Below are 72,089 nucleotides of genomic sequence, written 5' to 3' on the forward strand. Positions count from 1 at the left end.
TTGGCACTGGTATGCTTGGAACGTCATAGCATCCGTCAAAATGTTGCCCAAATTTCCCCATTAAAAGAAAGAAGTCAGGTTTTTCCTGCGATGAGGCGACGGGGCAAACCACTGCAGCACTGCGCCGCGAACACACCAACAGTTGTAATATCTGAACCCTAAAGGCCACGTTCACGGCAGCGTGTCAAATATTCACACGTCTAGATTTGGGTGGACGTCGAAAACAGGACATTTTGGAGGCGTTTCGTGATTCTTTTTTTATTAATCTTTAATGAACAAATTTATAAATAACAGACACGTTGTTAGAAATCGCAGTGTAGGACAGCGGACAGCAAGTTCACAAGAGAAATCTGGAGTAAACAACAACAAACACGGACGTGGACAGAAGACACGGAACACGACATCTGCAAAAACGCTCCTTCAAAAGACTGTAAATCACATTTTTCAAGAACTGAATGCAATCTGCATTAAAAATGTCAGAGTCCCGACTGGAAGCGTTTCCCCATCCGACTCCCTCCCGTTTACCTCGTCTCCCCTCAGAGCAGTTTTCATTTCACAGAGCAGCTGTTGCGTCTTAGTTTAGGACCGATCGAGTTTTACTCAGCGAAGTTTCAAGGGGGGGGGGGGGGGGGGACACGCCTGTGGACACGTAAACTGCATCTTCATCTGAAAGCTTGATTTTCTTTCACCTGCGATTCAACACTCAACAACACACGGAGGGAATGATAAAACTCATTCCTCCTTTAAAGACGGATGAATGTCATGGGGTGACGAGTTTCACCTCGCGAGAACGTCAGAAAATGAAGAGAAAAGCAGCAGGATTCAAGTTTAGATTTGTGCGGAATAAAGAGAAAAGCACCGAGAGCAGAGAGTGAGAATACCAGGGAGAGAACCAGCGGAGGTGAACCAGCGGAGGTGAACCAGCGGAGGTGAACCAGCGGAGGTGAACCAGCGCTGTTTGTCTGGACTGAAGTTAAAATGCTGAAAGGCTTCGGAAAGAATGTTGAGAATTGAGTGAAAAGTGTAAAGAATTACATTCAACATAGAGACTTAGAGGCAAAAATAAAAGGGATTAGTTTCTGGAATAGGTCAAAAATCATGTAAAAAAAAATAAAGTGTAATGAAACCCAAAATGTAGGAATAAATTTTACATTGTGAAAAAATGTATTCAAGTCAAGTCACAATATGGAGAAACTTTAAGGGAAAAAAAAAAAATCAAACAAGTTGAGCAGCAATGTTCAAAGTTTGATCTGATTCGGTTTGAAAAAATCCATAAAAATCAAAAATGGAAGTTGATTTTAAACGTTCGACGTTAAATCTGTGTGAAAATTCAAGAATGAAGTCAAAATGGCGACGGGAAGATGAAGATGATTGGTAAATAAAGGCAGAACAACAGTGTTGAAGTATGAACTTATTCAGCGAATCGTAGTTTCTAGATGAAACTTTTGATTTGTTTCCAGGAGGAAAAAGTGAGAAAAGCTTTTTGACTTCAGCTCCAACAAAAAAACAAAAAACCTCCCAGAGTTCTTCTCCTGGTGTGAAGCTCTGCTGTTTGGACTTCGGCACATTGAAACATCAAGACGAGGCACAAAGCGAGGCGCCACACCCCGACCGGGAGTGTCACTCTGCAGCTTCATCAAGGCCAAAATATATACCGTATATATATATATATATATACAGTATATATATATATATAAAAACACTGAGCGCTGCTCAGGAGTGTCGGTTTGTCTATAGAAACGACCTGCTGCATTAAAAAAAACAAAAAACTTTTCCCAGCAAAATACATGAAACTGAGCGCAGAACGAAGGAAACACTGAATGTCATTGAAGTTGTTGCTTCTTTTTTTGGTTGATGCACATTAGTACAGTTTTACTTTACACTGATAGTCGTGATCAAAGCTGCGTGTAACAACTTTATTTACAGTAACACAACAAAAACAACTGTTGATTTTTTTGTTTTATCGCAGGCCAGCATTTGTAATTTACACCTTTTAATAAAAAAAATAACACTTAAAAAAAAAAAAAAGAAAGAAAAAAGGTCTGAACAGCACGTAGGTATAAAAAGTGAACCATGGAAAGAAAATACATCCGGACTGTATAAAACAAAGTTGATTGGTCGAAATGCTTTGAAAACAGAAGGCAGGTTGACCCGGTGCGGAAAAAAACGGGCTCGAGTGTTTCAGGCCTTCAGAGTGCAGCCGCGAGGGACCGAGCCCACCTTTCATAGTCTTTCACGTCGCGCTCCGCCTTTTCAAGTAATCCCAAGTCTGAGTGGCGTGAACCCGGAGAGCAGTGGACTCCTGCCCGTGCTCGGATCGTTCCAGTGCCCCCCGTCCTCCACCGAGGACCGGGGAGTGAAGACAAAGTGCTGAGAAAATACAAAAAGCGTGTCCCGGGTACGAACCTGAAGCGTGCTCACGACGACAGCTTGGAGTAGCTGGGGGGTGAAAACTTGCGCTTCAGGTATTTGATTATGTAGAGAGGAAGACAGCTGACCAGCGTGATGGCGGACACCTTCCACAGGAACGGCCAGGTCGTGATGAAGGACAAGTCTGCCAGGACACAACCACCATCAGTCTCTGACGGGCGTCTTTATAATATGAATGAAAACATCATCCAACGTCTTGTTATCTAAAATGAGACAAGTTGACGTGCAATACCAACTTGTGCCACAAGGCGGTGCAATGACGAAAAAGTTGTCTTACACTTTGACGATGGAAATAAAATAAAAATACAAACTGTTCAATCACAGTCGTTATGTGTTTTGAATATTTTCCATCTGTAAGGACATGGATACATCTCTTAATGTTTATAAATTTACCGTCACAACCTATTTTTGTTTTTCGGCGTGCGGCCGTCGCATATTAATATATCATTCCTGAGTGTGAAAGTATCTGCTGCACATGAAGGGGAATGTGTGTCAGGAATGTTTGATGTTTTGTTTTTTTAAGAACATGAACATCAATATTTACAATCATGAATGCAGAGAAAATGTAAAGACTGGTGTGTCGGTGGAAAAATACTAAAAGACATCAAACGAAGTGTTCAAGGTCTTTTTTTGAATGAATGGATCTAAACAACGTTGAGTTTTGTGTTTTCTTCACGGCACCAAAAAGAGTGGGACTCAACACAAACACACATCAGGTAACGACGACCTGCAGACGATGGAGAATGAGAACAACAATGAAGAAACAATGACACAAAACAACATCGGAGGAAAACTGAAAAACAAATGGACGACTGAGACGAGATCACCGGCAGCGAACCTACCAAGGAAAGCTCCAAACGACACCCTGCCTATGCCTGCGCAGACGCACAGAAGCAAACAAGGGCAGCAGAAACAGTGAGAGCAGGACAGAAACAACAGAGCTGAAGGACCAGTAAACAACAACAAGTAACGTCAAACTGAACGGAGAGAAGAGGTGATAGAAGTGACGCCCTGGATGTGACTTTAAACAGGAATCCCAACTCACCAAAGTACTCGTTGAGGAACGCGAGAGACGCCAGGTAGCAGCCGAGGCTGAAGAACTCCGCCACGACCATGAGCCAGTGCCACGTCCGGATGGTCAGCGCCACCATCAGCAGCTCGGTCAGGATGAGCGCCGTGAACGAGATCGCCACCACGTGCACGAACTCGGACTCAAACAGCACCATCGCGCCGTACATGAGGATGCCACCTGGTGGCGAGAAAGGGGACATTTACTAAACCAACGTCTGAACGGGAAATCTCCGGGGTTTAAATTCCCTCAAAAACAAAAATACAGTCGCTTTAGATTTTCTGGGTTGTGAGAAGACGTTCGTCTTTTTGACCCTCGATATGAGGAGTAGTGCGACTACACTAAATACTTTCCACTTCGTCATCCACCTGATTTGCAGGTTGAAGGCTCAGAAAGGTTTTGAGCTTCTTAAGCTTCTAAATAAATCATTTCTACGTGTTGCTTTAAAACCTGCTCAGCACACACCAGGTGAGTCGTCCGCCATCAGACTGAAAACTCACTTTAAAACAAGCTTGGCGCATTATTTTTCTTTTCTTTTTTTAATGTCGGCATTAACTCTGCCGTCGGCTGTTTCAACAAGCTGATATAAACAGAAAGCAGAGACAACAGCTCTGCTGGTGTCAAATTACCGAACACTGATGCTACAATTCAGCATATAAGTAGATTTCCAGGTTGTTTGTAAACGGAAATGTTCAAATCTGCTTGTTTCAGACTCAGAATGAACCGAGAGGCAAATGTTAGATAGTGCAAAGAATTAGAGCGGAGAATTCTGAAGGATCTGGTACACAGAGAGCTGAAGAAACAGAAAATAAGAACGACTGGTGCCGTTGGAAATAGTTAGTCATGCTTGTCAAACCATGCCTGTGCAGTAGCCTATGTAAGACCTCACAACAAGCCCCGCTCACTCTACCTCATACCAGATAAAGGGAAGTCATGATATTATTAAACATCTTCATGCGTCTAGACACTCGCTCATCGCTCTGGGCGCCTCCTCTGTCTTGGTGGCCGTCGCTTAATCATAACGCCACACAAATTAAGCTCAACTGCCTCTAACTGATCACATAATTGCTTCATACGTTACATTCCTGCGACTCAAACTCTGTAATAAGTTGAGGTAGAATTTTTTTCCTCCTGCGCCGTTGTTCCTCTCATATCGTCTTTATGTTTCTTTCTTTTTCTTTTTTTTTTTTTTTGCCCCCACTGGGCCAGTCTTTAATTAAAAACCTTGAGCTGTCAGGAAGTCACGCTCGAGCAGGAACATAGATCTTTCTCACACGCTGCATGGCTTAGCGATTACAGAAATATCGATTTACTGGACAGACAAAAGCTCGCATGTAAAAGCGGATGGCGGTTTGAAACCTAAGATACTGAGAAACAGACTGTCTGAGAGTTCGGAGGGGCCCGGGGACCCGGGCATGAGACGCCGCACACAAATGATGAAAATGGTCGTGGAGGAGCTGCTTCAACAGACAAGCCCCGACTGCAGATTCTTTAAAGATACTGTAATGTTGAAGTGGAATTTCTTTAAAAAAAAATTAAACACACACACAGGACGTGCTCATCGGAACATTCGATCTTACCTTGATAGACACTGATCAAAACCCAAATGAGGAAAGTCTTGAAAGATAACGATCGCCCCTAAAAAAACAAACAAAAAGAGCAACAGGTTTTATCAGTAAAACACAAAGTAGATTTACATTTTCTTTAAAGTACCTTGACTAAATATGCTTTGATTGTACTTTAATAAATACACATATAGTTAAAAGTCTTAAATAACGTGTCAATCAAGCAGCTAAAATGTAAGTCGAACTGCTTTTTGCTGCATTTTCCAGTCAGACTACAACAAGGTGAGAGACTCAAATGTTGGTAGACGTATTAGAGACGTTTGGAGCAAAAAGAAAAGTGTCCAGGAAGCCAGTTGGATGCTGAGCAGTATGAAGAATAGTTCAAAGATCAGCACAAACTAACGTGTGTTACAAGACATATGAGTGGCTGAGAGAGAGAGACCGAAAGCAGTCCGTGTCCGCAGGCTTCAGATTCACATCCAACAGGGAAACAAAATCTTCTTTAAATGTGTCCGATGAGTCAGTGGTGAGGAAACAACTGCAGTTCTTCAGGAGGTCGTATTGATCCTGCTTCAGGATTCAGATCATGTCCAGTTTACACTGTTGACACACTATTTTAACTGGGCCAACTCCCTTTACAAGCCCTGGCCTCCCGTGACCCCGTGACTGGTCCACTGCAGGCTGGGAACCCCCCATAACGGCCGCACGCTGGAGAAACTGACCATCCCTCTACCCGTTACTGTAAAGGTCAAATCCTGTCCAACTTTAAAAGCGCAAACGATAAACTTCCTACTTAATCTCACGCGTAACAGGTGAGGAGAACACCACTGGTCATCCTCCATGAAATGACTTCTGTTATGATGCTATATTAGATCAGTGTGTTTCAACACAAATATACTCTTACTGCAAAGTGCTTTCAGCTCCGGATGTCAGTAGAACAGTTGTGAAAGAGGCTCGGCGTAACATCTTGATATTTTTAGGACAATTAAACTAGTAAGTAAAGCATTAAAGTTACACACATTGCATATAACGCTCTATCATAGCAACACCGAGAGATAAAACATGCCTGTCGCAGGCGAGTTGTCGAGGAAAGTAATTTTCATGAAAAAAAAAAAAAGGGGGCGGCGTACCTTGGTGAGGTCTTTGTAAAGCTCTGGGTAGAGCAGCGCCATCTCTGGCTTTACATCTTGGTCCAAAACCAAGGAGAAGACGGGAAACATGGTGTAGATAGTGGCATACCTGGAGGGGAAGAAGCAGGAAGATGGGCGATGAGCTGATTAAATAGATCCACCGTGCGGTGATGCTACAATGACACTGAAGCTCGGGAGGATTTGTAACATGTACATACCCAACCATAAGAAAACCCTGGTACAAGGGCACAGAGGCAAAGTAGAACACAGAAGAGAAGACAGCCTGAAGACAAAAAACAAAACACTGCACTTTACTAGTTCACTACAACTCAAAAAAAAAAAATAATAATAATTGAAGTCTCTACAATCTGCTACCGAGCTCAACAAAACAAGCCGCCAGTCAGTTTCTTCGTCGTCTCACTGTACCTGCATGGTGGAGATGATCATTCCTCTGTGCATGACAAACTGGCCGAGAGCAGCAGAGCGTTTGTAGCTGTTCCTGCCGTGAACCATGAGCAGACGACCGATGTGCTTGAACTGGGTGATGGAGAAGTCTGCGGCCAGCGACGCCTGCTTCCCTTCCTGTTTGAAAACAGATTAAAGCATCGACATCGAGCTGTTCAGTAAAAACCCTGAGATGCTCCGATCAGAGGAATCTGGCTATAGGTAACATGTTATTTCAGTTCTCACTTAAACCAAAACTTAAAAAAAGAGTGTGTGTGTTAATTCAAACCAGGGCTGAAACTGTTTACTTCAGATTTCCAAGAAATTAGACACACAACTTCTCATTAAAGTAACTTATTGCTCATGTTTTTTATCTATTTATTTATTTTTTGTTAAATGCAGATTTTGTCTGATTTGGTTTTTTATTGCGTCTTCTCTTTAAAGTTTAATTCTAATGCAAATACGAGGATCTTTTTATTTCTCCAGTTTAGTGCCACACGAGGCCTTCAGGAAGCGATTCAATGTAGAAAGACAATAATCTCACTTTCTCTCAACTTTACAAGTTTGAAGTAAATATTTGAGGCCTGAATGAAAGGCTCTATGTTTAAGAAGTTTTTTACCTTTCCTTCAATTCCGATTCCGCAGTCTGCAGCCTGAATCATACTGACATCATTCCCACCATCACCTGTCACAAAATGCAAACAAAACTCTTAAAACTGTTAAAAGGTCACAGAAGAAATAACTACTGAGAGTTTGAGACTGCCATCTAGTGGATACATGCGGAATTACTCAAGCTGGGGCACTCTTCAAAAAGAGAGCAGTTAAAAGGTCCCAGCTGGGATATGACAGCTGGAAAACGATGTGTCATCTTACAGACATTGAAGTATAGAAGTATGAAACGGGGCTGGTTATTTAATCAGTCTGTGCGATGGACTGTTTTATACATTGTCCTTCCTGGGGGACGTGGTCCACAGATATTTTCCGTCCCGGTGGATTTTCCCAGGCTGTCTGCGGAGCGGAGTGGTGCTCGTTCTCAGCACGTCTCAACGAGTTTGCTGCTCTTTATCCGTCAACACTTACCTATGGCACAGGTTCTGTTGGCTGTGTGCTGCTGCAGCAGCAGCACGATCTGGGCCTTCTGAGTCGGAGAGCAGCGGCAGCAGACGACCGCCGGACACTGACACGCCAGTTCCACAAACTCGTGCTCATAATACCTTAAGCACACCTGTGACAGCACAAAGAGAGGGAGGGGGAAACGCATGGAACTGGAGTCTAAAGCAAAGTCATAGCTCAAAACTAAAATCTTATCAATGTGTCGTTTGTTTTTCTCTCCGAATCCGGAGGACCTCGACTGAACCCCAAGGTATTGGCAGTTTGGCTGAGGAATACTTCTGACTCTCTCCCTGCCTGTTTGGCTCGACGCTCAGCATCATCTGCTGTGCATGGAAATGTCGCTGTGAGCTCCGCGAGGCTGTAGTACCTCCAAGGAGTCTCCGGAGATGACGAGAGCACAGTCGTGTTTCCTTCTGAAGGCGTTGAGCTCCAGATGGGCCTCTCCTCTGTTGGAGACCTGCTCGAGAGCCACAAAATACAATTAGCAGCAGGAACATTTAGTTTTCTGTGCTGGGAATATTATGGTAACAACACACAGTGATGGGTGGGGGGAAAAGAGAGAGAGAGAAAGAGAGAGCGCGAGAGAGTACCGGTCTGAAGACGTGTATATTTTGGTTTCTGGAGACCAAGTGGGAACTTTTGGCGATGCATGTGGCCGTCTCCAGCTTGTCCCCGGTCAACATCCAGATCTGAGAGAAAAAGGAGAATTAGAATGATAATAGGAAGCAGATTTGTTTCACGTGTGCGTCAGATAAATTCAAAATTTGAAAGCATATTTTCCCTTGCTTTTAGCAAATTTTAAATAAACAAACCGTGGAGACAGGATGTGATTCTCATCGCCGGAACAGAAAAAAAATCTCTTTCCTCTCTCAGTGACTGATGTTAGTTCAGCAGAGGACAAAACAAATAAAAACGGTTTAATTCAAACTAGAAGTAAAGTAGAGCTGAAAACAGTCACACATGACATGAGTTTAGTACGGTTAATAAACTCCACACAGTTTATTCCACACAAATTATTAGTTGTTTGTTAATTTTATATTTTGGGTGGTAATCAAACTAAAAGTAGTTTTATTCCAAATTAAAAGCCTCATTTCTTCATATAGCAACATTTTTCTGCTTTCCCGTCACAGCTGTGGATTGAACCAACAACCTCTGGATGTCAACCTGCTCTACCATAATTGTCTTTTAAGGCCTGCTGGATGTGAACACCGACCTTAATGCCAGCATTCCTGAGCAGCTCCAGCGTGGGCCTGACGTCTGCTTGCAGCTGATCCTCCACGCCGGTCAGACACAGAAGCTCCATCTCCCTCTCCAGGCTCTCCACCACCGCTGCAACCTTCAGGGTTCGGTCATGGATGCTCAGCTTTGCCTGGTTGTAGCGATTCTGCACAACGTGAGAGGAGGAAATGAGAGGCACCGTGAGGAGAGAATTGTTGGGGTAAAAAATGTGGGTTCAAAACTGCAATGCTGTGATACACAGCTGTTAGAAGACTGTTGCCATTTGATGTGTAAAATTAATTCTTGTTATATTGCATAACAGTGAATGTATTTTCAGCCAAATGTGACAGTATTTTGATGCTGGCAAAAATAATAAAACCTTTTTTTTTTTTTTTTAAGAGGATATCATTTATAAAGCAGCTGTAATATTGAGAAAATCATTTAATCAAAGTCATTTAATTATATAGTCTCTCCCTAAACATAAATTGTGTTTTTTTAAGAAAACCATTTAATTCTATTAATGCATTTGAGTGAATGTCAGGTAAATAACTGCTTTTCATGATACAAATAACACATTTATTCATGTTACATTGCAGATTGTGCTGCTGTCTGTTGTAGGAGCTCCTCGGGTCTTTAAGTTCTCGATAATGTTTACTACATTCTGTACTCGCACACTCATTTGCACTGGCATTCATGTCTGAATAATTGTTATAGTCCTACATCATAATGTTTCGTATAGTACATGACATTCTGAAATTGAAATACAGTTTGCTTTAGTATATCCTGTAAAGAGTTAAGATCCATTAGTGATGCACTTCCAGCACAAACAGCTGCTTTAGAATAATGATACCATAAAATCAGGATGTAGCTAAAGCAATCGTTAGACAAACTACATTTCTTTCGTTGAATGAAAGTTTAATTGGGCAAAACAAGCTTCAACAGGAGGTATCTGCTCCAACAAGAGCTGGAATCTCGCCACTTTCAAGCTATGAAACGTTCTAGATTCAATGTAAATCAGTCCTATCGGAGCAAAATCAAACAAGAAAACACACATTTATATTGTCCACCCTAGACAAAGGACTACCTCACTACCAGTACCCCCATGTTCTGGAGAAAGTTCATCCATACCTCAAAGTCCTGATACTGCTCCTCAGACAGAGACTTCTTGGCCACTACCAGAGTCCTCAGACCCTCTCTGGCCATGTTTCCACACTGAAGAGGAGAAACGGTCATGTTAGTGTACAGATGCACGTAGGTTTCATGTCTAAAGTGTATATAATTGTTTGAAGTTGTGCTCTCTATAGCACAACCATGGGGTATATTTGATCATCACAAATCACAGAGCAGATCATCTACTGTATCAGAGCTGCAGCTGCGTATGTGCACCATGTACAGTACTGTCAATAACAGCATATTGTTACCAACACCAAAAGAAATCAATATTGAATAACATCCCCTCTGGTGAGATTCAGAGGACACAGTAAAATGAGGGGATGGATGGCGGTTTATTTTTGATATGAAACACCAATAGGGCAAATCTGCCCTGTTGATTGGTTATTGACAGGCAGAGTAGTCGCGGCGCCGGCTGATTTGACAGCAGGATATTACAGCCAAGAGGACATCATTAGCACCATTGTTCAAGAATATGACATTCAGTAATTACTGCAACTTTATCTAGGCCACTAATTAAATCAAAAACTGCCCGCGGCGCTAAATGACTCAATAATGCCAATAAAATTATGAACATATGCACACAAGACCGTCGCACAATAAACTGGTGCAGACGGCCTGTTGCTCACATGATGAAATGTCCTGATTAAGGGAGTGTATACGCAGCTACACTCAAATGTATGCCAGCTGTTTACACCATTGTCATTTTGTTTATGCCTATTGAAAACCTAAACACTTAACCTTTGAAAGGGCACTGCAATGGAACGGAGAAAAAAACCTAAGACTAATATCTTTAAGAAAATGTAGGAAGAATCAAAACTTCACTTGCATTACTTGCATGTAGAGCAAAGTCGCCTTTTCATTCAAAACTGCTTGCAGGAAAAACCTTTTTTCAAACTGTTAATGTCTTTAAGTCTTTGAAGTGTTTTAACTTTACCTCTTCTTCCAACCAGTCGTTATACTGGACGATGCTCGCCATGGCAACGTCTGCACCCTTCATGTAGAAAGTGATGTCTCCTGTCGACTCCTCCTGAACAAGATTAACATTCAAAATTACTACAGTAGGTAAAGAAGGGCAGAAAGCATCACAGAGTTTGATGTGAAAATTAGAGTTTTTCAATGTAAAAACATACTAAGTAATGATAGAAACAGTCACAAACAACTCAGGATTGAGACCCCCCCCCCCCCCACACACACACATACACACACACACACACACAAACAAACAAGTGAGCTTCACACCCGCACAATGATGCCCATCCTCTTGCTCTCGGAGGTGAATGGGAAGATCTGCAGGATGTAGAAGGAGAGAATCTGTCCAGAGGGAGTCTTCAGCTGCAGAGAGGTCAGGTCTCTGTTCACCAGGGTTAGGCCGACGCTCTCCGTCCACCGCACCAGCGCCACCTGAGGGTTCGCACAATCATAATACAATCGCGTGAGACATAACCTCCATAAACTCCTTACAAACTCACTCTCGCTGGATAAAAACAAGCTTTAGGAAAACACCAAATCTTTAATATGTCAATGTCAGCTAACCCTAACACAAGAGTGCAATTTCAGGCAATATTTACAATATTTCCCTATAAAGGCTTAAGGTGGCAAACTAAGGATTATTTCAACTCCACATTTTATTACAGGAAATTACAGGGATTTAAAAAAAACACCTTTGTGTGCCATTCTAAAAATAAAGACTGTTAAATAGCCTTAAAATTACCAAAGGTCATTGTTTAAAGATTAATAAGTTAATAGGATTCCAGTCTGTAGACGGTCAAACGCAACTCTGATGGATTACAAATACACAAAAACATATAATCTTCCACAATAATGGCAAAAACATTTTCTTTTATTATGTTATGGCATTTCAGGATGGAGTGGATTTAGAAAATAGCTTTGATACAGAGTTCCCCATTTCGAAAATTGCACAAATCAATCAAAGATTTCTTCATCAAACTACAGTTTATGAAGCTTTATTTATTTGTATGTTTTTCCATGTAGAAACGACTCTGCTGGTTGACTGTAAGCCTGTCGAATGTAATCTCACTCACAGTTAAAGGACAAGGGAGATTTACGGGAACCTCCAGAGCCGCTGAAGTCGTCTCATTCAGCTCCAGATAAGTGTTTTTCTGTTTCTCTTTCCTCTTTCTCTCCCCAGCAGGAACTGCAGCCCCCGAGTGAGCGTTCAGCTGCACACGACTCAATTCTCAATGGGTTCATTTTCAATTTGCTCACTCAAAGGTTGTTATTATACTCTGACCTACAAATTGGAACTTCCTGTTAATACCCCATCATTTCTCCTGCCCCCCCCCCTCTTGAGCTCTGTAAAAAGGGCTGCCTATATTTACTTAACACACATCTGTGTGTCATTATCGTACGTGTGTGTGTGTGTGCGTGGGGCGCTACACAAACGGTCACACATGAACTGACACACAACATGTGCAGAGGATCCTAAACCGACCTCTTCACTCCATTTTAGCAGCTCTTCTTAAAATATTTAAAGCTTTGATACAAGCAGCATGTGGATGTTGTGTTACAGCAGTAATACAGAAGCCTGACCGCTTCACAGCAAAGCGAGGCCGCATTAAGCTGGATCAATCCTTTCAGCTGGGCTCACAACAAAAATCTAAGAATCACAGCTGTTGACGTCTCTGTCGCAGGTTTTCTCGCAATAGCAAATAATTTAAACATCTACACAACATGGCTAATGTTAATAACAATATTAAAGCTTCATACCCAACATCTTTAAACCCAACTCGCTGCTCAATCTTCGTCTCCAAAATTGTATTTTGACTTTATTCTTGAATAGATAAAATAAGAACAACCCCTCCCCTATGTGATTTTCCGTATCGTTGCACTAAAACATTGACGTATATGGTGCTGTTGTAAAAAATGACAAAGAACCTATTAGCGTGAACATGGTGGCCATTAAGGCTACAGTCAAATATCCTGGCAGAAGTTATGCAGGGGTCAAAGGTTACAGGAGCACAGCTGAGCAGGAGGTGAGACGACCCTTGTCCTGACCTCAGTAAAGGGTCCAGCTCATTTCCTTAATGATGCCTCATCACCTCGGAGGGATCCGGGGCCAAACAGACTCACTAACAGCAGGTACAGTGGCTGAGCTCTGACGCTGCAGTCAATAAAAAGCCTGCGGAGCTACGAGGAAAGAGGGAAATAAAGGAACGAGGAAGAACAAAGACCGCCGTATAAGGCGAAAGGAGCGCTCCACCAACTATCAGACCTCCACCTTTCATCGTCTCTGAGAGAAAATTAAATATTGATCAATCTGGGCCGTGTGAAACAATGGAGGACAGAGGAGACATCGAGTGAGCTGGGATATAAATAAATATATACATCAACTAAGGGGGAGGACAGACTAACAAAAAGGAAAATGAGATTTATCTTCTACTGCTTTTTTTTTTTTAATCTTCAGTTTGATTGCTGGAGTCGGCTCGGCGTTGGACAGAAAGCATGCAGCTCTCACAAAGGCTTTACGAACCTTCAGGTGTCAGCGGTGATAAACATGCCAATGGTGTTGAACTGGGAGTGCGCGTGTAGATTAACTCTACCTCAATATACATTAAAGCACCCTTCAATAACGACTGGCTCGAACTTTTCCTGATGAATTTTTTTCCTCCTGTGTCCTCGGTATCTAATTATCATCATCACTCTCCTCGGATTTCTGTACAGATAAGTTACTCAACATGATTAGAAGAGGTTTATATGTTAGGTTTACTGTATCGCCTCAGTCTTAGAGACTCCGATTCTTGGGTTACATTAAGAAACAAGCGGAGGAGAAGAAGCCGAAGCCTTTGGGGCTCGAGCTGCATTCTTCTTTCAACGGAGGCCGTAAATTCTCAGGAAGCAAATACAGACAATGAAATGGCTTCACCTCTAGCAGCAGTTCACAACCTCTGACTTTCTGTCCAAGAATCCTAAAAATTATTTCAATAATTAAAAATATGGTCTGGATTAAGAACATGACAAAATCATTCCTTTATCAGATAATTTTATAAAAAGAAAACCAGAAATGCAGATGTACTCTCATGTTCGCAGCAATCATTTGAAATTCAACAAATGTTTGGTTGAACGTGCCACACGGTTTTATTTTATAGTTTTACTAAACCCTCTGACTTTTATATAACTTGCTCAATTCATTTCTCCATCACAAATGAGAAGATTCCAGGAAAACGTTTTGATCAGTTTTTTATTTAAAGGATGTCTATGAATCCATAAATCCCATATTTATGCTGATGATACCGTAATTCATCAATGTACAGAATGGCACACCAACTCTAGAAAGCTTTTAAAAGTGTGAGTAATGTAATAATTATTATTATTATTTTTTATTTTATTTATTTATTTTTTTTTTTTTAATGGAGTTCAAAGAAAACAAATATAGATAACAATTCAAGCACAAGGACACCAGATTTTAAAACAAACCTAGTTTAGATTTTATTACTAATAAAAACAACCGCAGAAGTTAATTCATGGTGTCATTTTTGTGGCGTTTTGCACATTTTGATAATTCTAAATCAAGATTTAAAGCTATAAACCATGAATTCTGTGTTTTTCTTTCTACTGCACATACATGCATGTAGTAGCGTTTGAATTTATACACATAGGATAAAGTCACTAAATCAAAATCGTTCATCTGAAGATTTAGTTTCAGATTATCTGAATTAGAGCCTTCTAACAGGTTCATGGTGTCAAACCGCCACTAACAATAACAAGCCATTAGCATTAACTTTTCAAAGCAGCGTAACTTTTCTGTGATCGGTATTTACCTCGTCTGGACTGGACGCCTGGTACGTGCGGTTGTCATCACTGAAGTCCTGGTCGGCCTCTGCAGAATCAGTCTCTCCGTTCACGCTGGTGTGCGACTCGTACACGGGGGTGACGTTGTGACACAGAGCGATGGCCTTCACGGCCTCGTGGATGCGACTGCTGACGCTCTTTCGCACTTTCGGACCCGCCGACTGGGTCTTTCGTGACGGCGTGGTGCTGCTCGCGCTGCCGCTGGCTGGCTGGGGAGGCACCTGAAATATGACCGACGTAAGAAAGGCCATCAAATATTTTTCAAAACTGTCATTTTTAAGTTGAATATTCAGTTTCCAGTGAAGTGACAGATCGAGGGACAGCAGCAGATCACAGTGTGGATTTTCATTCTTTATCTGATTTGAGGGTCTCAGAGGTTTTCTGTTTTGACATCAGCCATCAGTTTGACTGAGTGGCAACTAAAAACGGGGCTGACGGTCCGCCGTGCCAGCTGTGTGTGACGGGGGCGTCGTGCTCTACTGAAGCATCAAATTTTTGGCTGATGATTAACAGTCCGGCCTGCCAGGCTCAGGCAGAGGAGCGGGTCACAGAGTACAGTACAGCCACGAGACGACAACCTTCATCCAGTGACTGAAACATCAGCGAGTGAGACGTCCTTCAGCCTCATTTAAAGGCAAAGCGTTTAAATGAAAGCTTGAAACTTCTTTATCTTGGCATTTAGTAATGTTAAAGTTTTCATCAGGTGTGGAAAAAGGTGCTTTCACAAACAGAATACAAAGGATTTTCTTTTTGCATCTATTAACAAGACAAAAGAAAAGAAAAATTTTAATCAATATTAGGTAACTTGTATGTTTACACTTCTGTGCAGTATTTTACAGTTATTTATTCTTGTTGGGTTTGCTTTAATTTTAATATCTTATTTGTCCTTTAAAACTTTGTTTTAAGGTGTTTTGGCCATTTTATTTGCATTTTTCTTTCATCAATTTTGAGTTTTATGTTATAAATTGTTTGTCTTCAAGACATTTTAATTATTATTCTTTATTGTCAAGTATTTTGAATTTCCTGTCTTCTATTGCATCTCATCTTGTCCATCACCTCATGCATGTTGTACCAACATTCATGACAGCGCTATAGAAATAAAGGTAAATAATCAAGTCTTTTACTTTAGAGTCATCTTTCCTTGTGGAGGCATCCCTGAATACACACTGCAGACCTTTAATTTGGAACTCTGCAAATATCATCACTCTGTTTTGGTTGGCTCATTAATTCTGGTTGTAAGAAAACTTTTCTGTGAGCTTCCCCATGTCTTTAAGTAACAAGCGTTTAGTTCCAAACATCAGTACGGCTGCAGTAAAGCATATATCAGCTGGGTAGCAGCGTTGCTTCTTTGCCATGCTTCAGCACTAAAGAGCCTAGTCATTTTTCATTAGCTGGGATTACACATAAGGGCGTGGGGCAGATGGCCTCAGCCTCCACCAGCTGTTCGGAGCTGGCTGAGAAGGAACAATATCATTCTGTCATGACTGCAGCCAGATCTGAGCCACCCAGCGAGGAAAACACTCGCTTACAGTACGAGGAGCCTCCCAGGGACGCCACATGATGAATGAACAATATGGGCTTCCTTCCTGGAAAAAGCATCCTTAGCTAAATATAAAAATTGATTAAACTGATCTACAGAGAGAGGCGGGATGAAGTGGGAAGAACACCGAGTGAAGTATGGTACATATTTGTATTCTATGTCATTCTGCCAAAAGGCCTGAAAATAGGCAGAACCACTCAAGGTGTCAGCACCGTCCAAAGTCTCCATAAGATGTTCCTGCTCATTGATCAGAATATCAACCTGTCATAAGACCCTCAGTAAAGTATGTGAACATGTAAAGCTTTAACCTCGAGGTGTTGCTGAAGGTCATTCCTGTACAGTCAGTGTAAAGATGCACCACGCCGGGACAGTGATGCTCTCATTATGAGCTTGTTGTAATAATGATCTGTAGGAAATGACTCATGAGCTCAACCTCCATAATCAGCTCTGCTGCTCATCCCACAAATGCATGTTCTTTACACATGTGGCACTATTAGAACAGGTTCTGCACTTTCCAACAGTATGAGGCTGATTAGCAAAGAAATAACCTCGTTTATAACTAATGTTTATAAATCAAACTAAAACTAAATAAAACATTTTTCTTTTTCCTATTTTTTTTGTTTGAATAATCATAAAGACTTGCCCATTCAGGTAGCCAGCAGAAGCCTTTCATCACCATACAGTAATGCGATTACTCACCTGTGCATATGACTGGATTATGTGGCTTTGTATCTCGTCCATGGTGTCCATGCCGTACGACACCGTGCCCAGGTGCAGCCGCTTGAACACCATTTCGTTTTGCGTCAGAGTTCCTGCAATTCAGAAGAACTATTTATTTTACACATTCAAGAGACGCCAAACTGGGAGAATATGTCAGCTCCACTTGACCTCGATTCTATTTTTCACTCAATGCTCAATCTGTAAGGAGTACTGAACATACAGCAATACAATGTTGTATTGATACTTGAAGTCATGCAGACGTCTCAAATTCCAGATATTTTGATAATATACGATCCAACATGTTTTAACATAAAAACCTACAATTTTAAATAAAACTCTCACATTCGCTGTGTTATGACGACGTAATGGAAGATTGTATAGTTTATTAATGAACATACTTACAATTTATGAATTACAGCTCTTCATCAACTCATCTAACACTGATATGTTTGCAATAAATATTAGTCAACTAATCAGCCTGATTGTTTTGCAAAGGTCTAATAAATACTGAGAAAACTCTTCTAATATCTACCAACTGCACCCCACATTGACAGTGTTCCTGTTTCTTACTTTTGGATAAAGAAAAACAAAATGCTCTTTTTTTTCTGTGTTATTTTCATCTTTCCGTTTTGTGGGCTCATAGTATACAAAATACAAGAGAAACTACAAATGAGCATCGACTTAGAATACATAATGGATATTTAACCCTTTATGGGACATTCGTTGAAAGTGGCGACATGCTATTGAGGACAAATAAATATGCCTAAGAGTTAAAACAAAGTTTATATTAAAAAAATGAGGGAAATGGCAAAAATGTTTTCAGTACACCAGCATGACAAATACAATTTCACCATCTCACACACACAGAAAGTGCAGTGTCTGTCCTGGAAGAACTGGCCTCAATGCATCATGGGACCTGCAGATTGGTGCGAGTGCCTTCTCTCACTGACTTAATCTCATTACCAATATGGACTGCATGTCCTCTCTGACTAACAAACAAGACGCAACATCGCATACAAAAACAGTGAGCGAGTCCCTAGAAAACAAAAATGGAAAGAAAAAAGAAAAAAGAAAAACTTTAAAAATGGGGGCAGCGGCTTTGTCTAATGGATGCATGTTGCCAGAACGTGTGCTGATAGAGCGTAAAGCTGATTAGAGGGCATCTAACGTCCAGAAACATTAGAGCCACAGGGTTAACCAATTCTAATGGATTGATCGTTTGCTCTTGTTTCCATGTGCTTTAACTACCAACCTGGATAAATAGGCTCCAAAGCTAATCTATTCCTACCTAGATCAACGGGGGAAGACAAAGAAGCATATTAGGACCACCGCAAGAGTTTATCACTCTGAGACAGTGTCTCGCATTAGTAAAGAGCAGCGATTTGTTACCCGAGGATCAGTCCATGATCGTGAAATGAGACAAGCAGAGAGAAACAAAGCCTGGAAATTCAGCTTTCAGATTTTGTCCGACTTATGTTCACTTCACTTTACAAACTTAACAGTCTGACTGAATCACTTTAGTTATCATTTTGTAGATTTAAATGGCCTGAATTAGATGCGTAGCAGTAGAACTTTGTTTTGCTTATTGTTAAATCCGCAATCTGCAATTTGTTTTTAACAAGAAATTTTGTTTTTTTATTGAATCAATTCTGCCAGTACGTAGACTCCTACCTGTCTTGTCAGTCAGCAGATAGACAAGACGGCCCAGTTCTTCAGGGATGGTGCTGGTTCTCACGACTGTACCGGGGATGTGTTCGTCTTTCATGATCATCCAGCCGTACGCAGACTTCCCCATGTCCAGGTTTACACGTAAGCTGCACAAAGAAAACACAAGTATAATCCACCAACTAAGAAGGTGCATCATGAAGATTATGTATATTCTAAAACATGGTCTCATACAGTGGAAAGATCATCGAATAAACTGAATGGTTTGGGTTTAAAAATCAAACCAGATTTATTATTCTGAGAGAACATCAACATATTTTTGGGGAAAACGTGCTGATTTCATATACCCACAACCCCTTTTCATGTAAACAAAGAGCAAAAATACATCACACATTTACAGTTTTCACTTGGAAACATTAAATAAAAGATGAAGCTTTAAAATGCAGATAACTTGTTGATTCACGTGTGTTCATGAAAACTACAAGAAGCCTCGACACAGGATTTAGTGTCTGATCTGTGAGTTAGCTTTTTATGGTTTATTGGTTCGAGGAGAATTGAGTAAAGAAGAAGTTCAATTTGTGTGAAAACACATCCTAACTGTGCAGCCATGTTCTTTCAAGTCACGACATGAAAGATCAAAACATTCCAAACAAGCACAAAGTACCTGATCGGGATGATGTAAGAGAAAAGCACAACAAATCGGAAGAGGTTGCGGAACCAGGGACCCACAAATCCTTGCAGCGCTATCATGACGACGGACAGAACCACCTGGGCGAGGAAGAGCGCCTTGGTGAGGCGGTTTAGCTCCAAGTCCAAGAGGCCGACCTGTAGAGACGAGAAGTCAAGAATCCCAACAATTAGACACAGAGAGAATGAATGACAGCGAAGCAGCAAAACCTGTCAAGTGAAATCTCATAAATAGCAAGTGATGTGTTTGTCATCTAATTTAATGCAGTGGGACAGATGTGTTTCCAATGAAAAGCACGCAGACAATTCATAAACAACCTCCAGAAAAGGTCTAGACTCCGAGTCGCATTGAGAAATTGTAAACATCTTCTTTCTTTTCTGACAACTCATACTAGAGACGCCTCTTTGTCAGTCCCCCATCTGCTCCACAAACCCTCCAATATGCTACACAGAGCAGAAACAAAGCCAATGGAAAAGATTCTTGGCTGCAGGCTTTTATCATGCAAAATGTGTGTATGGCATAAATAAGTTTATTGGTGGTGCAAACTAGTAACTGCATTATTGTCATGCTGGAGTATTATCTCTCAATGCACAGAAGGTCAAAAGGCCTCAATAATGGGAGGAAATTCCCATATTGAGATGGTGCCCTGGAAAAAAAAAACTGACAAAAAGGGGGGGGTTAGAATTGTCTTTTATTTTTCGAGTGTATCTCCCAGCCAATGGAGCATGTGGGAAAAAGATGTCAAATAAAGAAGCGTCCTTCCCCTTTTCTGGCAGTGCTCACAGCAAAGCCCTGTACACAGAGGCCTTTCATCTGACGCACCACGCTTACAAAAACAGCAGAACATAACATCTCTCCTCCCTCAAATAAAGGAACGGCTCTGAAAAGGAGGGGAGGGGGCAGGCACATATAAAAAGCAGCAGAATTCCTCCGGTGCCTAAAACCCCCACCAAACCATTCCCCTGAGGACTGGGAGAGCTGGGAGAGCAGTGTGACTGATTTATCAGTGGCTGGTAAACTCCCAGTAGCAAAGTGCGGGAAAGGGAAGGGCATAGGGGGGGGCAAGCGGGTGGGTATCTCCCCACCCCAGTGCCTCACTACATGGTTCATGGTTGAGCTATTGAGAAAAATAGCAGGTTTGGGTGGATTAAAATGAAGAAAAATTAAGACAGAGAGCACAGTGCATGCCTGAAAAGCAAAGGATCCCCTTCTACTTGAACAATGGCCGGTCTAAATTTTCCAAGCCTTGCTGGGGATCAGATGAAGTCATTATTCATTCAGTCAAGGGTGGAAAAAGGACTCAATTACCTCAACCTAAAGATGCTATCAATGAATAAAAGTGCATATTTTACTCCATTCATCTCCACGCCATTAAAACTGAAAGGAATGATTCGATCTGCCTGTGTGGCTTGTATTTGAGCATGTGTGTGAAATCTGATGAAGGACCGCAGCCGCGGGACATGAATATTCATCCACATAGAGCAAAGTATATCCGAATTCACTCAGTTTGTGTATTGTCAATGCTTGTGAGACGGGTAAATAAAGAAAGTGAACAAGATAAAATGAAGTTGATCTTTGAAATGAAAGGGAACTACTTCACTTTTCGATTTTTTTTTCAGAGCAACTCGTTGTGAGAGACGTGTGTGAAAAGCAGAGTATTGGAACTTGGCTGCACACTTCAAACAATCTTTATTGAAAAGCAGCCTGTTGTCAAACGACATTGTTCTCTCTCCTCACTCAGACGGCGATCTGTCTAACAATACTGCGACAAAGAGCGAATCCATGTCTGACGTCCTGTCAGATTGATCAAGTGCGGGCATTGTCCTGGAAGGTGTCACAACAGATTATATGAGGCCAAAACGTTCTTGCGACTTTAGCCGCACTGTATTGACTTTCTCCCCCAATCTCCAGTCTCCATATTGGCACTTCTGACATCATCTCCTTGAAATATTGAATTCCTCTCAGCTGTCAGGCTTACACAAAACACCGGCCCACCATTCGACCGGCCACATCAGCGTTCTTAATAAAAGATACGGGTGTCAAAACCAGCACTGCAGTAGGGAAGGGCCGGCACTGCGCTACGGAGAGCTTTACAGGTGCGGACAGCTTGAAGTCATGAGTAACTTTGTATTTAAAAGTCGTGTGATCAAGCCAAAATATCACATCTGAGATCCTGCTGACTCCTGGCTCTATCAGTTGCCCCGCGTCTATCTGTTAAAATCTTATATTTAGCATCAAATTTTCATTAATCTCCTCAATCTGGGGGACAAAACGCTCGATGGGGATTCTGCTGGATTAACTTTGTGCTGAAAATGTCATTTAAATCCTTGGTTAATTTCCCTTTTGGTTAATTAGCAACTGGTGCTGACCTTTCGCATTGACAGGTCCAACTTTATCTGGAAAGTCAAGGTTAAAAAATCACCTTGCTGAGGTGATTGATTAGTGATCGGAGGGGAGAGGAGAGGAGGAATCCTGAGGAGAAACTGGGACAGATGTTACTTTATGTGAGATGTTTTGCCCTCTGCAGCTTTTAGAAAACATGTAATTGGATAGCTATACAATAATTGCTTTTTCAGTGCTTTAGGAAACGTTGCAACGTTTAAAAAAAATCTAAATATCAATGTTTCTTCTAAAACGAGGGTTATATCAGACTTTAATATAATAATCAAAGATGCTATTAATTGGACAGATTTATAAGTAAACTGATAAAATAATTTCCAAAAAGATTTTCTTATTTGTTTTTTTAAATAAACCGATAACATTATTCTGTCCCAACTATAAAAACAATAAAGAATTACTGCTTTTACAAGTTCTTATTAAAATTCAAATAAGACTATATTTCAAAACTAATTTGTAGCATTTAGTAAATACTTTAAGGACTTTTAAGAAAATTCCAGGTATTATAGGACACATTTTAATACATGGCGTATGTTGGGATGATTTATAAGAAGATCTATAGATAATGAAGCTAATTAAACAAGAACTATATGATGTCAGGATGAACTGCGTCTACACTTCTGAAACATATTTTATGTAGATATGTCTCACACAATGGGTAAACCTTTTAAAAAAACTGCACAATTTTATGCTTATCTGCCATGTCTTGATGATTCTGGGGAAATGTCGAGTAATAATAACAATCTGAAGCAGAAAAAAAGTCTTAAATCACACCTTCTTTTTGCAGGAAAACAGAAAAAAGTATCAAGTCTTCACCTTGTTCTTGGCAAAGGACGTGTTCAGTACGCTTCTGGTCTCTTTGCCTGTGTAGATCACCACCCCGATCACCGTGCCTGCCAAAGATAGAGAGCAGGAAAGTAATGCTGCTCATTAACTGAACCTCAGCCCCACCGTCTCACACAATACAACCACACACATGCATGCACACAAACACACACAGCCGCACACACACTCATCTTGGTCAAGTAAGATGAACTGCATGGGAGGAAACACAATAAGGCTGAGCCGAGGCAGTTTTGTCTCATTGCCACTCAAGCCAACAGACAGGAGTTTAATACGCTCAGACTCTGAGGGCCTTCAGCCACCCTATGGAAGCTCATAAAACCCGATCAATACTCTGCCATCTTTATTTGCCAATTCATTACAGTGGCCTTATTACAAAGGATTAATGAGTCATTAATATTAAATGAGCTTAATGGGAGAGCAAAGGCACTAATAAACCTAAATACAGCCCTCTGAAATCCCTGAACTATAAAAAATGGCAAGAAAGTTAAAAATGGGTCGAAAACAAAACAAGGAAAGTGAAGTGCGGTCGGTCAAAAAGAGAGCGAGGAAAGAGAAGAGTGGTTACAGAACCGGAGAAGAAAGGTGATGAATTGCTCTCGTTGACTTCTAACTCCAGGAATATTGAGCGGTGTGACAAATGGTGTGTGTGGCTCAGCATGTGGTGGGGGGGGGGGGGGGGGGGGGACTTTAATTTGAATATGCCAGCCACCAATTCTCTTGTCACAGCTGGACTGCGGCCCGTAGCCGAATGAATACACAGCGATCCGAGCCAGTTCAAGAGCCCCGAACGCTTCTGCATTAGAGAGAAGTGCCTGTCAAGAAGATCCCGGTGAGGAACAATGACATTCCCAAGAAGAGATGATGTAAGGGGTCCAAGTCAGGTTTTATGTCCCGTGTGTGTGTGTGTGTGTGTGTGTGTGTGTGTGTGTGTGTGTGTGTGTGTGTGTGTGTGTGTGTGTGTGTGTGTGTGTGTGTGTGTGTGTGTGTGTGTTCTGGTCAAGGTCAGGCCAGAGAGGGAGAGCAACACCGCAAATCGATGTGTGGCCATCAGTGGCGGCATCGCAAACACTCTCAACTGACACAACCGTTTCTGTGGGGAATCGCTGAGTTGGAGCGAGGGAGGATTACCTCAGCTGCGGGTTTTCTTCGAGTTCTTCACACACTCAGAGCACAATTAAAGCCAACGTGAGGTTTAATGCCAGGAATATGTGGAGCACAATATTCACGAACAAAACCTGGTGTTTGAGGGCTAAATCATTAAATGCTCATGCATGTACACTTTTTTCTGAGAGATATTTACCCTGCTGAATGCAATTATAGTGAGAGGGAGTTTTTGACAGTAAACGTGGCTGTACAACCACTTTTCTATTGTATCTTGAATTTTCCGTCCTCTGAGCTGTAGCTTCTGAAAAGTTTTAATGAACAGATTCTCCACAAAATAAAATATTGTCCTGGGCGCATATGGATAGGATGATGGAAACGTTCTTTAACCCTTTGTAGAGCATGAACTGAAATTGGATTACTTTGATATGAATTACTTTAATATCATAATTTACAATGCAAGGATGCTGTTGGATAACTCGATAGATTTTTAAGTGAGTATTTCTGCCATGCGAGAGAATATAATCCATTGGAAAGTGTGAATATCAGACATATCTCAAAATGCATAAGAGAGATATAAGTGAATTTCTGTAAATGTTACAACAACCCTCTTACCACATCGGCGATCGCTCACTACTGTCCAACAATACAACGTGTTGTTTGTAAACAGGCCAGCCACATTAATCATGGAAGATTTTCTCAGATCAACACTTATACACCTATAAACACTACTGCAGGTTTGGAAGTAACAAACAGACTTGAAAAAGCCAAAACGCACTTACCAGATGCAACAACTGTGCTGGCCCAAAGAGTGTTTTCAATACTCAGACTCTCGTGAATCTGTGGATCTGTGTCTTCCTACGAGAAAAGAAAAAGGAAAAGGAATCTTGACCGCCGATATGTGGCAGAAGGACATCCAAAATACATGGAAAAATACACTTCAAGTCCGAGCTGTTCATGTTTGTTTGCCTCTTTTTATGCATACCAGTTGGGAAGTAAAACAGAAAACTCTTGAGAGACACCAGCTTGAGAGAAACACCTCAACAGTGTGAATTTACGTCTGCAATTAGTCAGCTTCTGACAAGAACTGCTCACTGAGGGCCTGAAGCACACAGGTGAAATACAAGCTGGATTTCACAGCAACAAATAAATCTACTTTAACATTTAAATCTAATCCAGGCTGAAAAAGACGAGCTATGATTTTTTCACCAAACCAAACCATTAAAAGCTCTTTGAGTAATTGTCAAAGTGTAGATTGTTTGAGATTCACATGACTGATATTCACTTGTGTAGGTGCTGATTGTGAAGTGATTCTGTCACATTTATCCAGCTCTAACTTCTTCACTACTAAATTACCTGTGATTAAGACTGTGTGGGAAAATGTTTTTTCCTACAGTACAGTACATTTGTTTTGTATAGTTTTGCCTTTTAATCCAAAGTTGTTCTGCGTTTATTCACTCCAAAAATGTTGATGACAACAAATTTAACTAGGGATACATTTGGCATTTGAAAACATTTTCAATGGAATCTAATTTGACTGAAACAATTCACATTTCATTCAGTTTTATGCCTGAAACAGAAAGGAACAAAGAGCCCAGTACTTCACATGCAGGTAACTGTTTAACCTGAGTGGGTTCAAATTAAGCCTTTTGATTATCCATTGTTGCATCTACAGCAGAACTGGGCAATTAGTTTTCCCACGGGGGGGCCACACAAAAAAACGAGGACTTGAGTGGGGGGCGGAGTCAAACTCTAATAAATTCTGTTCAATAAGACTATATAGTATCACTTATTTAAAGCCGACCTGTTACAGAAGTTTAACAAGCTACTGTTCCTGATCTACACTAGCTGTATGTGATCGGAGGAAAAAGGCATGTTTAAAGAGTTTATTTTCAAAAGTGTGAAGTAAAGAGAGCTCAGTGTTTTACAGATGGGAGGGTTGATGACTCTGCTGGTTAGAATAATGCCTCTGATAAGCTAAACAACAAAATCTGCAGTGAAGCTTAAAGAAATATTAAAGCTCCATTTTTAATTCGTCGTCATTGATGACTATTTGATACACTGCTTGTGATTTTTAAATTATTTTAATGAATGTAATTTTACTGAGACCTGTATAATCCTACAATTTATTACTGTATATATTTTTGTTGGGGGGGAAAAAAAAAATTAAGAATTAAAAAACAAACCAGGCTCTGTTTGCATGAGAATGCAAAAAAAAATATTGAAAACGGTGTAGTAATAATAGGATCAAAAGGATGGATGTGGTCTTTTGTAATGTACCCACAGTATGATGCAAACATTTAAGCACTTCATCTAAAGTAAATTGGTTCAGTATTTTAAGCTTCAAACAAAACAAAACAAAAGTAATGTGAAAGGTGTTTCATTGAGAGGAAGTGAAGTTTTGATACTGCATTATCTTTATCTATCCATCGGCTGCTTCAAAAAAAAAAAACTGTGTAGAGAGGGCACGTAGCTGAGATTTTACTGATAAATAAGCCCCTGGGGAGCCTCTTGTTTCAGCCCCCCCCACACCAGCCCCCCCGTCTCACCCTGTCTCTTAAATAAAGACGAATGCTGAAAAAAGGCTGGAGTCGGGAGTGCAGAGTCAAGGCTCCAGTTTCGTCTCAAATTGCCAGCCTGATATGATAATTATGATACCTAAGCACCCACATCCTGTCAATCCACTCAAACATGGGAAGAGGTGCATGAAAAATAAATGGCAGGTTGCTGGATGCTTGACCGCGCTGACATTGGCATCACACTACGGTGTTCATAACTGCAGAGGGTCTCAATACACACCACAGAAACAAAGCCACCATATCCGTCTCGGGGGTGGGGGGATAAAAAGGAGCCCTCATAAATAGGTAAGTTCATTTGCTGCGGATCTGTGGGAACCCATTTTTTTTTCCCATCCTGCTCAGACTAAAAGCACACGCTATGCAAAGGAAGGCCGCGGAGGATGAATGAGCGCAGGAAGTGCTCGCTCACTAAGCCTGGTGTGTGGCCAAGAGTGAAGACGGACCACAAAGCCCCCCTTTGTACTGGAGCTCTCCTCTCTGTGGGGGCTTCGCTAATCTGCTATTAATAAAAAAAAAAAAAAAAAAAAAAAAAGAAAGAAGGAAAGAGAGAAAGAAAAAAAATCACTGAGCAACAAGCAAGACGGGATGGATAGAGCTGGAGCTGCGAGAACCTGCCTGTGATGTAAGAGGCATGCCTGCTGGAGATAACAACAGGCCCAGATGGACACACAAGACCTCATTGTTGTCACTTGTCAACACATTGCAGTGATACACATCTTCCATGTCAATCCACTTTCTATAGAGAAAAATCTGCATGTGTTTGAGATTTGTTTTACAGGTTATAAATATGTCAATGAGATACTGCACCCTGGTGAAATTCCCCTCGAAGCTGTGGATGTCCAGCTGAGGCTTCTGGGCGTAGACGTAGGCGCTGATGGAGAAGAGGTCCTGAGACGAGAAGACAACAAACGAAAAGGCTGAATGGCTTTATTGCGACTGACATTCAAAAATTAAACACTGGCTCTTTTAACCGAGACATCTGCGTGAGTAACACTTCAGAAAAAACATGGCTGCTGACAGACATGCAGGGTTCCCTCCAGAAGACTGGCCTCAGGGATTTCTTCTTCCACTGACACGGTTTTAATCGATCACGTTGACACATTTATTTGTATCATATCATTTTCTTAACTCACTGTGCAGAATGTCCATATATGATACCATTTTAGACTGTTTTCCAGATTGATTTATCAAAAAAAAAAAATAATTTTAATTAAGATAAACAAGTATTTTTAGATGTGGGTTTATCCGGGGGGAAAAAAAGACAAATGGAAATCAACAAATTAGTCTACATTACTAATGCTGATGACCACACTGAGGAGTGTCACATGAAAAGGAGAAATCCAGGTGCAAATTAATGTACGTGTGATGTCAAACAAAGTGTGTTCATGACTGTGTACAATAGACCCCGTATTCAAATAAACCTGGAGACGTGTCGTTCATTTGCTTATTCTAAACCGTTTTGAACAATGGAAGCAGCTCATCGGGACAGAGAAATGAAAGATAGTGGATTTATTTAAAGGACATCCCATTTAGACATCGTTTGTCAGAGGGTCTGATAAAAAATATAATTAGATACGACAAACCAACAAGGTAACGTAAATAAATAAATAAAATTGCAAACCATAAATACATATTGCTCTATCTTTTCCACCTCCAGCCCTCCAGACAGAACTACCATTGTGTTAAAGCAACAGTGTGGGGAAACACTGTGCAAATGATGACTTTGTCTATGTTTACACTGCAGGCAAAAGGAGCCCGTATCTGACATTTTTACTCATATGTGACCCACAATCACATTTTTAAGGTGTTCTGACAAGCACAAGTCATATTTTTAGATATCTAATGTTTTTTCCAATACAACTTCGGTCCCAGTCACATTTTATCCAACGTCGTTGTCATTAAAGTATGACAGGGATCATAATTCTGTGCTGTGTGCAGGAAATTACAAGTTTGTCCACATCGGCACACACATCTTGAACAGAGGTAGCAGCCGTTGCTCCACAAAGTGTCGTCCTTAAACTGTGTGCTTTTCTATTCTACTTTTCCTCTTCACTTTATCATTTAGTCATAATTTTGTCAACACGTCGACACGTGCAACTTACATATTTACTTCTTTGCACTCATTGTGCGTGTGTCTCCTGCATTTTTGCGTCAGTTTCAGGGGTGTACTCTTCTCAGAGGAGTCTGCTGGCGCTCATTTAAAAAATAACGTGAACAAAGAACTCAAAAACAAAAACATCACCTCGTCAAAGAAATTTAAATTGAGCATTAAGATTTTCTGTGTGAGCCAACAAATCAGCTCTTACACAGACTCAACATTCTGATTGTTCACAAAAACAACCTCAAGACGTCAGAGTAAAAAAAAAAAACTTAACCAACGGTCTTCATTCATCCGTTTCACTCAGTCATCCTGACACGTAAGACATGCAGCCTGAAGCCCATCGAGGACCCAACACCAGCCTTTTCCAGTCATGGTGGAACAAAATTGATTGTAAATATTAAATTATTCAGACAAGCATGCATGCATGCCGCCTCTGCAGCTGCCAGCAGCCCTAAGCCGCACTGAGATAGTGTTCTCAGGGCGAGAACATGGGCAGAGCGGCTAAAGACGAGCAGGGAAGATTATTTTACCGAAGCCCCAATGGAGGGTAATGTTGCTCCAGCATTTATCCAGACAAAGGCGAAGCTTGTTGCAGTTTCCTGAACATCCAGAGATCAGAGTGAAGCCCATCATTGTGTCTGAAGCAAAGATTGTGAAGCTTTATGCATTGATGGACTTTTGTTTGGTTCTGTGCCTTCATTGTTCCTCTTTCTTCTCACTAATGTTGATGTTATTGTTTAAGTATTTATTTTTCCCTGTAGACTGCGGAACTAAATGACACTCTTGAGATTATCAAAGGTGTCTGAGTCATTCTTGCCATTTTACGAGTTTTAGCTTGAGCACATCGTCCAGTGGACGGATCAAATAAAAGGGGGAGTGCTTATTCTATTCAAGGGTGTACTTTGATGACAGCATAAAATAAACAAATGAGATCTTCCAGTCCCTTTAAAGAGCACTTACACAGTTCAGCTCCGTCTCGTTTCCTCGTGTGGAAATTCGACATTTTATTGTAGGTCTTCACTTTACTACATTTACTGCTCTCACGAACAGACCCAACATTTGTGGCAATCATGGAGACCAAACAAGGAAGTAACTAAAAACCTCGACGTTTATTAAACCAAACTGAAGAAGTTGCAACTACAGACATACAGATGCTACATGAAAGAAAGAGGAGAGAGCCATAAAATCCAGCAATGGGGCAGAGCCCAGGTGAGCTGCGTCAGCTGACAACCCTCCTACATCAGCGGGCTTTGACGCCTTCAGGACTGTGGGAGGGGCGAAGCAACAGCTGAGAAATGACCGCCGCTGCTCCCGATGCATATATAACACCAGAAACTGATAAGAGCACCTGGGGGGTGGATCTGTTAAGCAGTAGTGAGTGACTGTCAGAGGTCAGGACGGAGGACAAAACCTTATTATTTTAAGTCTGAAATCAAGATTAAAAAAAGAAAAAAAAAAAAAAAAAAAAAAGGGCAATAAAATCCAAAACATGACAGTAGAATTTGATAACTGATGGTGGTTTAGACTAATGTCTGACCTGCGTGAAATAAAGCAGATTTAAACTGTTCAGGACACATTGCTTTAATAAAAATCTGCTTATGAACATATATATTGCTACCAAGTAATGCATTTGGTCCTAACATATGACAACCCTGCTTTTTAGAGTTTTATAGACCAAATCTTGTTTTAAAGAAGACTTGAATTTAATTTTGAAACGGGACCAAGGGTGTGGCTAACAAGCGCAAAAGTTTCTTCATTACATACAGTCTTATGAACATTGCAAGACTATCGCCTCTGCCATACTCAGTCTCACCTGCTCCTTGCTGGTTACCACACAGCATCAACATCAGATTGTTGTATTTGTTTCATAGTTATTGTTACTCTACCTTATCATGCCATTTCCCACTTTATTATATTGAGTTATTGTTGGCTGATTCAACAGATTCTTGAATAATCCAACATCCTACATGTGTGCAAATTGATCTAATTGACTCTTGAAACAATACTGGAGTTTGGAGAAATCCTGCAACACTCTAAATAACAGTCTCTTATCTTGTATTAAACATGATCTCCAACTAAGCATACACAATTCTTGCTCTATTTTCAAATGTCCTGAAACCTAATAGAGACGTCCACAACTCGATCATCAAATAGCCTGCTGAAACTTTAATTCTCTGATCACATTAAGTGGCAACAAAAAAAAAAAAAAAAAGCCATCAAGTGGACTTAAATCTGCAGTGTTGAGTATCACCTCCAGTTAAAGAAAGCTGCCGTCAGGTTCAGATTGTTCCTGCTGTCCGTCATCAGTGATTAAGTTTCCATCACAGCACAGACGGCTGATGAGCTATGCTTTTAGTGATAACACAACACTCATTCACTTACTGGCAGACACTTCGGCTGATACCAGAGGTTCACTGAATCGTAATGTATCCTACTTACCCCCACTGCTGGCAGCCGCTGCGTGCATCCAACGGCAACTTTCAGCTTCCAGTCGGTTTCTCCATCCAGCTGATCGGTTCGGATGAAGCACGATCCTGAAAACACGCACACAAATAAAAGCTGTCAGGACGGTTGTGTTTTCTCTGTGAGGCACAATCGTTTGTTCTCCGCTTGGTCCTGTTGTTTTTGTATCTATGTTCGTCTGCTAGCTGGGCAATTGTTTCTTACCATCACAATCTATGTAGTTTTTGAGTGTCACCTCTTTGTCACATTTAAACTGTTAAATATCAGAATTGAACCATCAACCGCCATTAAAATCACCTTTTTTTTCCCACATCCACCACTGAAAAAAAAAAATGAAAACAATGTTTTTGACAGTAATTTTACATTTTTCGGCCGAATTTGTCATGAAATTTGGGGAAATTAAAGACTAAATTTCAGCCCTTGGTCCCGCTGACCTCTACGATGAGCCTTTACAAATAAATTGGCGTCCTGTAATTTAATTCTGTAATGTGGTTTTAACGTCTAGTTACTAACACCTTCAAGTCAGAATGATTAAAGTGGTCCAAATCTATTTACTGACTTATTCAGATGCGTCCGCCCCTGAGATTTAGAATACAGAGAACTTAATGTAGTTCATTTAGGACTTTGAATTGTTATTGTGATTGTTTAAGTCACAATAATAATAATAAGAAAAACAACCAAGGTTTTGCTCTCCCAGAGTTTTATCACAGTTTAAATTTCAAAACATAAATCCTGTAATCGACAGCATTTGGCTTTTCTTAATGTTATATTTTGTGTTTTTTCATTTTTTAATGTTTTATATCATATATTGACTTATATGTAGCATTTCTGCTTTTTCTGATGTTTTTTTCTGATGGCGTTGATTTTTTCCTCTATTATTATTATTCTAGTGCTATTAAAATATTAATGTATTGTTATACTTATCTGAGGCTTTTATTGCAGACAAAATGTTTTTGTTATTATGTTATTGTCATTATTAGTATAAGCAGTCATATTATCAATCGTATTTATATGACAATTTTTTTAAGACCTTTTTTTTTTTTTGACTTTTCTGAATATACAGATGCTGGATTACTATTATTTATTATTTCAAGATTTTGTAAGGATATACCAGTATTTCAGAGGACTGATTGTGTACACATGTATCGTCAGAATTGGGATATTTTATTTAACTACTTGCATTTTGGCACAAAAATTGACATAAAAAAAAATATCAATAAATCATTTTACAAATTTCAAAAAAACATGGGTGTTGACAGGGGAGTAAATTACCCTGCTGAGACTGTGGAGGACGTTTTGTCATCATATCAAAGATTATAAATTGGAGAGAAGCTTTTACAGCTTTGTTGTGTTTATGCTCACGATTTCACAAACTATTCAGCCTCAAACTTGTCATTGTGTAGATTTATCAATTTATAGTGTTCTCAAGGACACGCAGAGAAAAAAAATTGATTGTGCGAGTGAGAAGGCTCGGGAAAATTACAAAGTGGGAGGTCTGTAGTGGTTCAGGTCATCCTGTGCTAGTGTGATTCATTTTTGTCAAAATATTAAGTTTTCAATTGTACAGACTGCAGCACCAATATAAAAGGATGTGTAAAAACTCCTGCCAGAGAACGATGGTGATGCAGACTTTTAGGTTAGACAGAATATATATATAGGTCATCCTTTCTTTTCAGATTAAAATTCTAAAAGAAGTTGTAGTTTTAAACAATAAACAGCGCAGTTTATGGCACTGTTTTGGCTAAGCCTAAAGAGGTCACACAAACACTTTCATATCACAACGAAGCAATGAAGCGAACACGGCTTCCTGTGTCTACTAATTGTCTTCCTGTAATAAATCAGCATACCAATGTCCACGATCCATTATTACAGGGCCTGTAGCACAATGCAGAGCATCTGTGGCTGCTGCGGACACCACAGGGCCTGATAAAAGTTGAGCGGTGGTGACCTATATTGATCTGAGGTAATATTACATATGAAACTGATGGATGAGAGCAAATATCTGACAGAGAGGGTAAAGGGCAACTATAAACCATCCCTGGAGGGTTAAGTATGATGGAAAACATTAACACAAGGAGGGTGATTCATGCTTTCCCTCTGCTGCAGTGGCAGCTCAGATGTGTGTGTGTTAGTATGAGTAGTGAAAGACGAAATATACAAGGCGTGTGTGTGTGTGTGTGTGTGTCTGTGTGTGTGTGTGTGTGTGTGTGTGGGACAAAGACATCAACAACTCCCTGCCAAGCATATTGACATATCAGAGATTGATGGAAATGATGTCCTCAGAACATTTCCTCCTGGTGCCCCTCAGAAAAGAGCCAGGATCTGACGCAGCTCATTGATTAATTGGAATTTGCATCATCAGTCACAGGAACAATGTACGGTAAATCATATGAATCACAGGGGTGACTTGATCCGATGATGTCAAAGGACTGGAGTGTGTGGAAAAGTCACATTTCTCACACCGATGATCTTGACACAGTTCGTTAAAGTGCCATGGGGCAAACAAAGTTCAACCCCAAGGCATCCTAATGCATGCTGTGGTATTATTACCAATTGGACTAGTATTTATTACAACAGCTTCAGTCACTTTGTCTTTAAAAAAATCCCATTTCTTAATCATCCTGTGTTCAGCTCTTCACTGATACAGTTACACCAGCAGTTTGTCAGCTCACCAGTTTTCTCAGACGTTCTCAGGAATATCATGTCTGCAGGAATCCTCTGGTTCTACAAACACAAAGACAAAACAACAACACACATGCAAATTTGTGTTATCGAGAGCCGTGACAAAAGACCTTTGAATCCACCTGAATAATTCAACAAGGTCGATACCTTGACCAGCCAGAAAAAGGAGAAACAGATGCTCTTTTTTTAAAGTCAGTCTGATGCACTGGAACCAAACACAACACTTTACAGGAGGATTTCATGTGGACTGAGCTCTGGATCAAGATCAGAGTTTTACTACTGGAGGTGCATAAATGTACTGAAAATGTTTGTATTTTACCAAGAATGTTAGTCTAGTTACCAGCCAAATTATCTGATCGCCCCTCATATGAAAGTATAAGGCAAAAGGAGCTTTATTTTTATTCTATCAGAATGTAATTTTATTTCTTAAGACTAATTTTTCATCAGAGCAGCTGATGTGGACGCTTAAAATAAAAAACCTTCGACAGTGTTTTGATACAAAAACGATCCTGCTCAGCCCACAACATATCCAACTGCAGTGATTAAGTGAAATTCTGTGTGTTCGATTGTTCAAGCGGTTCCACAGGGATAAAAACTCGGACTGGTTGTTTGCACTGTTCAAATCCACAGTGCAGTTCCATTCAGGTGTTTATGTTTTAAGGAAACAAGTCAACAAATTAAAATGCTCCCTAAATCCTCATCTTTCTCATGTGTAAATCTGAATGAAATCTGAGAAGTGACTAAGTAATACAGTAGTGATTTATCAGTGATAATAGTATAGAGTAGACTTTTTTAAATCAGATCAAAAAAGATTTGTTGATTCAAATGTCAAAGTTTTACCTTCTCAACAATGATCAGGTCTCCAACTTGTATGTCTGAACTTTTCACTTGGATTTTACCTGAAAGAAAAAAAAAGGGGGGGAAAATGAGACAAAACAAGAGAAAGTACCCTCAAAATAACCTCACATTAAAATGAGACTCTTCATGTGCTATGAAATGATATGCAAATATTGATTTCTGGCACTTGGAAGTGACGCTGACTCCTAAAACCACAGGCCACTTTTCACTACTGTTCTTCTCTTTCTCTTTCACCTTCTGACAGATTGATTACCTCCAGGACGATAATGTAATACCCTTCTGTTTCCATCTCTGCTCTGAGGCTGGGACAAATACAATGGCACTAAGGGTCACTCTCAATTATACCGCCTCAATATCCGCTACGACCCTTCTTCTTCTTTTACTGTGCTCGTGAGTGCACGACACTGTCTGCACACGCAGAACCACACAGTGGGTGTGAAAAGCTCCAACCTTGGCCACGGTCATAGATATCACTCGGGGGGGTTTCACCGCACATCCAACACAGAGGACGGGTCTCACATCATACAGTCCAGAGAAATCTTGAGAACATAATCAATGCAATTACAGTGAGGGGAACGACTCCCGCTGTTATCAAGAAAGCCAAGCGTTTGAGGGGACGCGCTCGTTCCACTCACCTCTCACTGTGAGTTTGCTGTAGAGCTGAGAGTTCATCTCTTTGTCCCGTTGGCATCGTCGCACTTCGTCCACGGCCTCCCGCACCATCGTCACAGCCAACACGAAGCCCTGAGTGCCAAGAACAGCTTCGTTAATGCCAGAGCCGCCGACAAACAGAGCAGGATTTCTCTGAAACCGACTGTCACCACAGGTGGTAAGAGTGCACACACGGCAGTGAACGAAAAAATAACGTGAACAATCAGAACTGAAGGAAGGATATTTCTAAGAGGCCGCATTAAATAATAGAAAGACTATTGAGGACTGAGCATTTCAATAACTTGAAATATAATGAAAACGTTCAATTTCCAACCATGAAACTCCCACACATATAAAGTGAAATATTTCCAGCCTTTTTTATTTTACTCTTGATTATTTTAGGTTATAAGACACAAAAATCTGAAATCCATAATCTCATATGAGAATATTTTATAAGATCAGACGTTTACAGTCTATAAGTGTCACAATAAAAATGTTTAAAAAAAAGCTTACTTTATATATTGTCATTGTAGAAATAACTAACTTTTCAATGATTTTAGATTTTTTTAACTGAATCTGTCAACAGTTGATCAAAAATCTGTGTGTTCAATGGCTTTAAGGTTTAGTTGCATCTATTTTGTCTGACAAATGTGACTCGAATTAAAAAATATTTACATGGCAAAGACTAATAAAGGCATTGACAAACACCCAAAAAATAAGAGTTAAGTGGTTGTATTGCATCAGTGTGCACAAATTTTCATTTGACACAGGTCTGCACAAAATATAGATCTGACAACCAAAGAAAATGTTTTCACTGCAGATTTTACAGTGGGACAAGCAAAGTGAACTAAAGATAAAGAAAGAAACCAAACAAACAGTGTATGACATTAAAAACTAAGTAAAAACGGAGGTGCATTTACCAGAGGCGCCCAATACGTGTACAGATACCCGATTTTCAGTGAGGGCACAAACTGGGAACAGGCCACCACGAGAAAATAGAGGTTGAGGAAGAACTTGAACTGCTGATAGAGAACCTGAGAGGCGAGAGGAGACAAAGATTCAGTGAGGCGAGCGAACATGTCAGCAAGGCGGGTCACAGACGATGACGGCCGCAGACGAGACAAAAGGAGATGCAGCGGCAACAACAAATCAGGCAGGATGGGTTACTGTGCCCGGTCCAAGAGGAAACCCGATACATGTTAATGCTGTTAACTTTACATTAACCTAATGGAAACTCTGACACTTTTGTCTGTTTCAAATGGCATTCGGGGTTGGGATTTCACGTGGAACGGTAACTTGGTACACTGCGTCTGTGCCGAGGCTGTGCGGAGTAACACTACAGTACGTGTGTGACGAACAAAAGGAAAACAGGCCATTTCTGCTGATAAAAACCCACACAGGTTTGACACTGTCAGATTTAGTTTCAGTGGGCTTCGCCAGAGGATTTCTTACATTACACAAACCAAAGCAGCGCCTGTGACTGACTGAGGCTTCGGTGCAGTAATGGGCGATCCATCAACAGGGGTCCTTAGTATTCCATTCATCTAAGGTCAAATTTTGAATAATGTTTGCAATAATGAGGGTCTAGTGTCTAGTCACAGATTATCAGAGACAATGGGATCAATGGACGATGCTCTGCAGTTAATGAACCCTCTGACCTTTAGGGAAAAATGCACACTGCTAAACTCAATTTGTGTGTATTTAATAATTCAAAGTGGGGCGAGAAAAACAGCCGTTTTGCTCACCATCGATGAGAATATCTACGTCTCTAATAGACAGTTGACATTTTATGGCCCGGGCCAAAGACGGGCCTTTTAATCATGGAACCATTTGCTTTTTAATAAGTAACTCTGATAGATCTCTAATGTCCCCTACAGTGTAAACCCTCGTCTTAATGACAGAATAGTTAACAATTACATCCAGCGAGTGCTTCTGTGCTTCGCCTACTGTTAATTTGTGGAAGAAAACAACAACGTGCTTCAGTTAAAAGGATGGACTGACCCCGTGGGGGCTGTGAACGAGTGGGAACAGAGACTCCGTGGAAGCAATAACTGCTGCATTTGGAGCAAAGATGGAACCATAAACCTCTGTTACATAACTCTAAATAAAACAGATAAATCTCTTGGTTGTTCGGGAGCTGCGGTAACTCACCCCAGGCACAAAGGTGAAGATGTTGTACTTCTGGTTTTTGATGGAGTTTTTGGGGTACTTCTCTTCGCATTTTTCTGGACAGCCGAGCCAGACCGTCCGGGCCTTCAGCTCCTTCTTCCTCCGACAGATGTGGGCCAGACAGTCACAGCAGCTTAGAAAGGAAAATATCTCAATTATTTTGTACCAACAGTCATTGCTGCATTATATTCTCTGTGCGGGCACACCAGTGGTTAATGTACATATTTGACTAACAGTGGTGTAATTAACGCCACACACCTACAAAATAACTATACTATTGGTTTACTGTAAAACCTCTTTAAAAATATGCATCAAGGTTAGAAAACAACACGAGAGAACACAAGATTAATTTAAGAGGTCAGATGAGGTATAGCAGGATGGGAACCAGAACAAAACTATCAAGCACCAATTAAAGTTTCGATGAGTTCAGTATTAATCTACGATGTAAATAATGATTTAATATGAATCACAGATAAGTCCAATATTTTGAGTAAAACCATTTTGTAAAAAGTCTCGGTTTCTATATTACATTTTTAGGCTTTGCAAGATTTCTTTCAGGTTTGCAGATGATAAAACAAAAAAACAATCCTCCTGTAGATTAACCTGAAGATTAAAAACACCTGTTTGAATTGTATTGATAAAATAAATACGGTTTGTGTGTTGACAACTAAAAAAAAGTCTGTTGTACGGAGGATTAAATAGAATTAACAATGTTGATAAGTCGTGTGTTTATTCCAGGTTTCTAAGAATAAAGGAACGCAAAGGCGAGGCTTTAATTTTTATTCACTTTTAACGGCAAAAAATAAAAGAGTAGATGTTTGCAGAATGATCTTGATTAATGGTCAGGCAATGTTCAACTGAATTCACACAGTTAACACTAAAAAGTGACCTCACTGAGAGAATAAACTCCAAAAGTGTTCCATTATTTTATCTGAAAACAGACGAGTCAAACTCATTATAGTTCACAGCCACAGACCAATAAATTCCATCTTGATCAGACCGGAGCTGCAAAAATATACAAAGAGTAGATTCTGTGCATGTTTACAAAAAAGGAAATTGTTTATTCAAATCCTAATTTTAAGAATTTGAATTTCTAAAGAGAGATAAGTTCAGTCTGAAATCCCATCTCTGTCAGTGTCGTCTAAATCATTTCCTAACACAATACTGTTGTTATTTATATTCTTGGTGTGGATACATTAATTTGACCTCCGAGGCTTCCTTTTGAAACAGTTTGATAAAGAAGTCTTTGCTTTGAGCACTCCGGATAATAAAAAGGTCAGGATCTCTCCAGGAGGGGCGCCTCGTTTTCATTCTGAGAACGTGTGACCCTTTGAAGCTCGATAAGCCAGTTGTCCTGATACGTCAAACTGTGAGACGGACAACGATAAATAGTTTTCTTCATTATAACTCTGTTGCCTTTAATGGGAACGCACACCGATGTTGTGGTTAGCACTCTACTAAGAGCGAGTGAGACGGTCCCTTTTTCGAGTCTTCCTGCGTTTAAGTTTGCATGTTCTCTTTGGGTAATTGTTGACTATGAATAGCCGGCAGGTGTTAATGCAAGTGACTTTCTTTCTCCCCGTTTGCCTTGTGATGGACAGGCTCCAGCACCCTCAGTTAGATAAAGTGCTGTAGAAGATTAATGGATTCTTTCTGATGCATCGGAGATTTTATCAAAACTGGAAGAACGGAGATGAGATGGATTCAGATTTGACATTCACTTTTGAAAAAGTATGTGACTTTCCATCAACCTGATAATGACTACAATGGTGGTGGTGGGGGGTGGGGGCGCTTATCTCCCATATCTGATATCAAATGCAAACAGTAGCATAGCGCGGGGGTAAATTTCCATGAGAGCGGCTCGATGTGAGCGTGACCTAAACTGGCACCTGAGGGGACACAGGGGAGAGTGGCAGTGTATACCGTCATGCTGAACGACTTGGCTTTTCCACTTTTTAAGCAAGTTGGCAAAACATGAAACTAAACAAACCAACTTTGGTAAAAAGTCTTGTTTGTATTGGCCTCCGCGTGCTCTGTCTCTGTGCACTCCCGCTCCAGATTCATAAGAGCGATTATTTGAGCAAATGAATGCTATTCAAATAATATGGCATTTGAACAGTCGGGGCTTATTCAGCGTGAATTATTTGCGTTTTATAATCCCACACTATGCACACATAAAATTACTGGAAAGCATCAAACTGGTCAGCTGTGAAAAATCCGATTTGTTCATTAGCGGGGGGATGGGGAGGGGGATCAATACGCGGCTTCAATTGGAGATGCACCGCTGACAATAAAACCACCCTGAAAACAGACCGTTCGGTGAAATTCCTACATGGGTAAACGCAACATTCTGGGCGGTGATGTCCTGCGCAAACATTTGTTTATACATCGGCTGTCCTGGCGTGAACAAAGCATCCCCTCTTAGCCAGAAAGGAGCATCTTTAGAGGGCAAAACCTGTCAAATTAATCATTAGTGGGATAAACCGCCTCGTTCTGTTTGACCTGAAAATCTTTTTGGACTGATGGTGCGCATCGAGGAACCCGACCAAAAACATGCCCTTATCCTCTCTTTGCACTTCATGCACAGCTGCTGGTGCGTTGGAAATCCAAACTGATCATCATATGCATACTTACTGACATTATACACTACACGTGCAGGTACAGAATGACAAAACCACCCTCACACCGGTCACCCTTAAGAACGCAACAAATAAAGGCCAACGATAGAAACAACTTTTTACTGGATACAAAGTATAAACGTCCCTGGATTCGAGTAATATGAGATTCATGATTAAACTTTACAAGACAAAACCTTTTTAACTCTATATATTTTGATATTAGAAAGGTCATCACAATGCACAATGGAAGGAAAGGTTGGAGCACAAAAGCAAGATCACTAATGAAAAAGCCCCAACGTAGTATTTTATGGGACCAGGGTGCCAAAACACCATTTAACTATTTGTGTTACATATTTACCCTCCCCGTTGCTTTTATATGACTGTCACACCAGGAGTACACGTGGTGCCGTATTCACATCATGTTGCTGCTTTTGTATTACTCTGGCACATACTGCATTTCCATTGCATCTCACGAATCAGTGTATTCAGCTTTTGCATCACTGTTGTAGTTTTTAACAACAGTTCCCAACATACAAATATAACAAAGAGGTTATTTCTGTTGTAATAATGCTAGTTTGCAATAAACCATATCATGTTAGAAATTGTGTAGCTGTAGCTTTAAATCTGACACGTGTAAGTTACAGGCATCTGTGGGCTGAGCAGTAGAGTGAAATATATTAGCTGCGTTCTTAGTGAGACCATTAAAACAAAGTTATAAATGAATCAACTGGATGAAAGAAACCAGTGAACAATGAGCTGAACATGCCACCACTGAGACGTCAAGTTACCTACACCTAAAAATAAAAGCTCAACAACATTATTGTAATCGCGGAATCACCTGCCACACAGGACTTTCCAGCCTCCCAGCAGGAACCAGCCGAGGCCTCGCTGTCTCTGGACTCGGGCTCGAGGCAGAGTCTGGTAGTCGCTCTCGTCATTCTCAAAGGCTTCCTCCGACATCATCAGAGGCATTTCATCCAAGTTAGAGGGCTCATCTTCTGAAGAATACCTGGAGGATCAGTGAAACATAAAGCTACAACACTTTGTTTTTGTGGCCAAAAGGTGACAAGACCGAAGTATATTAGTTTTAAATATTCTAGACAGCTTCGCCAGACTAAAGATTATAAAATAACTCTTTTCATTACATTAGGTGCACCAGACAATTCGTTTGCATCCTTAATTGCAACAGGCTCTGTGGCCAAAACAAGGCATTCACACATATGTAGCATCAAACGTGGCACATTTAATGAAAAAAAAAAAAAAGAAAAAAAAAAGGCAAAATTAGAGCTGTGACAGTTAGTTCAGTTCCTCCATCCCCAAACATGTAAATGTCACATCATTCACATAATGAAATAAACACTTCTGAGAAGCCGGTACTGTTTTTTCATGAGGGCGTTAATGACTTTAGAGAGACTGGATGAATCACAATGAAACCAGGCTACGTGCAGAACAAAGACTCAGATTTAAAATGAAGCACGTACCGACGTACATTAAATAAACAAGTAAACAATCAACAGAGACTTACATTGAAGCCAACTTGCAACAAACAAAACCACAGTGAAATTAAGATAGAAACTAAATTGACCGGATTTTGATTAGTCTGTTCAGTGGCTCTCTTTTACCGCAACAAGTTCTTTTAACTTGCACGTAAAGTTGCCGGGTTTTTACACGAAAAGCCCTTCCTCAGACAAATCAGATAGAAACTTGGGTCTCTTTGCTAAACTAAAAATAGTTGATATTAAAGCAAATATTAATAGTTCATTAACTACAAAGACGAAGGACAAGACAATGAAGAGACGTTGCCGTTTTGTTTACGCACAGTTGACATTTGCCAACAAAGTGCAATATTAGCTGCAGTGTTTCTTTCTTGCTTCAGAACTCCCACATGTTTTTATATAACGGTTGGACTCTCGATCCTGCAGGAGCGTGGGCCGATGCGTAAAAATGTTTACTGGCATCACTGACGGAGCTGTTAACACTTTGTATCAGTGAAAAAGCTTCAGGATCACTGCCGAGGAGCAAATCTGATCTACATTATATCTTTATTTCATGATGCAACCTCAACACAAAAGACTAACTTGTTTCCATTACGAAAAATATCAGGAAGGAAATCAGTATAACTGCCGTATTTCAGTTTTTATTTTTCCCAACCAAGCTTTATAGTAGGGCTAATCAATGTGCACAATATACATATCGAGAAAGACTGACTGACCTGTACAGGGGGCGTAAATCATTTTTACATGTAAAGTGCATTCATAAATTCAAAAGGACAGAATATAAAAAAAAATAAAAAATCAAGAGAAGTGTGATTAATTGCAGTTACTCCCAATGAACTAATAAAAAAAAATGTAAACAAGTGACATCCTTATTTATTTCACACGAGAAGCAGGTGTGATAGAACAAGAAAAAAAAAAACAGCAGGCGTAAATTCTGGGCAAGAGAAAGAGCACTGTTATCGCCGTCATCCAAATACTCAACATTACTGCACATCAAGCTCTCAGCGGTAATTGTTAAAAAGCTTTGATTTTGCTCCAGTATTTTATTATTATAATATCTATATTTTATTTTGAAGAAATGTGGTCGATACCTATTAAACGACAAATATATTTGCCTGCTTAAGCCACAACTTCACAGAAACTATTACCAATGACATTGCAACTTTTAACTTCCTCATCAGCTTGAGGATATCAAGCATTGCTACAGGAATCCTCCAATCCTGACGGCTGCATTATTGTACATTTCAACTTTCCTCTTCAAGGAACTTATTTTGCCAAAGGTCCTGACCCTGCCTCATCTTTACTGTCCTGTTGTAATCTAGTTACATATACTCCAATAAAGATCTATGATGACTCCTTCTACCTCAAACACTTTAGCAGCGTTGTCTTTTATTTAAAGTCACAAGTTTATATTAGTCAAATAGAGATGAGAAGAGAGATAGAGAAGTTTATTTACAACTTCCCCTCTATGATCATTATCAGGAGGTTTAGCTTTAGCTGCATTATCTTCACTCAAACACAAAAGATGATATCTATGGCATATAATGTTATCACAACTGCTATCTTTTTCACTTATTTCATTTGATACAGAACTTTTGCCTGCAATACTTTGTTGATTAGATCCAATTCAAAGTCAAAATTTCAAGCCACAAAAAAAAAAAATCCCTTTACCACCAGCTGGGCCAAAACAAAACGGAATCTATGCCAGTGACATCAATTAATTTATCAGAAGCACTTTGGCTGCATTACCTTCACTTAAGTAGAGAGCCCCCACACATAACAATCACCAGGCCTTAACTTGTGTCTAAAACATGTTGGCCTTTATAACCTCTGCTCAAAGCCACAATACAAACACAAACTGTGAACCAGTCCTGCTACTTTATGTGTGGTCAAGGCTGAAACTCAACACAATCATTGTTAATATTCTGGCTCAACATCTCTATGATGTGATCACAGCAGCAACTTATACCTGAAACACTTAACCAGTTCTCTTCGTTTAAAGCCACAAACTAATCCCAGAAACTCACATTGTAAACGCGGTAACTAATTTCCTAACCCATTCAACATTCGCCTTCATTGTCTCCAAAGCCACAAACACACCAAATATGACAGTGAGGTGGCTGTAAACAAACTACAAAATACAGTGAAAGTCTTCTTTAAAATCTTGCCCATCTTAACCAGGTTCAAAACACGAATCTCCTGCTGAATCATGGCTGTTGTATGCGGTTAACCAGGAGCAACTTAATCAACACAAACCATCATGTGCCCTGGAATTAAACGCCAGCGGTGGACTCGACAATAATATCTGACACTGGAAACCACTCACGCCCAGTAACAGGATGTCGGTGTGTTTTGTTGAGTGGAAGCAGGGTGGGTGTTTAAGGTATGTTTTAGCCGTGTCAGTGGTGGTTTAAACACATTAGCTGTCATAACAGAGACTGCGGGGGAGCTGTCACTTTAGCAACACAAGCTAACGACCACGACCCCGCACACAAACCTAGACCCTGGGGGGGCAACACCGACCGGCCGGGTCACACCAAATCACTCGAACGGCTCCGCGTTCAGTACCCGACCCCAGAAACGGCCCCTTTAGCCACGTCCATACCTGGAAAGTCTGGCTGAGTGGTAATACGGGCTTCTCTTCGAGTTCTTCCGCACCGGATTTAACGGGATGCTATCAGCCATCTTGGCTGGGCATTACGTACATGACGTCACACTCAAGCGTCGAGGATTTGTGTTGCATTCACGTGCTCTGCAAATACGTCGTAACTATGAGTTAACCACCAGAGAAGCGATTTGCCAACATGGGTAATTCAAAGGTATGGCGCACGGGTTAAAATAAATACGTTTTTTAGAGTAGTACTGTACCTTTAACATTTTATATAAAAAAAAATAATACAACCAAGGACAGTAACTGAGACTTTGACCAATCCTGATTCAAAAATAGCATTACATTTCAAAATTCCCAGAAGTAACGAAGGCAGCATTAATTTAATGGATTTGGCTGTTTTCAAGTGATTTTTCAGGATTAAATAATCCAGGGGGACAAGATTTGAAAATTGGAGATTGCATATTATGGTGTCAATGAAATGAAATAAGATCTATAAATCTGATAGTATTGACTAGAACTATTGACTGAAAGTATAAAACTATAATATGTACAAGCACTTTTGAACCATGTCACTTTCAGCTTTTGATAAAAAGGTTATTGCCTTAAAAGAAGTCTGAAGGTGGTAACCATTGTAGTTTAAGCATTTCAATAGATTGATTATATTCCAGTTCTTTACATGGAATAATGAATCAGTCTGTCTTCTATACTGCTTTGTCCAATTCAAAGTCTCTGGAGGGTTAGAGCTGATCCCAGCTGACAGTGGGTGAAGATAGGATACACCTTTAACAGGTCACCAGGTCTTCAATAGGAGAGGCAGAGAAGCACGCACACTTATTCACACCTATACACATTTTTAAACCAAAATAGGCCAAAAAGGCAGAAAAGAGGAAGGACAATATGGGGGGTGAGGGGGGGGGGGGGGCTCAGAAAGGGGTTTTCAACCTGACTCAAACAGGGAATATTTTCACTGTGAGCCACACCGTCGCTATGCAGCCAATATGTACTCAGTGTGTTCCAAACAACAACAAAAAAGACCTTTTTCTATTACTTTTGTCCCTCTTGTAATGCATTCCTGCATTACAGTGCTTATTCGATACAGAAAAAATAATACTTCAGATCTATAAGAGCAGGACATGCAAATCAGTTATTGGGTACACCAATTGTGTTTAACTCACCTTCTGCCCTGTGAGTTTCCTATCATGACAAATAATTTTAATAATCAAAATTTATAAAATGGTCTGAAATAAGACATGTTAGACAGATTGAGGTATTGAGGTGAACATACATGGTGTGTTCTGATTTTTATTCGACTCAAAACTGTTATTTCACAATGACAGCTTTTCTCACCATAACATTGACAGCAGATCTTCGCAGTTCAAAAACATTGGTATTTATGAGCATGTTTTGTGCTTTGCACCAGCTAGCAGCAAGTGGGCAGCTGTCCGGAGGAGAGAGCAGACTCTTTGCATTATTGATTTGAACAAATGTTTCTTTCTGCAGAGCAACCATACTTCTATGCACCAAGTTCTCAGGTACAGGTTGAACAATGTATAGAAAAAAAAAAAAAAACATTCACAAATGACTGCAAAGTAAAATAGCAAAATGTGGATATCCTACTGTTGTCTGTCAATTGATAAAAAGTTCCTTTTGAAGTCTATATATAATACATAAGAAGAAACAAGATGTTTTACAAATACTTTAATGTCCATAACAATTTGCATAAGAATTTAATCAACATTCAGCTTATTTCAATTGATTCCAATTTCTTTGCTGTCGTCGATCAGCATAGAAAAGTGTCTGTTATTTCCCAGGTCCATGCCGGTTTTGGTCAGGCCGGTCATCGGGCCCCCTGCGGTGTTCAGTCTGTCCATGCCTGCACTCAGAGGGTGAAGCTGAGCGATGCCTCTGTTCTGAATCACAGAGATCTCGTTGTTCTTCATGACCAGGCTGTTGGTGATAGCCGTGGCGTAACGGTTCCAGAATCCGGGGTCTACATTCATCGCCCGAGCGGCCAGGTCCTTCTGAAACATCTCCCCGAACTTCACGGCCTCTCCACCCAGCAGGGCCATAGGGTTCTCCACCGATAGTCGCCTGCCGCGCCTGGCCGGTGCGTTGTTCCACATGTGAGTTCCCATATGAACCTGAAGAGGACATTTTAAGAGATTTGATGTTTTTTATTTCAAAAGATCAACATAGTTAAACAATCAGAGTAAATTGTCAATTTACTTGTGTTGGCATTTACTGATGTGCTGATGGAATTTTCAAAACTAGGTGTTTTTTTTTTTTTTTTCCCTGAAGCACCATTAATTATCAACTAATGGGGAAACTTTGGACAGACTCTCCCAAAACAGAACTCAACCACTATAGTTGTTAAAAAAAAAAAATCTTTGTCCATAAATTACTCAACAATATTTGTTATTCAAGTAATTTTTTGAGAAAAGGCCTCATAAATGTGTCATTCTTGCCACAAAATAAAGAAAATTTTATGTTTTGTTGGCTTTTCATGACCACCAACTCAAAATGGATTCTTTTCCCCCCCTCTATAATAAACAAAACAGGCTCTTTAGATGTGTCCCCTTATAGCCGTTTGCAATCGATGAACCTTTTAATATCCAGTGACATTTTATGAACAAGACTGATTGCGACACTCTCAAAGACAAAAAAACAACCATTAATTGCAGGTCTGCACTTTTTTCAAGACTCAGACATTTTGCCAATTCATCCACTCTCCAAATATGCTTGTGGAGCAGTCAATATGTCACTGCACTAAATTATGCATAAGGCTTTCATCCCGTAGAATTTTATGTACATTTGGCAGAGTTTTGATTTTGAAAGGTGCAAGCTGATACTTTCAGTTCCCTTTGGCGTTAATGTAATAGTGAAAGCAAAACTACATTGTGGGCTACAATTTGCACAAGTACTGGTCGAGTTGAACTATTCTGAGTCAAAGAAAGGTTTCACAACAGTTTTCTGATATCACCGTCTGACAATCCGTCAAAGCTTTGTTTCTCTGTGTAGTGAGGTTATGTTGTTGCAGGATGACTCAGTTTATTCTCTATTAAACACAACACTGTTGATCACCTATGAGTTTGAGAGAATGAGTGAAATACAAATGATTATTTGTATTATTTGAGAAAAGGTATATAATTGGAGAAGAGGGTCCGTCAGCATCGTCCACCTACTTTCAGATTCCCTTTCGTGGTGAAAGCTCGGCCACAGATGGAGCAGACAAACGGTTTCTCTCCGGTGTGCGTCCGCTCGTGGATCTGAAGGGCGCTCGCCGACGAGAAGTTCTTCCCGCAGACGTTGCAGTTGTGCTGCTTCGGCGTTCGGCGCGGAGGCGCCGGGCCGAGCAGCGAGGTCACGCCCGGGCTGCCGACCGACGGATACCCGGCAGCGATGTGCACGCTGAACGGATGCTGCTGCCCGTCCATCAGGCTGTTTGAGTGACCGTGACCATTCACCTCCGCTTTAATCACACCGGCTGACGCACTGGTAATCAGGCTTTGACCTGCAAGAAGAATAAAAATAGACGCGTTAAGTTACCTACACCAAATGTAGGATTTTTCTAGATGCGTCGGTGATATTCCAGCATTACCTCTGTCTCTACTCAGCTGGAATGACATCATGTAAGGTGCCTCCTCTTTCACAGATAGTTTGCCGGGCGGTGCTCCTCTCAGCTCCTGGGCACCCGCTGATGTAAAGGTCGGAGACTCCGATTGCTCTCTCTTCACTGAAGCTGCCAAAGGCTCCTGGGACTTCGGCCTGCTGTTGTCTGCTGTCGGTGATTTGATCGTCATGCCGTCTGAGCTGCTTTGAAAGGGAGACGCCGACATGCCAGGTGAATGCGAGGATTCGGACACACGTGGACTGTTTTCACTGCCGTTCTCCACCCTCCTCTCCGATAAAGCTCCTTCAATATTGAGCTGGCTGCCATCTTTAAAACCATTTGTTAGAGGTTTTACACCAAACATGTGGTTTAGGTTTACAGTGCAGTCAATCATCTTCATTTGGTTCTCCAGAGCTGCTATACTTGAATTAACAGGGAAGGGTTTAGTGGGAGAGTTACAATCAGAGCGGATGGATCTATCCACCATGTTTTCTACATAATCATCCTCTTCATCATTGTCATCCTCCATCGAAATGTCATCATTGCCATTGCTGCTGAGACTGTCAAAGTTCTCATTGATGGACATATCGCCGTCCACCTCATGCAGCCCGTCCATCAGGGGAGAGGCTGAAATCTGCCCGACCATGTGCATGCGGATGTGCTGCTGCAGAACAACAGCGTTGGTGAACTTCTTCTGGCAGATGGGGCACGAGTGTTGCACCTGAACCGGAGGATTCTCTCTGTGGACGCCGATGTGAGTCTTCAGGTTCCCTTTGGTGGTGAACGCCCTACCGCACACTTTGCATTTAAAGGGCCTCTCGCCTGTGTGGATGCGGTAGTGCATCTTCAGCGCGCTCTGACAGCTGAGGACTCGGTGACAGAGGACACACTGGTTGGGGTCAGTAATCTTTTTGTCAATATTCTCCACCAGCTGCTGAAGCTTTGAGGTTTCAGACGTTTGCATAGAATCCAGGAGGCTACCTGATGGGAATTTAGTTTCCTCTGAGTTTAATGAGAGGGGAGGAGAGTTGGAGAGAGGTGAAGCTGAGGTGATGGGTTCAGGAGTGGTGATCATAGATACGATGTTGGTGCCGGATGCCTCGGTAGGGTTGTTGGTTTTCTGTCTCAGGGTGCAGCTTTGGGGCTGGTGAATCCCCTCTTTTTTCAGTATATTGGAGGCTTCTGTCTCACGGTTAGACTGTGGAGACTCTGAAACAGGAGAGAAATGAGCCTCACTGCCTCTGTGGTTAGGTGACAAAGATACACATTCACCAGGAGCTGGCTGATAGGGAGATTTAACAGATGGTGTTACACTTACAGGGTCATTTGAGCCTCCGATACTGGTAATGGTGGAGGACAGCGGAAGACCCATAGTGGCTGGCAGAGTTGCTACAACAGGCTTGCTATCCAGCCATGAGGAGACAGGTTTTTCTGGAGGGATAGACATCCCATAGGGAATCCCAGAACTTGTTGGCACATTGTCTAGATATTCTGGCACAGGAAAGGGGTTCATCTGAACATGCGGATACTTTTCTTTATGCCTCTGAAAGTGCACCTTTAAGTTCCCCTTCGTGGAAAAGCGGTTGCCACAGATGTTGCATTTGAAGGGCCGCTCTCCTGTATGGGAGCGCAGGTGGATCTGCAGGGCGCTGTCGCTGCCAAACACTTTGGCACAGAACCTGCATTTATGCTTGAAGAAGGGCTCCTCTGGGCTGGGCTTCGTTTCGAACAAGGACACGTTGGGCAGTTTCCCTTTCCTGTGCTTCATCAAGGCCGCAAGAGGGTCAAGTGCATTAGCTGTGGCAGCAATGCTGGCCAAGGGATTGGGAAAAATGACACTGCTGGGGGGGCTCTGAGGTAGAAACGGCAGACTGGAGGATGAGCCGAGGAGGCTGCTCTGGGCCAGGGAGAGCGGGCTGGAGGAGCTCAGCGTCTGAGCGCTGCTGGTGTGTTGGCCCGTGTACGGAGGCAACAGAGTAGAGATGCTGCTGCTGCTGCTGCAGCTGGAAAGAGTTGGGGTGGAATTTTCTGAGGAGGCTGAGGTACATGTCGCGTCTCGGTGGTCTCTGAATGTGGACTGTCCGCATATAGTTTGCGAGGGGAGACTTTGTGACTTTTCAAGCACAGAAGACAAAGAAACGGCAGCCTGTCCGTTTATGGTTGAAGGCATCGTTCCGGACAGCGGCAGGATGGGAGGAGACATGATGCCTTGAGAGGGGAAAGGGTTTGGTGCCAGAGGCAGGGACCTGGAGGCTGGATTTAATGCCGTTTGCGTTGGTTGTCTGTTCATGACAGCTACCTGGCTGCAGATCTGCTCGATAAGCTGCAGCTGGTGGACCTGTTGTTGCTGCAGAGCGAGGAGGTGCTCCAGGATCACCGGAATGGCTGCTGAAGCCACCTTCCCTCCCGGGCCGCTGCTGTTGATCCCCTGGGAGAACTGGGCGACGGCCACCCTGGTGCTGTGAAGGATCTCCAGTGTCACGTTTGTGCTCGGTATGCTGTAGCTGCCAGCTGCCGACATCTGCGGATAAGTGGACTCAGCAGACTCTGGAGGCTGAGGGCTGGAAGTGGCGGCATATCCCGTGTCCTGCGGGCAGTGCTCGAGCTCCATGGCGTCATCCCGTTCCCTCCTTTCCTGCAAGTTATCCAAACTGTCGTCGTCATTCACCAGGGTCTCTCCCAGCTCAAAGCCAGCGTCTGTGGACTCGGCTGCGGATGAGTCGCTGGACGCGACGCTGGGAACCGGAGAGGGCCCGGCGGGGGAGTCCTCAGGAGCAGGCATCCCCTCGCTGTCCTTCACTATCAGCACCAAGGGATCCTCGGTGCACACTTTCAGATGCTCACTCAGTTCGGTCCAAGAGAAAAACTGAGCACAGCATTTGTCACAGATGTGCATGTCCTCACTGCTGTGGCAGCCTCCGCTGGCCTCCTCTCTCTCCATGTCCTCCACAGCGTCTGAGAAAAAAAATAAAGAAACAAAACTGTAAAACCGCTCATTTATTGTCCTGAACTTTCACCAGAGGGACACATTTCCTCTCACACACACACAGCAGAGAGTCTGTATTTCTGAACTCATTCTGTGTTGATAAGCATTGTTCACCCTCGCTGAACTTTGTAATCCACAAGATATTCAAGAGTGGGGTTACATATTCTGGGAATCATCCAAAGTATATAATAATTATAGTTTAGTAATGCAAACAGACATAAAGAGCCATGCAGAATTTAAATATATCCTTTTCTCCATGCAACTGAAGGGAACGTTTAAGCTTTTTAATAGTTTCATTTCACATTAATAATGATTATTATGAACATCTGTGCATTGCTCATAAAGCGTTGTTCATTTTTCATCAGATTGAATTCAACGGGCCTCATTTAAAAAAAAAAAAAAAAAAAAACAGTTTGAAAGTGTCGACAAAGGTTTCAAACTCGCACCGCGATTTTCAGATGTTAATCTGTCTCTAAAAATCAATACAGCTCAATGAAGTTATCTGACCTCTCAATTGTGCATTCAGACAAATAATGAAATCCCATACAGTACATTGATTTTCCCATGCATTCATATAATGCAATGTGTGTGTGTGTGTGTGTGCCAAAAATGAAATAGGTGTTTTCACACATGTTGGTTAAAATATGTCCTCAGAGAATGTGAAATAAACTTTATCATCCATAATTTGTAAACTTCCATGCCAATCAATTTGTTTTCTGATTCAGGGCTCCTTTTAATAACCGACACCACACGTTATTGTTGGTAGTAGCAGTCAGTAACGTGCAGAATGTGACAGCAGGCAATCCATGGAAATCCAGTGAGAAACATATAATTTGAAAAAAGTTTGAAGTCATCGTTTTAAAACCTATGATTTCTTTCAGCTTTGCACTTTCCAACAAATTTGATTGTGTATATTAATTTTCTTTACATAGATTTCTATCCTTGCTTCCATCTTCAAACAACAGCTCTCAGTAGGAATTTTTAGTTTGCAATTGTTCCAACACGTACCCAACCCAAGGATGGAAAACTGCTTTAAAAATCCTGTTATGCATTTTTTTTTTACTGCATTATAATTTTAACTATTTAAAGACCATCACAGCTGTGATTTACTAATCAGAACCAAGGGCATTAAAAAATAAAATAAAAATAGCGATTATATTCACAGATTATGTCAACAGTGTGACACTTGAAGTACTACAGACAATTAAATGAATTAAAATGGATTCATATGGCTGAATTTCCTGCCTTGGAAAGGCAGTAAGAACTACAAACATTTGTTCTTGCTACACACAACAACACATTACACTCATCTCGCACATTTTAATCCAACTACACAATTTTTTCTTTTCACACTTCTGAGTTTCTTTTAGTCCCGTTTCAGTGGCCAACATGTGAAAATATTTCACACTTTATATTCACTATTGCATCTGTTCAGGTTTTGCCCCATTAGGAAACAGACAGTTTTACCAGATGGAAAGACTTCAGGGGGAAACCAGCAGTAAATTATTGTTACATACATCCAACATTCCTCGAATTGATTTAAAAACAATAATTCAAAAATAACAACATCTATAAACATGAAAAATCAGAGGCGTATTAATGACTGAGCAGGAAAAATAAATAATTTATCAATTTAGTCTGACCATAGTCACAATACATGTGCTGCACATTTGTAAGATTTAAAGCCACTCACACTTGCATGTGTAAGTAGCAGATTCAACATGAATACGTGCATTTGTGGCCCCATACGTGCTCACCCTCGCTCTATTTGTGTATATATTCCTGAGAGTGCGTGTGTTTTATTTACACTCCAATTATCAGTACATTTCGCCACCTTAAAGAATCAGTCCCTGTGTGCTCCTGCTGAGGAGAACCTGAAACAGCCGATACGTTTACATTCACACAAACACGCTTGACAAATCCTCCTGCAAACAAGCAGCACAATGTCTGTATTAATGAGGACGTCAGTGACCAACACGTAAAACAGCCCGAGATTTAAATCTGATTTTAACTACTTTTAGCCCCAAAACTACTGTTGTGTGCAGAGTCAAGTGGCAAAATCCATTTGAAAGTCAGACTTGTCTGAGGTAAATAATCATTCTTTGGCCCACAGGGTGGGTGGTCTGAGGATCACCAGGGCGATTCAGCAAACACAGGAGTGAAAACACTTCCACTGTTATAGTTGAGGATTTTATCCACGCTTTGTCAGATTTACCTCCAGTGAAAACAAAGCTCAGATTTGATTTAAATCTTTAGATATATTTCCAAATGTAATACCACTGATAGGGATTTATTTAAAAATGTCACCATTGCTCAATCCATAATGTTTGGGGGGCAGAAAACAGATTTATGTGTGTTTCTTGTGTGGCTTGGCGATGAGGGGAGAGGAAAAAAAAAAAATCCCGAAGCTGCAGCAGAAAAGCAAACAGACTCTCAGCAGCATTAACGCCTCTTTGCCTCTCTGTGCGACCTCTGAGCCTCAGAGGTCAGCGGTTCAGATGTACTAATTATATTATGATCCAGACATGGACCACTTGCCCCTCGCAGGGTGAGACTGACAAAGGTTAAGTCAGCAGGCTCAATCAAAGCCCATCTCAGAGTGTTTGAGCCCCCTGCATGGCTGCTGGGCTGTGGGAGGGCCCCAGTGAGGAGGGCCTCTTCCACACTCCACACTTTCTCACAGCAACAAAAGATAAAGTCACATTTTACTGGCAAAAAAAAAAAAAGAGGCAACAACTGCTCAAAATCTCAATAAATATGTTAAACTGAGCTAGTAATTTGCAGGCCTCTTACTTAACAGAAAATGATGGAGAGAAAAAATAATGGATGGAAAAATGCATCATTAATTACACATCATGAAGTGTTTTATTAAATTAGAATAATCTAATTAATTTATAGTTATCCAGTGTCAAATAAAGCTTGGTGGGATGTAAAACGATTTAAAGGCCAAACTTGATTTCCCTTCAATTTTGAATTAACATTTTAAATCAGATTTGTCAGATTTAATGATTAATTTACGAGTGCACATATAAGTTTACGCTCAAATCTTGTTTTGATTAAAAGGTTCAAATAACATCCAGGCTGAACTGCAGGTGCAGGAGGACACGGTTGTCTAATTAAATATTAAAATATGTAAGCTTCTGGGGTATCATAGCATGCGCATTGAATGTGATTTAATCTAATTACATACAATAGGAAAATTGCTGATAAACATAAATATTAATTGCTATACAGTTGTGGGGTTTAATCGAAACTTATATCATTAAGATCATGAAAACAATTACAAACTTCGATGCATTATTTTGTGATTATTCCTGCTAATTTATAAAGTGAATGTTTATCATTAAAAGAGAAAATGTCCGTGAGCGAAAAGAAAAGATTGAATAAAACAAAACAAACTCAGATTGCAGAAGCCAAACTGCATTTGTGGGGGTGTTCAGATCATTTACTCTTTCTGTGCGCATTGTGCAGTTGTTTAAAGTTGGCCTCGCATTTGATAAGTTTGTAATTATAAACAAAAGTTCGTAGCTTTTACGCAGCGTGTAGCCGTTGTTCGTGATCTCTCAGTAAAACTTACATTTTTAAAAAGGTGTTTCTTCCGAACTTATTTCAGTTTGATTAATCTAGGCTTTGTTGATAACATTTTAAGATAAACGAGTTTTAATTCAAGTCATTAAAAACTGAAAAAAAATAAAATAAAATAAAGAGTCGCCCAAAAAAAAAAAAAAACAGAAAAGTGAAATAAACTGAGAAAGTTTGTCTTCCGCTTCGTGTCGAAAAGCCCGTTTGCTGGAAGCTCACACACAGGAAAGTCTTGGTGGACTTCTGGTTCTTCTTCAGTCCGCTCGTCCTCCAGCTGATGGAGGCAGTGAAAGTGGACACGTACCATTCGTGCGGAGGAGTCCGCTCCGCGTCGCCTCTCCGTCCGACCCGAGGTGCTGCGGTTTGGCTTGCTTGCGCCGGGACATGTCGGTGTGTTTGTGCCGCTCTCCGCTGCCTTCCGCCGGATCATCTACGAGAGACAACTGGGACCGTCCAGAGGGAGCGGGGTCTCTGTGAAATAAGCGCTCGGAGGTTGGTGCCGATGCCCGCCTGCAGATTGCGCATGTCAGTGTAATTATGATGGAGGACGGATAATGCTTTTACGACTCGAGCTGCCCTTCGATGGGTGATTGGCTGCGGTCCATCCAACTCAGAGAGATATGGAAATGAGGGAGAGCGTTTAATAATAATCAGTTCACTTCCTGTCCGGTGCACAGCCACTTTTACGCACAATTCCGAGAGGCGTCAACATGGTTTAGTCCGAAATGAACTCCGGTGCGCGTGTCGTGGGGTATTGGAGACGCCTTGTGTGTGACTCTGAAGTCTGAAGAAGCATCTTCAGAGTCCGTCCAGGTGTCAGACTCACTTGATTCCTCTCTGAGCTCTTCAATGAGCCTGCGTGGGGAGAAAAGAACTCTGCTGCTGGATGTCCCGACTCGATCTTACGCACACACTCAAAGCAGCAGCAGGAGCAACAACAGTGAGCAGGAACCTCCACCGGGAAAAAAAGAGGAAAAAATACAGAATCCCCCTAAAAAGCTTTACAACTGAGATGAAGACCCGACGCGTCAATTTAAACGGGAATAAATACTCCCGAAAAGTCAAACTTTGCGCGTAACCATGTCGCTCACATTGCGCGTGGGTCCGATCTGAAAGTGGTGGCTGTCGGAAGTGAGACTCTCTGGTTCGTCAGAGGCACCGGCGCTGAGAAGCTCTCTCCTTGCTGCCTCCGCCTCCGGTCCATCATTAGATGCCCCTCAGCCGGCTGCGATAGGCTACTGCCAGGATACCACAGGAGGTGTTCTTGCTTCATTTGTTACGACCTCCCACAATTTGGCGCCATAATAGACTGAAAAAGAAATATCTCAATGTCGGAGAAGGAATCTTCCCAGCTGAGTGAAGTTTAAAGACAAAAACCTAAATAGCTTGACCTTATTTGTTCAGCTTTTATATAGATTTTGGTGGCTGCAGCTACACCAACATCTAAGATTTAAGTGTAGACCCAGCAGTGTTATCATTGAATGAATAAACACAAATAAAAAGTGGAAAATGAAACCGAAAATCTTGGCTGTGATGTCTGTAATAAAATCTGCCTTGGTACTTTTGTTTGATCCTCCCCTTCCACAAACTGTAGCCATTTCAAAGCTGAGAGAAGAATGAAGCATACTTCACCAAAGCTGTAATCCCCTTTCACCAGGCATTGTCCCAAAACTTGTAATTATATGGTATTAAAAGATGCAGCTGGGGGAGGACAGAATCAGCTGTTGATAATTGCAAGTACTACACAACAGCCTGGTATTGATCGGCATGTCTCCTATTCCCCTGCTATGGAGAGATAAGGATGCCCCACTCCTGCTGGAATATAATTTCTTCTGACCTATCAGGTTTCTACAGACTTATGATGAATAGCCAGAGTGGTGAGGAGCGCTTATCTGGAAACTCTACCCTCCTTGATTTGATATTGATTCTTTGTAACCAGCGTCGGCACACAAAATCAAACCAGAAACTACTTGACCATGATCACTTCCAGATTCTAACTTGGCCTCCACCAGCGCAGACCCTGGCCTGGGCCAGAAGCACCACTTGATTTTAATTGTGCGGTGCATCTGTTAGTGGAACAAATTACTCACTGTATTTAGTTTGATATGATGGATCAGAGACATTGGTCAATTTATATGAATTACACGAATAATCACATAATTGGATAAGTATAAAATTACACCAAAAATAAATCATAACTAATACAAGAGTTTAAATTATGACAGTGACATGATAGGAAGCACCATGGCAGGGCGCTGGAGCCAATCCCAGCTGACAATGGGCATACAGCCTCGACAGGTCACCAGTGCAATAGATTGTCGCACACACACATTTTTATGGTCACTGAATAACTTCACATGCATGTTTTTGGACTGTGGGCGCTGCGAGAAAACCTGTGCAGGCAGGGAGGACATGCATAGAAAGGCCCAGGCCACACTCAACCCAGTAACTCCGGTAGAAACCACTTAAGGTGTTTTGCAAATAATTTGATGACAATGGCAGAATATACGCACGTTTAGAAAGTTGTGCTAAACTTTGCATTCAACATTATAAACAGGCTTGATCATATCTGGTGTAAACATAAACAAGATGCCACTTTTTCATTCCTATGTCCAGTGACTCCCGTCACTTTCAAGATACTTTCGTTTCAATATTGACTTTTCCTACCATTGTGAAGCAAGTTTAGACTGCAGCGACGGCTTGGACAGTTTTCTTATAGTTTTCATTTTAGTTGATCATTATTTATTTTATTTTTAGTAAAATGAAAACTTGCACAGCAAAGAGTCTGTATATATACAGACTGAAAGTCTGAATGGATTTATTATAAATATTTGGTAAAAAGGTCAGTGGATTTGTTTTGTTTTTCCATTATTTGGCTGCAAAACAGTTAGACTGTCTTACTTTGACTGCTGTGATGTAAATGTTTTGTGGTTTAGTCATTAATTAATGTTAATTTTATTACATCTTGCATACTCAACCTTGCACATTATGGGATTTGATATCTAATCAACCGAATATATTCAATATATTCAATATAGTTTGTGGTATTTTATGATCACAAATACGATTTTGGTGGAATATTGACATTAAAGACCTTGAAAGTAGCGTCACGGTATCATTTTGTAACTCTAACACTCAGGTCAGCAATGGAAAATTGAGTGATTCACACTGTAAAATTTGGTTTCTCATGTGAAGTTTCTACCTTGTGACTTTTAGGTTCTGCATTCATGCTTGTGTGTGACTCATTTCTGAGCAACAGACCGTCAACAAGGATGATGTAGCGTCCACATAAACCTGAAAATTGACTCTGCGGGATTGCGAGGGTTCCCTCCAGCCACTTTTCTGTCCATGTGAAGATGACAGTATGACAGTGATTTACTACAGCAGCCACACGCACGAGCAGATATGGCGACGCCAGCTGAGGAATGTGAGCGCCGCCGCTGCTGTACGAAGCAGCGAGACCTCAGACGGAGATATGACAAGCTAATGGCCCATGACCCGCCACTCGGTGATATGTAGAGAGGTATCAGGCTGAAAGACGCAGCACGACTTCAAGTAAAGGACCATTCAGAGTGAGGAATTCAGTGGGTTACACGAAAGAAAGCCCATCCAAGTAGTGTCTGCATGGATTACTTGGCTGGTTTTGGGGACTCACTCTGAACCCGATGGAAAACAGATCTGTAAGACATAGTTTAAGGAAACTTTAGAATCTGAAACTATGAAATTATGGAACCTTAAAGCACTTGTGTTCATTTTGAATCACAAGTTTAAGTGTTGTAAATTCCTTTGGCCCATTTTACTGCCTGTGGATCAGCAGAAGCGTGTCAAAGTGGAGGGAACTGTTTTGCAGTAAGAAGTCAAATACAATCCAAACTACAAACATTTAGACTATACCCCGTTCCTCTTTCCCAGGAGAAACGACAAACTCAACCCATAGCCCCAGTCTCATTCATTATTTCAAAAAATATTAAACTGCATAATTTCAATAATATAAACTGGATGGATCCCTGCTGCCACTCAATGGTTTGATCCAACTGCCTGCTTGTGGATCAGTGTGTCAGAGTCGAGGTAAGTTTTACAGTAAGTTACTTTACAAAGATTAATTTAAACTTAAAACAAGACTAAAGACATTTCAAAGAGTGTGATCACGAATAAACAGACGTCACAGGGTTTTATAGGGACATCTAATCCCCTTTTATTGAGAGAAACCTTTTAAATCAGTGGAAGTGTGTCTGAACAAAGACATGGGATGTTCAGTATGTGGTAGTATATTTAAAATTGTGGTACAATTTTAAAAAAAGGTACTTAAATGTTGAAATATCCTCAAATAACAGCTCTGCATTATAATTTTTCAGTTCTGAAGTTTATTGATTTCCTTAAAAAGGGGTAAACTGTACGAATCAGGTCTTTGACATCCTTCACAGTGATTTATCAGTGGACCCAACATGAATCGCTTCTGAAAAATATTTCTTTACTGTCCTACTAACTATGAAGTGTCTTAAATGACACTGATGTCCATTACAAACTTCCAGAAATACAACGTCATGTCAAATTCACATTTAAAAATCCAAATATAATGACTGAAGTGGGATACTTGGAGAAAACATTTGTGTTTGTCCCCTGCCAAGGGAATGAATGACGGAATAACATTGTCGCTGACCTCCTAAAACAGCATACTGCTTCAAGCAGGCCAAGCATCTGAAAAAGTTTTGCCGAGATTCGACAAATCTGCAGCACAAATTACAGGCAGAGGAAGTGGGGAGCCCTTCGGGTGACGGGGGAGAACATATGGACGTGGTTGTTTGAGTGGCGGATGACATGAGAAGCATCTGACGTTCATGTGGGCAACCAGAGACTACCAGTGATTGCTTTTTTAATAATGTAACCACAGAGTACAAACAGTGGGAGGAACAAATTAAATAAACCCCGGAGTCAGACTAAAACAAAAAAAGAAGGTTTTTCTGAATGTAACTGAGTTGATCTCGTCAATGATCAGTGAGAAAAATCTGTTAAAGTCCAACCCTTTGTGAGATTTTCCACAAATTGACCTTTTAAAATATATTTTGGGAATGCCGTCAAATCATTAGTGGGATGAAATTAGTAAATTGCAAACATTAAAAGCATGTAAGTCGTGCACAGCTGAGATCCAGGCTGTGCAGCCACAGTTTGTAACTTATGAGTCTGTGGAGCCGGCTGCTGTGTTTGATTTACTTTTCCATGAAACCAACAGGATCATAACAATTTTTTAGTTGGAAATATCTTTCCACTTTGGGCCTTCAGGGTGGCAGTCTGTTAAGCTTTGCACCACTGGCACTGTACTATATAATAGCTCGGAAAGAATTGCATTCACTCAGGCTTTGTTTCCTCATATAATCACACAAAAGGATTTTTCCTGAAAATAATCATAAATCACAGCCTGGATCAATACAGCAGGGCCAGGCTGCACTGGTCTGATAACACAATCAATACAGGGTATTTGGATTTTAATTAATACATGACGGCACCTCAGCCCTGAAACAGTGAAATACGACCCAGAACCCCCCTGAAATACACCCCGAAGAGCGTCACATACAACCCCGATATCTGCTACAACTCATCAGATGTCGATGTGATCTGCTACCTGAGGAGGTGAGGGAGGAGGAGAACCGCCAGGCGGAGGGGATGAAGGTGAGGACAGAAAGACAAAGGACACACATCTGCACAAAAACTAGACAAATTGAGTTTAGATGTGGGAATGCTTTGATTTAAACTTGTTAAAAATAACAAGGTAAGGTTAATTCAAACTGAACATGGAAGCAAATGCTCATCGTAACAGATCTGCACATGAATACACACTGAATACATTATCTTTGATCAAGATCCTTCCACGTACTGGCCAGGAGTGCACATTGACAATTCCATATTGAAACATTTATTTTATTGTCAAGTCAAAGTCCTGCGGCCTACTGAAAACGAGCCTGTGATCCACTTTTGGGTCACGAACCAGCATTGAAAACCGCTGCTCGAGAGGTCAGAGCCGAGTGGCTGCGAAGCGTTAAGACGGTTCTGGGAAAAGTGAGCATATAATTCATAAAGACTGCTAATTCATCACAGGTACCGTGGACAACGTTAGTCCTCCTGACAGCAACATGAGAAATGACTGAGTCAGTACAAATTTATTGAGGCTTTTCCCTTCAGTAAACCGGAGTTTGGTGAAATAGTAACCACCCTTTGGAAACAACAGCTTTGCCTAACGCCAGAGCGAAGAGTCGCTCAGTGAGCAGGACAAGGAAGGCTCGCTCTGCTAATTTGAGATACTAATTTCATACTAGTAATTAATTCAGAGCACGGAGCGACTTAAAACAGTAATGCGTTATCGTATAATGTGGTATTTTTAGCACTAGAAAAACACTAAAAAGTCACAGAAATGCTAAATGGTGAAGGAAAAGTGCAATAAATCTGCATAGTTGTGCAGATTTGTACAAAGGTTAATGCCGAGTAGCTGTCAGATGGTTCACAAAAACTGCCCTAAGTACAAGCACAAAACGTCTACAAAAGGACAAAGACGGGGTTGAATAGAAAGTAATATAATTGTGTGTAGACTATGGCTGCACATTAGCTATTGCTATTGTCAGTTCACTGAATTCTAAATGTGAAAAAAGTGCGATTAATGACGATTCACAAAAATTGTACAATTAACTAACAGAAACATTCAACTGACTAGAGAAAAAGTGCTGCTATGTGGAAGAATACATTCACATAATCGACTAATTGTTCTGTATTTATTGTGAAAACGCATAGTTATGCAGCATTAGCGCAGAAATCATGTCTCCGCAGTAAACTTGTTTAAAACCTTAAACTTTTCTGTCAAATCGAGTATGTTTGGATATCTTTCCAAGCACAAAAGTTGTCAACCATTCAAACTGTTTGTTGGAGCCTCCATCCATCCATCCATCCACCTCTCAGAGAGCTAGAAACAAGAGGCTCGCTCCCACCAGAGAGACCAGCAATTGTCAAAGCTGATATGGAAGCTTACACCCAGACAGGCTCTCCTGCAATATCTAAAACCTTCACTCAGCAGTTATTGCAGCTGAATGGGAGCTGGTTCTTCATCCCAAAACACAAAGCAAACGGAGAATAGACCAAAAAAGAAATCAAAAGTGAACAAAGAGGGATTGAAGAGAGAGCGGAGAGTGATAGACAGCACTGAGACAGGGCTGTTAGGTTATGTAGACCGAGGGCTGAGTGGCCGGGAAATTTCTGATCGCTTTAATTCACTACACCCAACTTGGCCGGGCTCGCTCCCCCTCTCTGCTTTTATCTAACACTGTGTTTCTGTATTGATTTTTTTTTTTTTTTCCTTTATCTTCAGGGCTGGATAAGAGGACAGCGAACTACGGGAGCGAGAGTGAATGGAGAACTTTCCTGAAGATTGCTGCTATTCTCCAGCTTATTGCCTCCTGTCCTTCATGGCTTCACATGACGTCCCGGGTGTCAGGATCGCCTTCAAGCTGGAAATGAGGAAGTTGATGATACCGGCGGACTGGGATCAAAAAGGAGGAAATTGGTTGAGATTTAAAGAGAGAAAAAAAAAAAATAGATCTGTGAGAGTGGAGGAAATATATAAGTTGGTGTAAATATTTGTTAGAGCACAGGCAGCAACAGGAAAGGGACGTTTCTTTCAGGGATCTTAACTTCTGGTGTTTATGGAAACTCAAAAGGTGTGGAGATAATCCCTCTATTTAGAGCAGCGAGGGGAGAAACAGGACCGCAGAAGAAAACACCTCCTCGGCTGCTGTTTTCTTACACATAAAAGCCTCATAATTATGTGTTTGGGACTCTGTTGACATGCGAACCGACATGACAACCACCTCACGGCGAAAAACGCTGCAGAATTCAGGAAAAAAGGAAATTATTCCTTCTCACAAACCTGCATGCCAATTACAACAAAGGCTGCAATAAAACAGTGGTTAATTACAGCCTTTAGGAACATAACATCCAAGGCGAGTGGAGGAAGACTCGGGGTACAATACCATGTAGTTTCCTCAAACACACCAAACCCTGATGGGGCCAGATTTCAAGTAAAAGACACAGATGAAACTTTGAAGGTGATGGATTTGTTAAAACAAAGAGGACGTGGTCTTAAATGTAACGGCAGGACGCCTCATTCTCATCCCAGAAACAATTAGAAGCCACAGTGGCTTCGGAATAAGAATAGAAAGTTCCAGATCAAAGTGAAAGTAAATGGATTTCCTCCATGCTGAATCACAAAGCAGACTACCTGCAGGTCGCTCTTTGTTTCGTTAAACTTCGACACAAACCGATTCCCATCGCAGCTTCGACAAACAATCCAGCTGCCTGTTAATCCTCAAAACATGCGGAATTGTTCTGTCGTGTTTTAAAGCTATGAGGTCGAACCTTTTCTTGAATCTGATTCCTGCAGTTGTGTTTGACTTTCTTGTCATCTTTCAGTAATGTTTGTAAAAAGTCTGTTAGATACTTCCTGATGTCATATTTGCAATGGTTTCCTCAAGCATGTTTACTTATTACATTTCAAAGTTAAATGCGTCAATTAGATGAAATGACTGGAAGGAAGCAACAGTTATTAGTTTGAAAGAAACAGGAAGTTTTCCAAATATGGCGACTTGCCTGATAAAGTTCAGAGGCCACATACAACTCGGTTTGATCCGACCAATAAGACAACGGCATAAGAACATTTAAGAATCAACTACTTTAAAGTTTTCATTGAGTTTCAGTGTGAGAAAATACCTGCACAGCTTGGTCAAAAGCTCACATTCATTTACAGTTTCTGCAAAATTTAACATGAGCAACGACAACAAAAAAAAGTGCCATCTGGATCTGGAATCCGAAACGTTTCTTCTCAGACTAACAGGCACACAAACTGCCCTGATAATATCTGCAAATGTACAGAAACAGGAGCCTGGTGCACGTAAAGTCAACCAAGGAACAGAAGTATCTACAAAGGGAGATTGACTGGCGGTAATACAGCGAGAACTTTCTCTCTTTTAAAGACCAACGTAACGTAGAGTTTGTGTTTATTCTTTTTAGAAATGTGAACAGCAAATGGCACCGTTCTATTATACTTACTTCAGAGAATCACAAAAATGCTTGGGAGTCTTGTATTGAAACGTGCATTGTCTGAGTATTTCAGCAAATGAAAATACATGCGTGAGTTCAGGTTTAGGGTCCGATTGAGCAAATTACACATAAGGTTGTAGGACAGTTGAGCTCAATAGTGTCCAGGGGAAATCCTTAAGGAAATGTCTCTAATAAAAGTGACAAATAAGAAAAAATGTTATAGAAACTTTAACATTTTGAAGCATTTCAACAGGAGCTCTAAATATTTAGTTATTTTATCCTTAAATTTGGAAAAAGTTGAAGATTCACAACGACATGCAGGAGCATCATGAACATACAATGAGTGGAAATAACAGTATGTCCACTTTTCTGTCATTCAGCGAGGCAACTGTATGGTACTTTATCTACAGAAACATCACATTAGTATATGATACTACGATTTTTTGTACATGATGTGCAAAGAAAGCTGGTAGAACCTTATTTAGAATGACGTCGGGAACCTTTTATCCTTTTAAAGACTCCCGCAGTATAAAGCATCCTCACCTTTATGTCTTTGTTTTTAAGATTTAGCATGTTTTGATAGTGCGCTAGTCAGTGAATAATATTCTACACCACCTCATTTCCAAGTATTTCACTGAGTGCACTAAAAATCGTCGAAATCCTATATCCAGCAGTTTTTTTCAGCTGTTTTAAAAGTGCAATGTAAATAAAGTTGTGTTGAGTGAAAGCCAAGTCCACATCTTTAGAGTTTTCCTTCAGTAGGACCCAGACAAAGGGCAGAGAAATGATTGGGAAACTCGTACTAAAGCTCACTCGGAGCAAATCGGCGTGTCCTCATAACTTTGACCGTAAAGGCCATTAAACGCCGGCAGCCACATCCTAAACTTCCTCACGCCACATCATTGTTATAAGCATAAAAATGACACACACAAAAAGAAGAAAATGGAAGCTTTTCACATGCGTTATGATACTCGGCTCAGAAATCTGCGTCACTTCGCGGAGTTGTAATTCCCTGACGGGATCAAAAAAAAAAATAAAAAAAAATCCTTTGCCTTGTGTGAAATGGTGAAAGATGAGCTGGAGCTTACTCATGTCCGCGTGGAGATGCAGATCCTTGTGAAATCTGACGTTAGGCCTCACAAAGACCCCCTGCAAACAAATAAAGGTGTTCTCTCCCACCCGGTCTGACAGTAAACCTCTTCCACAAAAAGCAAGAGGAGGTGGAAAGAAAAAAAAGAAAAAAAAAGAAAATAAAAGAAACTAAAAGGGCCCAGACTGATTTTTATGTGAATGTTGACTAAGAATGGTCTCCATCTGTGTAAACCAACTCAAACAGTCACTTCCTGTGAGTCACAGTCTGAAGCCTGGAGCAAATCACTGATATCTATCATGCAAGATGGCACACATTCCCAGGGTTACAGTTCGACTGCTGCTGGGCTCCGAGTCAGACTCCGGCCTGCCGAACACAGGCCTCGTTTTCACTGCACAAGGAGCTGCTTGTCAGAGCCGGAGGTAAGATTAAACCGTCTCTTTCCTCCACCAAATCCACGACGCACATTACGGATACATTCTGTGACGTGTCGGAGATTTACAATCAGCTGAGCTCCAGATTCAGTGGTCAAACAGGGAAATGTAAGCCTCTTCTACTCTCAATCCCAGGAAGTGTGATACAGTTTCAACAGTTTATATTCTGGCTGAAGCTGAATGTGGAAACAAACAGTCAATTTTAGGCTCGACAATCATCAATCAGTTCATCAGCACATCAGCTTGTGCTAAGTCTGTTAGAAATATGCGATTAAAAGTAAAAAAAAACCCCCAAAAAAACTCTAAATGAACAGTTACTTTAAGTTATCATCATAAATCTTACTTGTTTATTGTTTTTTGTTGTTGTGAGTATGTTTTTGCAGGATGCATCACGAGTTATTTTACTACCTTTCACATTAAGGGATGATTTAACTGGACTGAGTTGTACAACTGTGCAACACGTGCTTCCTTTAAATTGACTGAAATATTTTCATGGACCATGATTGCAAAAGGCTTCAGCTCAATATCTATATTTGATCTTATTTATTCATCACACTTTAGTGTTTGTCGGTCACACTGTAGATGAGCTCAAATGAACCGGCTACTTTTCTTCTGATGCGTCGAGGTTCCGTTTTTCAAAATGGTGAAACAGGAAATATAAAGCAAAACATACGTTTCACTCTTTATCAGGCTGCCATATTTGGACACTTCTGCATTTTTATATAAGTTATAAGTTAATAACAGTTCAAGAACACATTCTTTTTTCTTTCTTTTTTTTATACAGGACACCAGTAGTGCTCCCTTGCATTCAGAAATTGTTCTTTAATGTATTGAAATGTTTTGTTTTTTATCTTTACAATGACTAAACTGAACTAAAATACAACGGTATATAGGATGAGAGGGCTCAGAAGGCTTGTGAAGCTTTAATACCATTCACAAAATGTTTGTGAGGCAAAAAGTTATGAAATAATAGGTTATTTTGGATTTTTTACAACATTTCATTATACATAAATAACAACACTAAAATAAGACCACACTGATAGAATACATTATACACCAGATAAGCAACTGAAAAACAAGTATATTCACTGCAAATGAAATACTTCTACTACTGCTCTGAAATGCTAACCATTTTTAAGAAAACTATGAAAGTGATTGTTTAAAAAAAAATCTGTTTCTTTAAAAAGTGAAGTGCCTATTTCCATGATATTACAGTTCTTATAATGATGAGCTGCATCAAAAACAGATGTGGCCTCTCTTTCTCAGAAGTTCATCTTTTCTCCGGATGTTACTGTAAATGTTTGTTTTCGTCGGTTCATAAAGAAAACGTCTCAATTCTACTGGAATAAGTAGTTCTCAGCTGATCCTAAGACGAGGCAAGGAAGGAAAACATTTTAAAAAAAAAGACAAGAATAAAAACTATAAGCTTTAAAAGGTGTAGCAAAAGTGGCTGTTAAACTGGAGTTTAAAAAAAAAAAAAAGGATAAAAAAACAACTTTTACTGAGACAAAATGGAAATAAACTCATATTTGAAATGATCAGCCAGGTAAAATCCTGACGTCTCATTGTTTGTGCTTTGCTGCGTTGGAGCGTGTTTCCTCCTCGGTGACGGTGTTTCTCAGAGCTGCCATAACCCTCAGCTGTCAGCTCAGCTTCCCACGTCTTAATGATGCAATAAAAGGCACGGGACGGGAGGAGCAAGTTACGGATAATTGCAAAGTCATGCTCCGTGTGGCCGGTGTGGTTTATTTGATTAACCTCTGGTGACAGGTCAGATGTCGGGAATATGTTTTTCAAGCTACGCGATCGCGGCTCATTTATGACCTGCTGCTGAAGGATAATCGATAACTGGATGGACGGCGAGCCGGCCGGCTGACAAAGTCTGTCATCGGAGCTCAGTTTGTGTTGCGACTGCTGCTGAGGCGAAGCAACTGGCAACGCCGGGACGCTGGCCAGGCTGGCTGACGCTTTCTGACCAGGCTGGTGTTTACAGACGGCTGGAAAGAGTGAAAAGGAGGAGAGAGAGAGAGAGAGAGAGAGAGAGAGAGAGAGAGAGAGAGAGAGAGAGAGCGAGCGAGAGAAAGAGAAAGAGAAAGACATTTTTGCACTATGACCTCATTTAAAGCTATTTCTCCTTCTACCTGCCTCACACCCTTGTTCTCCTGCAGCCACAACACAGCCGGCCATGCCACAAAATGGCAGCATGTGCGTCAAACAGTCCATTCAAAGGGAGAGACGAGAGGAGGGGAGACGAGGGGAGGGGAGGGGGCGTGAGGGAAGAGAAAAGCAAATGTCATGGACTGCAAACAGTAAAAAAAAAAAAGAGTCCAATCTGCTTTACAACACTTTAACAGCACATCCTGGGCTGAGCTTCACCGGCTGCCTGCAGACAAACCCGCTCTCATATCCGGCCTGCTGGCTGCAGCCTCTGCAGCTCGCTGCCATCCCGGCCGGCTGCTGCAAACCGCCACCAGCTTTCAGCTCACTCCTGGCTGTAAACAAATGCAATTTTGCATTTCCTGTAGTCTAGACACAACTGAGGCAGAGCTGCAAGCGGCAGCGTTGTGACGTCTGTGAGGGGAAAAGACGGGTTCTGCAAACACGCTTTCAATAAAGGGCAAGATCGTTGGTAATGTGCAATAAATCTTTCTAATAAGCCGCTCTGGTCACAGCAGATGTTGATAAAATGAAGGAGACAATCTGGAGAGGTGATTGGGTCTTGAAACAAAAAAAGAAAAAGAAACACTCAGAAAGCTGTGATTCATCCCAAAACTTTTTTTTTTTTTTGCCTCCATAAACTTTAATTTTTTCTCGAGAATCCTAAAAATCCATAAAATTATTATATATATTTTTTTATTATTATTTCCCTGCTAACAGAATTATTCACAAAGAAAAAAAGAAAAAAGAAATGAATAATGATGAAAAAATTACAAGAATGGCCCAGAAGGAACCTTTAGATGTGTAGACAAACAAAACTACTTTTTTTAGTCATTTCATGCTTTTCCTTATGTTTAGGATTTGTAAGATTTCAGAATAAATTTTTGGAAAAAGAAATTTTTTTTTGTTAAGAAATTTTCTGTTAATGTCTCTTCCCTAAAAACAAACAATTCAAATCACTGCTTAAAGATTTTATAATTATTAATCTCATCAATCTCATTAAGTATTTCAAAAAATCGGCACAAATTACTATTTAATTCATCGAACTGTTGCTGGTTTTGACCTGAGCATATATAATACTACATCAAACTCTTTGTTGTCCGCAAACAGCCTGTCCATCCTTGATGTTTTGCATATTCAGTGTGTTTTAATCTCACTGTTACATAATCCTCGCCTCAAAAAAAACAAAAAAACAACCCAAAAACAGGACAATGCTGCATTTTTCCTGCCCTGCGTTTGGACAGTGAACGTGTTGCGTCTTTGAAGTGCAGCCGGTGTAATTTGCCCCCCAGCCGCCGAGACGCTGGGCTCAGTTCTGCTGTGCAGCCAAACGAGAAGGAATCAAAGAGCCTTCGGAGAGATGATCATTGATTTAATCACATCATCGACTGCCGCCACTTCAGGGCCAAAGTAGCTAATCCATAACCAGCCAAACAGATTCACGCCAGCGCCTGCAATCATAGCTAAATGGGGATCAGGAGGTGTCATGCTGGATATCAGTTCCTATCACGCTCAGATGTGTTATGAAGTGTCTCTGCATTGATCCGGGATAACAACTGCATGTCCATCGACCACATAAGACATAACTGCATCGACATGAGAATTAGACGGATAATTGTTCCTCTGTCGTCTAACTCCAACATGACTGTGTGTGTGTGTGTGTGTGTGTGTGTGTGTGTGTGTGTGTGTGTGTGTGTGTGTGTGTGTGTGTGTGTGTGTGTGTGTGTGTGTGTGTGTGTGTGTGTGTGTGTGTGTGTGTGTGTGTGTGTGTGTGTGATCTAGAAGGAACCTCCTCTGTCATGCTGCATCTCCTGTACTGAACTATTCAATGGAGGCAAATTGCAGCCTTAAGACAGTTCTATAAAGTTAAACGTGCTTTATGCTTTCATTTAAAAGTACAGGACGTATTCAAACACTGTACTTTCTGACATGTCATATATGACACTAAGAGCTTTTCTTAATATGAGGGTTAGATCGCTCCAGGAATTCATCAAATTTACTTCTTTAGTAACGCTCATGGACAAAAAAAGAAAAAAATTATAATTTTGAACAATAATGTGTTAAGAATATATTTGTCCGATTTTGATTTCATGACATGTTTTGGTTCACTTTAAGAGATTGGCTTGTTTAAATAAAGTAATATAAAGAGACACAAATCAAATGCAAAGACATATTCATATACATTCCACTGACTTAAAAGGTAACAGGTTTGTCAAAAGTTATTTCTGCATATGAAGTAAAAACTAAAATAAATGAAGTATTTTCTATGTTTACCTAAAATGTGACTTAAGTACAGTAAGCTCGGTGTGAGTTATTGCCTCACAAAGTCCCGTTAAAAGTGAAGAGTACCAAATATTATTTCACTCGTTGCATTTCAGAAGCTGAACCTCTCATTAGTTTCTCAGGATCACATCTTACAAAGCAAAATCTCTCGGAAAGACAGAACAGGAGATGAGAAAGGGGGGCAAAAACGTAGGGTTACTACTTCCCTTTTTATCTGATATCGGGGCAGAAAAGACTTCTTTCGTTTCTCCTCTTGGGTGAAAATACAGCCCTGGGAAAGCTTTGGGTTATTATTGGATGTCCACTCTAAAAGTATTTCCAAACAATCCAATGTTGTGCTCTAATAGAAATCTATGAATGCTTCTCAGGGGCAGAGGACAAAGCTACGGCGGGGCTGTACATCTGTGAGTTTAGAAACAAAGCTTTGTTTGTGAGCCTCAATCACTTGTGCTCATGAAAGCAGACACTTACTTGAAAAACTTTCTTTTTCTTTCAGGGGAGGAGGAGGGGGGGGTGGAGGTGGAGCAGGGGTGGGGGGGGGGGGGGGTGAACACTCTAAACCTACATCCTGGTATAAATTTGCAAAACGCAATACAGGCCTGATTGTGTGTGGAGTAGACGCAGGATGCATACAAATAGAATCCCTTCTGAAATGTCCTCTTCCCTGCATGGCTCAGTGGCTAATGTACAATAAATCAACAAAAGGGGGCTTTAATAGCAGCGGCGGGCAGGTCCGGGATACTGTTATTTTATCTTTTTACAGTATTTAATTGGAAGTTTTCCCTGAAACGTTACACCGCGCTTTCAAATGACTTTCCCCAAATCTAAGAGGAGATTGATAAGAATTTGTCTCCCTCCCTCAGCCCCTCTCCCTCCTCTCTTAAACTCCCCCCCCCCCCCCCCCCCTTCCCCTCCTTTCTCCAAACCTTTGCCTTTCAGGAGAGAGCAAGTTTCTGCCGAAGGGAGACTAAAGTTACAAGTGTGTGGCATTTTGCGGAGGCAGAATGAAATCGGAGGCTCGGAGCGACGGATAAGGACAGGCTGGGAAAAAGGGAAGTTGGCAGTGGTGGCGGGTCAACAGCGCGCCTCAGAGCCTTACCCACTGCACCAGGTGTCCACTTAATTCAAATGATACTATTATTCATAGACAGAGGAAGAGTATTGAAACGACCCCTCCCCTCCAAATCATTTGCAACTGAATACAGATATAATCCTGGAAATATAAGTCTCCATTAAGGCTATCCCATTTAGCAAACAAGGCTCCCATTGTGCAACATGTTGTGTGTATAAATCACAGGGGGAGAGAGAGAGAGAGAGAGAGAGAGAGAGAGAGAGAGAGAGAGAGAGAGAGAGAGAGAGAGTGTCAGTCCATTTGAGAGATTTGAGAATGTCACCTCGTCACACATGACAGCCAGGAGAGTCTTTAACTTTCTGATTTTTGAGTTTTAAAGTGCCATTTGTTTTTGCTTTAAATCAAGTTGTTTTTTTTTGTTTTTTTTACCCCATTTAGGATTCGCTTTTATTAACACAACTTCAAAAGATACCAGATTATTAAATCTGCTTCAGATTAACTCTTCATCGCCCTTCACCTTGTATTCCTCCCTAGATGCGTAAAAACGGATAATCTTCTTCGTGTAGTGGTGTTTTCCAATTTTAAGACATAAAATATGTTTGATTTTGGTCTTTTTTGGGGGGGTAAAAAGAAAAAAAAATATTTTGAATTGCTTCTAAAAATATCTTGAAATATTCTAAAATAATAATGTTACATATTTTACTGTCCAAGTGTTTTGATAAACAAAGGATTAATAGAGGTTTTTATAAAATGTCTTTGTTTTAGTGTGATAAAGGTGAGACAATCGAACAAAACACACAAATATAAACAATAAACAAATCAACTGATATGAACAAAAATGATACGCTGTGTTATTGTGGTCACGTCATTCTGAGCTGGATTATTTACAAACGATCTGAAGTGTGAATAATTTCATATTATTGAGAATTTTGATGTACGTGGAATCCTACAATAGAGCAGTGGTGTCAAGGGGTCACACACACCCTCATCTGATCCTTGATGGACCAAACCAGTAAAATGATGACATTACGACAACAGGAAGTGGATAAAAGTACGAGTAAAATACAAAACCAAACAGAAATTAAATACAATTTCTTAAGAAATAAAGTGCATTTCACATTGCAAAGTGTTCCTGTGACTGTTAACGGACCATTTGGCTGCCTACTGTATATCTACTGTATTTTATACAAAATCTTTACTTTTTATTTCCTATTTCAAAATAAAATTTTGGGATTTTCTTACTAAAATGTAAAAAAAAAAAAAAAAAAGGATATGCACAAAGAAATATGTTTTTCTGTAATTTAGCTTTAACAGAAATCATACTGACACGTGTTATTTGCACTAAAAACTTTTAATAGCTACTTTAAATACAATTAAAATCATGTTGTTCATTTACAAATATGTAGTTGGTAATTATTTATGATAAAATCAGATCATTTCATTGGACTTCTACAACCGACAAGCACATAAAGAAATGTCTTTTCTTTAGGGCCAAAGACTCAAACTTTCGTCAAAACAAAAAAACTGTTCAGTTACTTTCGTTAGATTTAAGATTGTTTACAATTGTAGAGCCGGAGCAACAGATTTTATTGTTTTCAGGCGTAAAATGAAGACATTAAACAAGAAATCCTTTTTCTACCTCCTGCACTATTCAAATGTAA

The 72,089-nt window shown here is 40.7% G+C and overlaps 2 protein-coding genes across 2 annotated transcripts; both read right to left on the reverse strand.

Annotated features, from left to right (window-relative positions):
* Positions 1-238: 238 nt before the first annotated feature.
* Positions 239-44,244, reverse strand: atp9b (ATPase phospholipid transporting 9B). Its single transcript, XM_080484931.1, has 29 exons — positions 44,131-44,244; positions 40,868-41,038; positions 37,394-37,544; positions 36,163-36,276; positions 35,227-35,335; positions 34,574-34,632; positions 33,724-33,775; positions 31,028-31,122; positions 27,295-27,375; positions 24,691-24,766; positions 22,778-22,854; positions 19,541-19,701; positions 18,883-19,025; positions 17,191-17,303; positions 14,921-15,172; positions 11,382-11,543; positions 11,077-11,169; positions 10,098-10,181; positions 8,965-9,135; positions 8,342-8,440; positions 8,119-8,208; positions 7,719-7,863; positions 7,259-7,323; positions 6,621-6,776; positions 6,413-6,477; positions 6,195-6,303; positions 5,080-5,137; positions 3,476-3,679; positions 239-2,554 (listed from the first exon to the last, which is right to left on the reverse strand). Exons 1-29 carry the CDS (start codon positions 44,208-44,210, stop codon positions 2,418-2,420), a joined length of 3,372 nt encoding a protein of 1,123 aa, XP_080341057.1. The 5' UTR covers positions 44,211-44,244; the 3' UTR covers positions 239-2,417.
* Positions 44,245-45,400: 1,156 nt separating this feature from the next.
* sall3b (spalt-like transcription factor 3b) lies at positions 45,401-54,700 on the reverse strand (the record flags this gene model as incomplete). The annotated part of the gene is made up of 4 exons (XM_080484343.1): positions 45,401-46,277; positions 47,319-47,647; positions 47,735-50,701; positions 54,619-54,700. 4 exons carry the CDS (start codon positions 54,698-54,700, stop codon positions 45,885-45,887), a joined length of 3,771 nt encoding a protein of 1,256 aa, XP_080340469.1. The 3' UTR covers positions 45,401-45,884.
* Between the last annotated feature and the right edge of the window lie 17,389 nt (positions 54,701-72,089).

This window comes from Lipophrys pholis (genome assembly GCF_963383615.2).
Source record: "Lipophrys pholis genome assembly, chromosome: 17".
In the NCBI taxonomy this organism is placed as follows: domain Eukaryota; kingdom Metazoa; phylum Chordata; class Actinopteri; order Blenniiformes; family Blenniidae; genus Lipophrys; species Lipophrys pholis.

Excerpts from the sequence above, each read along its gene's own strand:
- atp9b (XM_080484931.1), bottom strand. The coding sequence starts at position 44,210 with ATGGCTGATAGCATCCCGTTAAATCCGGTGCGGAAGAACTCGAAGAGA. Across the intron at positions 35,336-36,162 it reads ACACGTATTGGGCGCCTCTG|GGCTTCGTGTTGGCTGTGAC; the intron begins GTAAATGCACCT and ends CTTGGCACTCAG. Across the intron at positions 6,478-6,620 it reads TGATCATCTCCACCATGCAG|GCTGTCTTCTCTTCTGTGTT; the intron begins GTACAGTGAGAC and ends TTTTGTCTTCAG.